General features: G+C 47.9%; 1 protein-coding gene across 1 annotated transcript; it reads left to right on the forward strand.

Moving 5' to 3' along the window:
* The first annotated feature begins 24445 nt into the window (after window positions 1-24445).
* On the forward strand, window positions 24446-60436 carry SLC35F4 (solute carrier family 35 member F4). The gene is given in 9 exon segments (XM_060270980.1): window positions 24446-24581; window positions 24583-24785; window positions 38991-39179; window positions 44354-44651; window positions 45392-45611; window positions 51241-51366; window positions 54255-54447; window positions 56960-57049; window positions 59968-60436. Coding segments are annotated over 9 exon segments (1626 nt in total). The 5' UTR covers window positions 24446-24516; the 3' UTR covers window positions 60210-60436.
* The last annotated feature ends 10680 nt before the right edge of the window (window positions 60437-71116 follow it).

Here is a 71116-nt window from a genome sequence, read left to right on the forward strand (position 1 = left end):
GACACCAGATGGCGCTGTGGAGTTCCGTCTTTTGCCAACATGATTTTCCACTTTGAGGTCTGCAGCGTGCTTTTTCTGAAACGCTTTTTTGATGTGTCTAGCCAGTAAGAGCTGTCTGCCAGTGGAACAATCTTCCTTGGGAGGTGGTGGGCTCTCCTTCCTTGGAGGCTTTTAAGCAGAGGTTGGGCAGCCATCTCTCATCTATGATCTAGTTGAGATTCTCGCATTGCAGGGGGTTGGGCTAGATGACCCTTGGGGCCCCTTCTGGCTCCACAGTTCTATGATTCTATGCTATATCTATGGGTGGGTATAGAGCCTCACGTGACAGCATTTTCATAAGATATTTGGTGCCCATGCTTCCGGGGTGGGGGTGGGGTGGGGGTGTAGATCAGAACATTGCTCTTTAAACTTTTCTTCCAAAGAGGTAAAAAGAACATAAATAATTACTTCAGCTCTGGAGAGTTCTCCAAGAACTGCAGCTTTCATTAAAAGGAAAGATTTCTCCCCCCACCAGCCCTGGCCTGTTAAATCCCAAATGTTATGTTAATTCAAAACCTAAAGCATAGATTTTAATTGCAGGCAAGTCAAGCAACGCTCTTCCCAGAACAGCTTTTAACTCTGTGCCTGGGTACAGCTCTCCCCCTCCCTCCCCACCCTGCTACCCATAATTACACATTGTAGCTGTGCTGATTTTAAAATGTTCCCATGTTTGCATGTTAAGACGCTTAAAGGGGGGGGGGGCATTTCGGTTTGAAGCAGGCCGGAGTTAAGTGATGCTCAGAGCTGGTGGAATTGGCACATCGTTCACAAATCTGCTGTCAGGAGCTCAGACGCAGGTCTGCAATAACTCAAAAGGTTCTGATTAGCAATCTGAGACTCTTTGCTCCTCCATATCTCTTCTGGTCCTGGGAGACCAGGGGGCAAGGGAGCTGGTTGCAGCAGGAGCCAGAGACTCCCTGGATTATTTACTAGCCTGACTCATCTTTGCCTCTTGGCTCTCCCCTCTACATCCTCCGCTTCTGCCTCTGAGTTTAGACTGCTCTCTGCCACAGACTCTTCCTGCTCACTAAACCCTGTTGCCTCTTCAGCTTCCGACACCTCCTCTGGATTTGGGTGCTGGCAAGCATTGTAGTCTTAAGGCGGGACTCCCAAACCTTTTGGGGCCACTGTCCCCTCGGTTCCATAAACTTGCCCCCTTACCCTACCCTATAAAAAGCATCATTGAGAACAGCAGTTTGCACGACCCACCAAGAAAGAAAGCAACCCAATGAGATTCAAAACAATTACCGTAATTGCATAGTTATTCAAGGTCCGGTTAGAGCTATTTGATGACCTTGATCCAGCAATGCCAGCTTTTCAAAGTTGGATGGTCATTTACACCTCCAGCCCCCCCCCCCTAGAACCGTCGCCTCCCAGGTCCAACACTGTAACTACTACACCATACTGCCCTGCTTGCAAGCTTCCCGTGGCACTGGGATGGGGAGCCTGTAGCCTTCCAGAGGTTGATGGACTCCAACTCCCATCATCCCTGACTATTGGGCATGTTGGCTGGGGATGATGGGAGTTGGAGTCCAATTGGAGGGCAACAGGTTTCCGCAGCCCCCAATTACCAGTCCTTTGAATTGTAGGAGAAGGGTTTTTCCAATGTGTATATATTTTCCCCCTGTGTGTCTGTATTTTTCTCTCTGCTTGTGTTTGTGTGCCACTTGCTACTTCCCTTCCCAAAACGTTTTGGGCTAACGTTGGCATCAAATTGCATTAAGTTGCTACTCTGAAATGTGTGTGTGTGTGTGTGTGTGTGTGTGTGTGTGTGTGTGTGTGTTTAAGAGGTTGAGTGTTAAAAGCATCACCCTGGGGAGAGTGTCATTGTCTTGATGTGATTCCTGCTGAGGCCACTGACAGCTCTCTGAAATTCAGGTGCTGAAATTAAGGAATTGTAAAATCCTTCCCCCCCCCCAAAGCGCTGCTACAACTCAGACAGACCCCTTTGCTGTTGGATGGGGAGAATCATTCCATGCCTGATGCCTCCCCCCCAAACCCTAAATATTTCCCCCGCCCATGTGACCTGGATAGGAATAATTTAGCAGTCTGCCTGTCCTGTCTGTCTCTCAGGTGATGCTTCCTAACTCTGAGCACTAAAGCCTTGTCAACTGTGCAGATTGTGTTCTTCCATCAGGGCCTTCTCTTTATGGAAATGTATTCCAGTATAAAATATGCACACACCAGAGAATTCTTCACGAACCTGGTTTTTTTCCTCCTCTTAGTTTGCTGCCATCTTATTACCACCGTGGGCGATGAAGGCAGCCCTGAGGCGTCAGATTTTTAACCTTGCCGGTAGATTTTATTTTATTTTTTAAAAACACGTTGCATTTGAACAGGAGAAAGTTTGTGGTGCTTTTTTCCTCTTCAAAACCCCCGATAAAGTAGTTCTGGTGTCTTGTGCTGCCTTCCTGGGGTGAGGGGTGGATTGTGTGCTTTGTATCCCAGGTTTAATGTAGAGTTTTAAATGTCTGAGTGATGGCGAATCTCTGGCGAATCTCTGGAATGCACCCAGGCATTGAGAGGAAAAATGGAAAAGTTGTAGAAGCTGTATTGTTTGTGGCAGTCTGGCTCCTCGGGCACCGACTGGCTCAGTTGAGCATCCCAGCAATAAAGCAGGTAGAGAATGTTGGCAGTTCAGCTTGTGTGAGGGAAGGGGAATTTGTCAGTTTGGCTGGGATGAAAATCTCACAGAGGCCGCAAGAGGACCTTCATGGGGGCAGCCTCGCCTAGGTCAGTGCCGAGTCATCTGATGGAGAGGTCTTATCCAGTTCCAGCCGTAGGAACTGAGGGGTGATGAGCTTGCATCCACAACAACACCACCACAGTGAGATTGGGACCCAGGAAAGCCAAGCCAGACCTTATCCATATAGCAGTTATGGGGAACCTTTTTTCACTCTGAGGGCCACACTCCCTTTCTGGGCAGGCTCTTGCGGGGCACATGACAGTGGTGGGCGTGGCCAGAGGCAAAAGTGGGCGGAGCATCTGCCGTGAATCTTACCTTTGCGCAGTTGGCTACTTTCTACACACACTCCCACACCAGGCAAGCGAGAGGCATATCTCAAGGACGCTGCCTATGGGACAGCTGCATATTCCTGCATTGCAGGGGGCTGGACTAGATGATCCTCAGGGTCCCTTCCAACTCTACATTTCTATGTTCCTGTGATTGTATGATTTGCTCCCTGGGCCTCAGGCTCTTCATGCCTTCCAAATGGGCTCGCTCTGAGCCGTTTCTCCGCCCAACTGGAATGCTGTGGAATTTCAAGCTTTAAAAAAACGCTTCACAAGCTTCTTCTTCTTCTTCAATCCCTCGTAGCTGAGTAAGATTGTCTTCCATAAACACGGTCTTAACAGTGAGTCCGTAAGTGACTGTGGAGGCCAATTCTGGATCCACATGTCCTTCCACAGTGGGGACATAGGTTTCCGGGTGGGAGTTGATCACAGTGAGGGTTTGCCAAAAGAGCCTTCCTCTTACCACATTTCTCCCTTTTGTCCTGAGTTCGAGCGTCTTCAAAGCCCATGACACCTTTGGTAAAGGCTATTCTCCAATTGGAGCACTCACATGCCAGTGATTCCCAGTTGTCAGTGTTTTTTTAGATTTGCCTTGAGAGAGTCTTTAAACCCCTTTTGTTGACCACCAGCATTACGCTTTCATTTTTAAGTTTAGAATAGAGTACAGTAGTTGCTTTGGAAGACAATAATCAGGCATCCGCACAACATGACCAGTCCAATGAAGTTGATGTTGAAGAATCATTGCTTCAACACTGGTGATCTTTGCTTCTTCCAGTACACCGGCATTAGTTTGCCTGTCTTCTCAGGTGATGGAATCTTTTGAGGAGTTGGAGATGGCCTTTGTAAGTGGCCCACGTTTCACAAGCATACAGTAAGGTTGATGGTACCATAGCTTTGCAAAAAAGTATTTTGGTTTCCCTGTAAATGTCCCGGTCCTCAAACACTCTGCAATTCAATTGGGAGAAAGCCGCACTCGCATAGCTCAGGCGATGCTGGATTTCGGCATCAATGTCGGCCCTTGTGGAAAGATAACTGCCCAAGGACTTGTTTTCATTTCCCTCCTCCAAAAGGCCATTTTTCAGGGACCCCCGCCCCCGAATTCTCCCCTTCCTCCCTCACAAAGTTCTTCATGTTGCTGGCACCGGTAAGATCATCTTCTCCTGAGTCGTGCTTACATGAGCAAGCCCTTCCTTGCTTTGTAAAATGTGCCTCCCTTTGATCTTGCAGCCTTATTCCTTGGCACTGCTCCAGAAGAAGTTAGAGGGTCTAAAATACATTTGCTTTCCCTGAAAATAGCTGCCTATTGATTGACCAGCATCCAGTGCTAAAATGCTTCCCCTTCTACAAATGGGAGGCTGGGAAGCTGTGTCCCAAAGCGGCTTGGCTTTCAAATGAGAAGGCATTTTAACAAATCTATGCAAGTAGCTTCCAAGTTTTGGGTTGGCTGTTTTGGGATGCAATCTCTGGGTTCCTCCTCTCCTCCTTGCCATTGTTGCTGGTGCCCGTTGGTTTATCACCATCACCATCATAGAATCATAAAATTATAGAACTGGAAGAGACCCCCAAGGCTCATCTAGTCCAACCCCCTGCAATGCAGGAATCTCATTCATTCATTTCATTTCTACACCACATTATATTTTAAAGAAAAAGTCTAATAGTGACTTGTAACACATTAAGACATCCAATAAAGCAGAAGAAAGCAAAAAAATAAATAACGTATATGTTGAGAGCGACATAATTAACAGGAAAGCAAAATATTGCCTTAAAGATTTCAAAATAAAACATTACAAAGAAGCCCAAGTACAGAGTTTGACACAGCAAAGCTAACGAAAAAAGAATTATCTTAAACATTTCGCAAGAAAACATTACTAAAGGGGGAGAACAAATAAAAAGTACACATTTAAAACAGCATAATTAACAAGGGATTAAGTTTTATCATGGACTGCAAGAAGATCAAACCTACCCATTCTGAAGGAAATCAGCCCTGAGTGCTCACTGGAAGGACAGATCGTGAAGATGAGGCTTCAATACTTTGGCCACCTCATGAGAAGAGAAGACTCCCTGGAAAAGACCCTGATGTTGGGAAAGATGGAGGGCACAAGGAGAAGGGGACGACAGAGGATGAGATGGTTGGACAGTGTTCTCGAAGCTACCACCATGAGTCTGACCAAACTATGGGAGGCAGTGGAAGACAGGAGTGCCTGGCATGCTCTGGTCCATGGGGTCACGAAGAGTTGGACACGACTAAATGACTAAACAACGAAGTTTTATCGTAAGTACAGAACATACCTGCTGCTGCGGCTGCCAATCCTGCCAATGGTGGTTCATGGCGAATAGTGGCTGTGGAAGCTCAGGCTCCATGACCCGAGTCTGTACCAAGAGGCAGCCAAGATGGTCTCTGGCCTCTTCAGCAGCCTCTGCTTTTGTAGCTGGAGTCAGTCCGGGCCCTGCCCTCCCAGGCCAGGTGGGGAAAGGCCTGCGAGGCAGGGAGGAGGTCTTCCAGGACTCACAGCCAAGGTGGTTTGTCCACCCTCTGAAGGCCTGATCCGAGAGAGAGAGAGAGCAGGTGAACAGGTAGCGACAGCAAGGAGGAAGCAGTGTCCGCCCCCACCCCCTGTAACAATTTGATCTCCCTGGCCTGGAGTGGAGAATTTGGGGGTGCATTTCCATGCAACACCCAATATGATCGCACTGTAGAGGGCTGAACTAGATGACCCCCGGGTCTCTTCCAACTCTGCAATTCTGTGATTTTATGGTCTGGCTTTCTGGGGAGGCTTCATTGAGCTTTGGCGTGGTGTAGCACAGGGATGGGGAACCTCAGCCTCAAGAGGGGCAAATGTGCCCCCCCAGGCCTCTCCACCTGCCCGCTCAGGCGCCTGCTTTTCACTCCCCTCCACTGCCATGCACACTTGGGACCCTCTATTTGTGTGGGGTCGGTTTGCATGCACCCTTTGTTTCCTGCAGAGAGGGTCAACAGCCCTCCAGCCATTGCAAGCTTTGCTTTTGTCTTGAGCCGCAAACTGCCATCGCATCAGCAGTCTGGTCACAAGCGCACCTGCCTGACTTCATTCCTCAGGCAGGCTCTGCCGCCCGTCTGCCTTCTTAGCTGGAGGCGGTGTGCGCTCAGGAAGGCAGGCGAGACGTGCCGAAGGAGAATCAAATGCTGCCAGCTAGTGGTGCCCGCTTTCCTTTCCTTTGAAATCCGACGCAAGGCTGGGTTATCAACCCTGGCAGCTGTCTTGCAAGAACATTGGCACTGGCAAGAGGGCTGGAGATTCTTTTCTGCTCTGCCGGTTGCAAAATGGTTTTTCTGTCCTCTGGGTGTGGGTTCTCAGCCCTGGAATTGCCTCTGAAGCCCCAGAGGGGCTTTCTCTTCACTCACAGAGGGAACCAGATCTTGCTCAAAATAGCTCTGTCAGTGAAGTCTGGCTGGGTGAGAAAATGGGACAGAGCGAGGGATAGAGCCAACTTTTCCGCAGCCTCTCCTTCAGCTTAGTGGCAGAGCATCTCCTTTGCATGCAAAAGTTCCCAGGTTTGATCCCTGGCATCTCATAGAATCATAGAGTTGTAAGGGATCCCCAGGGGTCTTCTAGTCCAACCCCCTGCAATGCAGGAATCTCAGCTCAAGCATCCACGACTGACAGCCATCCAACCTCTGCTTAAAGACCTCCAAGAAAGATTCACGAGGAATCTGCTCCACTTTTGAACCGCTCTTACTGTCAGAAAGTTCTTCCTGATGTTTAGTCGGAATCTCCTTTCTTGCAACTTGAAGCCATGGGTTCGAGTCCTACCCTCCAGAGCAGGGAAAAACCAAGCATGCTCCCTCCTCCATGTGGACAGCCCTTAAGATATTTGAAGATGGCTATCGTATCTCCTTCAAGAGCTCCTCATAAGGCTTCGCTTCCAGACCTTTGATCATCTTGGTTGCCCTCCTCTGCACTCCTTCCTGGTTGTCAACATCCTTCTTAAATTGTGGTGCCCAGAACTGGACACAGTATTCCAGATGTGTTCTGACCAAGGCAGACTAGAATGGGACTCTTACTTCCCTTGATCTAGACACTATACAGTACTGTACTTCTGTTGATGCAACCTAGAATAGCGTTAGCTTTTCTTGCTGCTGTATCACACGGTGGACTCATGTTCAGCTTGTGGTCCACCAAAACCCCTAGATCCTTTTCAGATTTACTACTAGCAGGTGTCCCCATCTCTAGGTAGGGCTGCGAGTTTTGCTGCCTATCTGTGTAGACAAATCCTCAGCTAAATGGACCACTGCTCTGACTTACTAGGATAAGGCAGCTTCGGATGTCCCTGTGATTCAGCAACTTTCTCCGGAAAATTTACAGTGTTACATTTTCTGTTCTGGAGCACTGCCGTTGCCAACTGACATCAGTTTTTTAAAAAAAACAAAAAATCTCAGCAATTTGCTTACTCTACATTTCCATTCCTCAAATGGTCGCATCACAAATTAAAATGCTTCTTTTAATCGCATAATTTATTTTCACTTTAATCTTATTTTTGTGTGACTTCTCCAAAACTGCTATAGTCTGTACATGTAAATTGAAATGTTTTGATCTCCTATTTTCTTTTCTTTCTTTTGCTTTTAAGTTATTTACTGAAATAACTTGGGGGCAAATGATTGTTCTGTTTGAAGTAATGATGCACAACTTCAGCCGCATCTTGGCTGATGTTTTGGGCTAGGGACACGGGTGGCGCTGTGGGTTAAACCACAGAGCCTAGGGCTTGCCGATCAGAAGGTTTGTGGTTCAAATCCCATTGACGGGGTGAGCTCCCGTTGCTCAGTCCCAGCTCCTGCCAACCTAGCAGTTCGAAAGCACGTCAAAGTGCAAGTAGATAAATAGGTATCGCTCCGGCGGGAAGGTAAACGGCGTTTCTGTGTGCTGCTCTGATTTGCCAGAAGCGGCTTAGTCATGCTTCTCGGTAGTGGCCTTCTCGGTAGTGGCGCCCGCCCTGTGGAACGCCCTCCCATCAGATGTCAAAGAGAAAAACAGCTACCAGATTTTTAGAAGACATCTGAAGGCAGCCCTGTTTAGGGAGGCTTTTAATGTTTGATAGATTATTTAATTCATTTTTCTGTTGGAAGCCACCCAGAGTGGCTGAGGAAACACAGCCAGATGGGCGGGGTATAAATAATATATTATTATTATTATTATTATTATTATTATTATTATTATTATTATGCTGGCCACATGACCTGGAAGCTGTACGTCGGCTCCCTCGGCCAATAATGCAAGATGAGTGCCGGAACCCCAGAGTCGGTCACGACTGGACCTAATGGTCAGGGGTCCCTTTAGCAGGGCTTTAGGACCCGGTGGGAAAAGCCGATGAACACACTGTTCTTTCCACCACCATAAAAAGGACCGAAATAGGTTCGCTCATGTTCTTTGGAAGAGGAAATATTGCTCTGCAATGTGTTAATCACTTGGAGCAGGTCGGACCCAGAATGTTCAGACAGGAAAATTTATTGCTCTGGGACACAGGGCTGTTAATACAGGCTGTTCCCTTAACGAGATGGGCTTCTCCGATTTAATTGAATAAATCCCTGTGGCTGAGCACCTCTGACTTGTAGCTGCCAAGCTGAAGTGCCATCTGATCGATATTGTGCCCTGTCCGAGAAAATGATCCTCATTTGAGAACCGACCGCCATGTCCTCAAGGTGAAAGACTCATCTTTCAATGAGTACAGAAGATGCCTCATCGACTCTCTCTGAACTTTTCAGAAATTGCGAGGGAGATGGAGAGGCAGCACTGAGGGTGGGATGCAGAGACCAGGTGTGGTGAAAGTATGTGTGTGGCCATTTTCATTTCAACCCTCCCCTTCTCCCGGGCGCCCGCAGCCCAGCTGGACCCAGCGGAGCGCCCACTGTTAAGCTGCGGCCGTGGATGGGCCTGCTGGGCCCCCTCACGCGCCACTGCCGCCGAACTAGGCCACAGTGCGGCCCACACCTGGGTGCCCGCGGCCCAGCTGGGCCCAGCCGAGCGCCCCCTGTGAAAACGGCGGCCATGGATGGGCCTGCCCCCCCCCACATGCCGCCGCCACTGAAATAGGCCGCAGTGCAGCCTTCTCTAGGAGCCCGCGGCTCAGCTGGGCCCAGCGGAGCATACCGCCCCCCCGACGCTCACCCAGCTGTCCGCCCCCCCCCCATGCCACCGCTACTAAACAGGCCGGTGCATGGACTAGACCAGGCTCTCCAGATGTTTTGGAACTACAACTCCCATGATCCCTGACCACTGGCCCTGTTAGCTAGGGATTATGGGAGTTGTAGTTCCAAAACACCTGGAGAGCCAAGCTTGCCTATGCCTGGCCTAGACGGTGTAAACCAGGCATCCCCAAACCTCGGCCCTCCAGATGTTTTGGACTACAATTCCCATCATCCCTGACCACTGATCCTCTTAGCTAGGGATCATGGGAGTTGTAGGCCAAAACATCTGGAGGGCCGCAGTTTGGGAATGCCTGGTGTAAACCATCATAAAAAAACCTCAAACCTGAGGCCTACCTGGGGGATGGGACCACATTAAGATTGAAATGTACTTACCTGGATCTGTCTTAAGACCCTCGAGGAGATCCCGCTTTCGAGGAGCTCCTGACTCTAGAAGGAAGAAAGAACAAAGAGGCTTCTCCACTGTGCTCAGCCTCCTTTCTTCGGCCTTACTCCGCCCCCTCTGGCCAGGTGTCCTTTGTCCTACCTGGCCAGGTGGCGGGTCATAGGCTAATTCACACAGGTGGGTGGCACCGGTCAGGTAAACCCCGCCCACCTGAGGGTAGGGGTGAGGGCGGATATTTTCATTTCAACCCCCCCCCCCAAAAGAGGAAATTAATCACACACACAAAAGGACACTAGTTTGCATAACATTTGCATATGATAATTGAGAGGGAAAGGCACCTTCAGCTTGCGGGCCAAATGAGGCCCAGCTAGAATTGAAGTCAGCAGTGCAAAAGATCTTCCTCTGTTAAGCTCAACCTGGGATAGACTAAAAAAAAGTTAAATTGCGAAAGGAAGGAAGGAAGGAAGGAAGGAAGGAAGGAAGGAAGGAAGGTAGGTAGGTAGGTAGGTGGGGGTGAATCCAGAGTTGCACCCAAAATTCATGGATTTTGAAACTGGGGGCAGCCTGTTTTGTTTTGTTTTTGTTTTTGTTTTTTGTTTTGTTTTGTTTTGCCAAATGCTCTCCAGGGGAGACTGAAATTCACCAACCGTTCAGAAAGGGCTGGAAAGAGAAAATTCAAAAAATTATCAGAAATCCCTTTCTGAGAAATTTCACCGCAGTCTTATAGTGTTTTATTTATTTATTTATTTATTTTAAATAAGCTTTATTAAAGTTAAAATGAATAAACAAGCACACAAAGAGATACAAAAAACAAAAATAAGAAAAATAAAAATACATAAATACAAAAAGAACTAATAATACCAAAAAGAAAAAAAATAGTAATAATAATAATAATAGTAATAGTGCAGGAGACAGTTCCACATTGGAGCAAATGAGGCCGGGTCATTCAGATCTCAGAAGCGCTGAGGAGAATTCTGGAAACATCCCTGGGGGAGAACGGGGTGGGGGTGGGGTGCCCACCGCTGCCCACCTCTATATAGGACTGCCCTTGTCCATATTTACTTTATTTATTTATGAACGCATTTCCACACCACCATAACATAAAACATCAGGGTTGTATATAACGTCAAAACATAGAACACCATTTAAAAAATTAAAATTACTGGCTGATTTGAACATTATAAATTAAACAGCTGTGAAGGCCTGTTGGCATAAAAAACTCCCAGAAGAGACACCTGAAATTCAAAAGTGAGGTTGCCCACCAAACCTCTGCTTCAAAAAGGCTTCTACAGCATGGGATCAGGGACACTGAATAATACATGATGACACAGTTTGGTTGGATGCAGAGGAATGGTGGGAGGAATCAGCTGGGGAACCCCCAGGGGAAGAAGGCTCAGAGCCAGGGGGTTGGTGGTGGGATGACAATGATTGGTCAGAGGGAGAAGACTGGGAAGAGGAGGTGTCTGAAGCTGAAGAGGCAACAGGGCTTTGTGAGCTGGGAGAGTCTGTGGCAGAGAGCAGTCCAGAATCAGAGGCAGGAGAGGAGGAGGCCTGGAGACAGAGATGACCTCTACCTCTCTTTCAAATCAGAACCAGTGAAGGCGATGATGGTCCTGTGTGAGTGCCTGGAGGCGGTTGGAGGATGGATGGCGGCTAACAGATTGAGGTTGAATCCTGACAAGACAGAAGTAGTGTTTGTGGGGGTCAGGAGGCGGGAAGGTGTGGAGGACTCCCTGGTCCTGAATGGGGTAACTGTGCCCCTGAAGGACCAGGTGCGCAGCCTGGGAGTCATTTTGGATTTGCAACTGTCCATGGAGGCGCAGGTCAATTCTGTGTGCAGGGCAGCTGTTTATCAGCTCTATCTGGTACGCAGGCTGAGACCCTATCTGCCCGTGGACTGTCTCGCCAGAGTGGTGCATGCTCTAGTTATCTCCCACTTGGACTACTGCAATGCGCTCTACGGGGGGCTACCTTTGAAGGTGACCCAGAAACTACAACTAATCCAGAATGCGGCAGCTAGACTTGTGACCACATAACACCGGTCCTGAAAATCTACATTGGCTCCCAGTACATTTCCGAGCACAATTCAAAGTGTTGGTGCTGACCTTTAAAGCCCTAAACGGCCTCGGCCCAGTATACCTGAAGGAGCGTCTCCACCCCCATCTTTCCACCAGGACACTGAGGTCCAGCGCCAAGGGCCTTCTCACGGTTCCCTTGCTGCGAGAAACCAAGTTACAGGGATCCAGTCAGAGGGCCTTCTTGGTAGTGGCACCCGCCCTGTGGAATGCCCTCCCACCATATGTTAAAGAGAAAAACAACTACCAGACTTTTAGAAGACACCTGAAGGCAGCCCTGTTTAGGGAAGCTTCTAATGTTTAACAGACCATTGTATTTTAATATTTTGTTGGAAGCCGCCCAGAGTGGCTGGGGAAACCCAGCCAGATGGGCAGGGTATAAATGATGATGGTGAGCCCAGCTGGTGAAGTCACTGGTATCTCTCCCCCCTGCTCCGCTCCCCCCTTGTCTCTTAGAACCAGAAGGGCAGAGGGGAGTTTGGGGACGCACAAACGCAGTCTCCAATTGCTTGGGAGAGGAGGAGACATAGACTGCTGTGGGAAAGTGGGGACCTTTAGTCTTGGCAACTGATTTCACAGAGTAAGACCTACAGGAAATGAGCCACTGTGCTCATTTGGCCTCACACTCAAGCCAAGTATGTGAAGATCCAACTTGTGTGAATTTACTAGGCGGCTCGCTCTGTGACACCCAACTCCTTGGTGAGGCCAGTCAGATCTCTGTGACACAGGGGACACCTCACAGCATTCCTCTGGGTGACTCCAGGGTTTGAGCAGGCATATAAGGCGGTTCTTAAGGTAAAGTCCATATATCCTACCCAGACCCTGAGATAAGCATCTCAGACTCTTCTTTTTATAGTTACAGGTAGGTAGCTGTGTTGGTCTGATGTAGTCGAAACAAATAAAAAAATTCTTTCCAGTAGCACCTTAGAGACCAACGAAGTTTGGCATTGGTATGAGCTATCTGAAGAAGGTGCTACTGGAAGGGTTTTTTTATTTTGTATATTCTCTTTATGTTCCCTAGTCCAAGGTAGATCCAGACAGCAACAAGAGACGGGGCCTTCTCTGTAGTAGCCCCAGTTCAGGCAATGCTTTCCCCAAGGCAACCTTCCTGCTGCCAACCTTGTCACTGTTTCAGCACAAGGCAAATATGTTCTTGTTTTGGGCAGCACCAACGATACATTTTTGGAGTGTCAAATGTGGTCCGTCTCCCCAATGTTTATGTGATTTTATTACTTTGTAAATCACCCTGGGGTTTCTTATCATTTAGTGGGAAATGATGCATAACGTGAATTGTTGGCATCTGTCTGCCTCGGGAGACAATGGAGGAGTGTGCCTTTGGGAGGTTACAGCGGTACAGGATACAGGAGAGACATGTTTTGTTGCAGTTGGGGCAGATAAAGGCGTCCTGTTGGGCTGCTGCAGATGCAGCGTGGCGTTTCTCTCTCTCTGCTCTCCTCCCGGCGGTCATTCCTCCTCTGGTCACTGCTGTAGATACATGACTTGACTCTCTGTCTCCAGACACTGCGGCGAGGTTGATTTTGCCAGCCTCCATGTCACTTTTGCCAACTTTCCCTAAAACCTCACCTTCCTTAAATAGCAACAGCCCGATTTGCAAACGTATTTCTTATTTCCTTCCTTGGTTGAAAGCCAAGCCCTCACCCGGAAGACTACTGATTCACTTGTAGACTCTCTCTTCAACAACACAAGACCCAGACCTAGCACTTCTTTGATCCCTTCGGGGCGCCCCTCAGAGAGTTGAGTGCTAATTCATTGTAAGTATGGCTAATCCAACTCTGGCCGCCCAGACTGATTACAGTGACTTTCCTCTCCTCTCTTTCTTTCTGATTTTATATCGTAGTTAGCACCTAATCCTTCTTCAGTCCTGCAGGCTTTCCTATGTTATCTGCTCTGCTACAATATGGTGAGAGAAAGCAAGATTTCCAGGGGAAAGTATTAAGGAGGATTATATGGAGATTAGACTAGAATTAGAATGAGAGAAAGACAAACAGACAGGGGGGGGAATGCCTTCACAATGCTACAAGTCATTTGCAAAAGGAATTTTAAAATTTCAGCTTTTGGAAGGCATTGTTTTTCGCTAGAAGGGCATTTGAGAGGGCTGGGTGGGCATCAATATCTTCCTCCCGTCCTAACATCTTGGGCTCCTCTTGACAGACCTTTGATTAAGTCTGCATCCTGATTTGCTTGCACAATGCTTCCTCTGTCTCATTCTGATTTGTTTGCCAGGCGGTTATCTGGCAATGAGCATTTGGCCTGATTTGCTTGCGGGGTGTTTGCATGCCTTCCCAATTAACCTTCCGTTCATCCCACGCTTCTCAAAATTATGGCACTCAGGCAGATTCTGACTCCAAGACGTATTATGTTTGTGTGTCTTGAGGAAGCCTTCGTTTCTCAAACGGATCGCCCCTATGCCACCCGATTAAAATTCACAGGGCATCCTGTATCGATTTCAAGCTTACCTTTCTCAAAGGGTGCTTCTGGGGCTGCTGGCATCCTTGCAAGGTTTCTGTGTGAGCTTCTTGGCTTTTGAAATGAGTGTGTATCAAGAAGTCTGAAGTTCAGGGCAGGGGCAAAGTCACATGTTACAGAGGCGCAAACTCAGCTCTCCCTCTCAAGGTGGACTCATTTGGTGAGAGCGTGGTGCTGATAACACTGAGTTTGCAGGTTTGATCCCCTTGTGGGACATCTGCACATTCCAGCATTGCAGGGGGTTGGACTAGATGATCCCTGGGGGTCCCTTCCAACTTTAAAAAAATACTGTGATTCTAAATTCTAATTCTAAGTGTCACCTGTTGACACTCATGCTTGCCAAAAAGTACCTGTTGCACTTGCATTTTACAACAGTACATTGGGACCCCTGACTGTTAGGTTCAGTCACAGACGACTCTGGGTTTGTGGCGCTCATCTCGCTTTATTGGCCGAGGGAGCCGGCGTACAGCTTCCGGGTCATGTGGCCAGCATGACTAAGCCGCTTCTGGTGAACCAGAGCAGCATACGGAAACACAGTTTACCTTCCCGCCAGAGTGGTACCTATTTATCTACTTGCATTTTGATGTGCTTTCGAACTGCTAGGTTGGCAGGAGCTGGGACCGAGCAACAGGAGCCCACCCCGTCATGAGGATTCGAACTGCCGACCTTCTGATCGGCAAGCCCTAGGCTCTGTGGTTTAACCCACAGCACCACCCGTGTCCCTATCAACAGTATATTATACTACAGTATAAAAAGATCAATACCCCTCCAAATGTTATATGCAAAGCAGGCTTCTGTCGTTTTCATAGCTGAGCCTTCTTCACCAGATCTTTGACTCCATCAGGATCCTGGGGCATGGTCTAAACAAGCTTTCCCCAATCTGGTGCCCTCCAAATGGTTTGAACTAAAACTTCCATCATCCTTGCCCATGGGTCACGTGATCTTCTGGAGAGTTTGATGAAGAATGCAGTGTGACTTGAAAGCTTGCGCACTGAATTGCTTGTAGGCGGCCCCCAAGGCGTAATACTTCCCCTTTTCTTCCCCTCTCTTTTGCTTTCTCAGCTTTTTGTCGGGTACGAAAAGGAAAGCACATATTTATGTAATTAAGTGTGGAGTGTAAAATGAGATATACGGCCGGGATACTCACCACGCCGGCACTCTGATTAGTGGCTTCTTCAAAGATGCCCTGCGATAAAGACAAAGCACATCGTAAGTCCAGAATTAGAAGCAGCTTTCCCCCTCTTCGCCCCAGATTTGTTCGTATATAATTATTTGACATCCAATTACAACCAAATTATTATTGCTCCAACTCATAAAATAAATAGAAATCTATTACTGCGCCCGACAATGTCGTGCAGCACGCTTGAAATTAATAACACAGATTTCTTTCTCTGTTGATGCCGCAGACAGTCTCTGCCCACCCGCCCGCCCGCCCCCAATGGTAGTTTATTCTCACCATGTTCCGTTGTCAGGGAACAGCTAAATTACTATGTTGAAAGATTAAGGAGCCCATCATCTCTCTTTAGGCAGGAGGATCCTTTGAGACAGCCCTCTGCTGAGAACAAAAGGCTTGCAAGATGCGTGCTCCGTGAAACTGTGTCTCAGATACATTGGGTGCTCTGATGTCCGATTTTGCATCCTTGGGGGTTGTTCTAGCCTAGCGAAGCTTGCTCGGGGGGGGGGGGGGCTAAAACCATCTAACTCCTTCCTGGGATGTTCAAAGTCATAGTTGGAAGTTGTGTTATACAGTGGTACCTTGGTTCTCAAATGCCTTGGTACTCAAACAACTTGGAACCCAAACACTGCAAACCTGGAAGTGTGTGTTCTGGTTTGCAAACTTTTTTCAGAAGCCAAATGTGTTCCGTTTTGAGTGTTGTGCTTCCATTTTGAGTGCCACACTTCCGTTTTGAGTGTTACGCTGAGGTCTGTCATTTTTTGCTATTTATTTCGCGTTTCTGTTTTTGCGGTTTCTTTGTTTTGTTTTTGTGACTGTGTGGAACCCAGTTCAGCTACTGATGGATTGATTGTGTGACTGTACAGTACACTGTTTTTTGCTTTCATTTTATGGATCCATGGTCTCGTTAGATAGTAAAATTCATGTAAAGTTGCTGTTTTAGGCGTTGTTTTTAAAAGTCTGGAACGGATTAATCCGCTTTGCATTACTTTCTATGGGAAAGCACGCCTTGGTATTGGAACAGACTTCTGGAATGGATTAAGGTTGAGAGCCAAGGTATCCATATACTGAGTCAGACTATTGGCCCATCTAGCTCAGTACTGCCCACACTGACTGGCAGCAGCTCTCTGGGATTTCAGCCAGGAGTCTCTCCCAGCCCGGCAATGTCAGGGGTTGGACCTGGGACCTTTGGCATGCAAGGCAGATGCTCTACCACTGAACTACAGGCCTTCTTCCGAGGGCTCAGAACATCAGAAGAGTCCTGCTTATCATAGAATCACAGTTGGACAGGAGGGAGTCCGTTCCACTGTCCAACAATTCTTACTGCCAGAAAGTTATTTCTGGTGCTGAGTTGGACCCTCCTTTCATGTAACCTGAAGCCAGGAACAGGAGATAACAAGCTTGGTCCCTCTTCCGTATGACAGCCCTTGAGCTTTTTTTGAAGATGCCTATCGTATCTCCACTCTGTCTCCTGTTTTCCAGGCTAAATGTGCCCAGCTCCTTCAACCACTCCTCATAAGGCTTGGTTTCCAGATCCTTGATCATCTTGGTTGCTCCCCCCCCCTCTGCACACTTTCCAGCATGTCAACACCCTTCTTAAATTATGACGCCCAGAACTGGATAAAGGACTCCAGGTGTGGTCTGACCAAGACAGAATAGAGTGGGACTATGACTTCCCTTGACCTGGACACTAGACTTCTGTTGATGCAGCCTAGAATAGGGTTAGCTTTTCTTTGCTGCAGCAGCACACTGTGGACTCATGTTCAGCTTGATCCCTGGGTCCTATTCACATGTACAACCTGGTTCCACGTCTTAAATTTGTGCATCCGGTTCTTCCTGCCTAAGTGTAGAACCTGCCGGTTGTCCCTATTGAAATTCATTTTGTTAGCTTGCGCCCAGTTCTACAACCCGTTGAGGTCACATTGAATTCTGATTCTGTTTTCTGCGGCATTAGCTACCCCTCCCAGTTTGGTGTCACCTGCACCTACAGGGGCGTAGCAAGGGGGGTGCAGTGGGTGCGGACCGCCCTGGCTGTCCCCACTGAGGGGGGGTGACCAAATGGTGGGTGGCACTCACCGTGGGGCCTGCAGCGGGCCTGAGCCACGCGTCTCTCCTGGGAGAGACGCTGTGACTTGAGCGCCCCCAGGCTCCGCGCTGCCCCAAACAGTCCGCCTGTTGCCTCCCCCTCAGCTGTAGGGCGGCTGAGTGGGAGGAGGCAGGCAGACTCCTTGGAGGCCCCGCGGTGCCCCCATGGTGCCCGATCAGCTTGCTCCACCACTGCCCCATAATTCCTTCAACCAAGTTGTTTATAGAGACGTTGAACAACAACGGGCTCAAGACACAACCCTGTGTTACCCCTGCTGGGTGAATGACTCATCTAGTCCAGCATCCTGTTCTCACAGTGGCCAACCAGATGCTGCAATGGGAAAACCAGAAGCAGGACTTGAGTGTCAGGCTTCAGGGAATCGGCTTCTTCCTCTGTGGCAGTAGATAAGTAGAACAAAGGAAAATGAGTCTTCTTACCAGTTAGAAACTTTAATCATCACAGCGAGAGAACAAGGAACACCTCTCCTAGAATGGCGGTGCTCCCAATTAAGGATTACACCCCTGTAGGTCCCTATTAATCTACACCACTCCTACGGGTTGTAATCTGAGCTTGTACCCTCTGTGCTTTCTGTTCTGACACTTTCTGAGCTCTTCTTGACCTTGGGGAGGAATGCTTTCCAGAGACAGTGAATCTGTTAACCCTCTCTCCCCCGGTGTTTCTTCTCCTAGCTGTTTCCCAACCGGTATTCCCCAGCTTCTGCCTTCTGAACTATGCCCCACTGCAAACCACTGTTCCAAATCCACACTGTCCTCCTACTCCTGGGAAGATTCAAGAGCAGGGGGAGGGGGTGGCTCCCACCATTCCTCCTCAGAGCAGCCTTCCTCAGCACGGTCCCTGACACTGAGCACAGTTGTGATTGTCAACCACTGGAAAACAAATAAATTTGTCTCCGTCTGGCAGTAAGGCAGGGATGGGAGATTGTGAGCTTCCAGGTGTTGCTGGACTACAAGTCTCAACTTGCCTGACCATTGGCCCCTCTTGCCGGGATTGATGGGAGTTGTAGTCCAAGAACATCTAGCGGGCAAGGTTCAAGGTGAAAATATTAGTATATAAAGCCCTTAACAAACTTGGGACCAGTTTACCTATGAGATTGCCTTGCCCCCACTTGACCGGCCCAGTTGGCGGAATTGGCACTCTTATAGGTCTCACGTAATGCCCGTTCTGCTTCGGAAGAGATCAACCTTTTAGTATGGAAGCAGCTACACTTTGGAATTCCCTGACGATTGACATCAGGCAGGCTCCTTTGCTGTACTATTTTTGGTGCCTGCTAAAAGCATTTCTGTTTAGACAAGCCTATGCAACCATAGCTGCCAAGTCTCCCGTATTCCCCGGGAAACCCCCGTTTTTCCAGCTGTCCCCAGCCAAAAAAAACGGATTTTTTTTGTTTCCCCCCGGTTTATTCTGGCGCGGTGGCCATTTTGGAACTGGGCGGAGCATGCTCAGAAGCGACTTTTGATGCTGCTTTGCCCAGTTCCAAAATGGCCGCAGCGCGACTTCTGGTGCGGTGGCCATTTTGGAACAGGTCAGAGCAGCATCAAAAGTAGCTTCTGAGCATGCTCCGCCCAGTTCCAAAATGGCGACAGCGCTACTTCCGGTCTGCTACTTCCGGTCCAGTCCCTTATTTCTCAGGCTAGAACTTGGCAGCTATGGCAAGTGCTTATGAAGCAGAGGTCAATCTGTTTCAGTATTTTTAAGTTTTAAAGTAGGGCTGTGATTCTGCCCGCCCCCCATAGCTGCCAAGTTTTCCCTTTTCTCGCGAGGAAGCCTATTCAGCATAAGGGAAAATCCCTTAAAAAAAGGGATAACTTGGCAGCTATGCCGCCCCCCCTCGAATTTACTCTTTTGCCTTTTGCAGACTGCTTTGAGGTTTTCTTGTGTGTTTTACAGTCAACAGGTGTGTAAATTGTATGAAACAAAACAAAACAAAACAAACAAACAAACAAACGAAGGAAGCAAGTAAAGAATAGATTTATTTGTGGGGAGTAAAAGTTGGGTTAAGGGGCAGCATTCTCCAACCAGGGAGATTTCTGGGGCAGGGAGGTGAAATTTGGGTAAAGCTCAACGCTGCCACCCAGAGTTCTCCAGAAGACTTCTTTTCTTTCTAGGTGATCAGGGAGGATGGAAGCTATAGATCCCCAGCTGGGGTCTGCTGGTTCCCCCACTGCCTTGCCCTCTCTCCCCATAAGCAGCAGAGCCCAAGAAGCTAGTGGGGCAGCTCCACCCCATTGTGAGAGCCACTTCCCCACCCCCATTATTTTTTTGGTTGGCCTCAGTCTGTCTCGAGAAACAATGGCGTGCGCCTGGGGTGGGGTGGGGTGGAGTCATAACTGCTTGTACCTCGCTTAAGCAGTCGTCATCCAGGGCAATTGCCCTGCTTAAACAGCAGGCTTACCCATCGGTTGACAGTTTATGACGGCAGGATTATTTTCAGGAGAGGGGAGAAGATTTCTCCAAAATAGTGGGCTAGAAAATGTATCAAACGTTTCTCAGATCTGGGGCGGGGGGGAAGTGTCAGAATATGAGTTTGGCATTTGGAGCTTGGTTATTTTCACATTTTTATATTTAAAGTTTGCATTCTTGGAGGGATACTTACAAAGAAAATGACTTTTTAAGATTTATTGGTTGAGGTTTACTCCTGAGCCTTTTCTTCTCCTGAGTAGCTAACCCTACACAAATCGAGAGTGGAGTCCCTAAGGCGGTTGGAATTATTATTATTATTATTACAATCACAATTATTTATTTATTTATTTAAATTTCTATACTGCCCGGCAGCTGAGGATCACAGGATGCCGTTTCCAATATAAAAACACAAAAATACATACCATAGTAACAAACAATACCCCCCCACCCACAGTTTAAAAGGCCATAAGCTGTTTAATTGAGGGACCCAGGTGGCGCTGTGGGTTAAACCACAGAGCCTAGGGCTTGCCGATCAGAAGGTCGGCGGATCGAATCCCTGCAACGGGGGGAGCTCCCGTTGCTCGGTCCCAGCTCCTGCCCACCCAGCAGTTCGAAAGCACGTCAAAATGCAAGTAGATGAATAGGGACCGCCCCGGCGGGAAAGTAAACGCCGTTTCCGTGTGCTGCTCTGGTTCGCCAGAAGCAGCTTAGTCATGCTGGCCACATGACCTGGAAGCTGTCTGCAGACAAACACCAGCTCCCTTGGCCTATAGAGCAAGATGAGCGCCGCAACCCCAGAGTCGGACACGACTGGACCTGATGGTCAGGGGCCCCTTTACCTTTAAGCTGTTTAATTAGATAAATGCCTGGTAGAAGAGCAATGTTTGCTCTAAAAAGGGGGGGGACCTACAATGAACCAACCTGTTTGAAATCAAACCTGACAGTGCTGTTGGTTTTATGTGTGATCAGTCTCCCATCGCCACACTCTTAGCTTTGCGAAGATTGCTGTTGTTATTGCTTTAAAGTGTTTACCTGGATTGGGAAGGAAATTTAAAATCACGCACCGCCTTCCCTCCTTGAGTGGCACTTAAAGTGCGGAGCCCGGAGTTCCCTTCGTTTCTCTTCCCCGCCCTTCTTCCCGCCCAACTTTGCATTGTTTCCTTGTTTGCTTCCATAAATCAACATTAATATTCCAGCCCTGTGAAATGAGCTGATAATGGCCCTGTCACTTGTCATCTGGTGGCTTAAAAGCACGGAAGATATGACAGCGGATGGTGAGAGTTTCTCATCCTGCCGGCTGTCTGGCCGGCCTCCCGGCGAGCCTTTCCAAAGGTTATTTGGGGAAAAGCCAACTTGAACCAGGAAGGCTAAGGGTGCTGCGGTCTAGGAATGCCGCAGATCTCCAGTACTAGAGGCAGGTGGCTTGGGCGCCTTGGTTTGAGAGATGGCGGGGTGTATTGGTCAGAGTGTGGGGCTAGGACTTGGGAGAGACCTGGGTTTGAATCCCCACTTGGCCATGGAGCTCACTGGCTGCCCTTGCCTCTCAGGCTAACCTACCTTGCAGGGTTGTTGAGGCTTGAGAGCAGTACATGTGAAAAGGATCTAGGAGTCCTGGTAGACCACAAACTTGACATGAGTCAACAGTGTGATGCAACAGCTAAAAAAGCCAATGCAATTCTGGGATGCATCAATAGGAGTATAGCATCTAGATCAAGTAATAGTACCACTGTATTCTGCTCTGGTCAGACCTCACCTGGAGTGCTGTGTCCAGTTCTGGGCACCACAGTTCAAGAAGGATACTGACAAGCTGGAACGTGTCCAGAGGAGGGCAACCAAAATGGTCAAAGGCCTGGAAACGATGCCTTATGAGGAACGGCTTAGGGAGCTGGGTATGTTTAGCCTGGAGAAGAGAAAGTTAAGGGGTGATATGATAGCCATGTTCAAATATATAAAAGGATGTCATATAGAGGAGGGAGAAAGGTTGTTTTCTGCTGCTCCAGAGAAGCGGACACGGAGCAATGGATTCAAACTACAAGAATGAAGATTCCACCTAAATGTTAGGAAGAACTTCCTGATAGTAAGAGCTGTTCGGCAGTGGAATTTGCTACCAAGGAGTGTGGTGGAGTCTCCTTCTTTGGAGGTCTTTAAGCAGAGGATTAACAGGCATATGTCAAGAATGCTTTGATGGTGTTTCCTGCTTGGCAGGGGGGTTGGACTGGATGGCCCTTGTGGTCTCTTCCAACTCTATGATTCTGTGATTCTAAGTGTTACTAGAGAACTGTCTCCAGCATATTATGTCAAGAGAGCTGAAATCACAAACCCCAAGTCACAACAGGTCTCAAACCTTCTGTGAATTAGGGACTTGACCAGGCACTCCCAAACCTGGCCCTCCAGATGCTTTGGGACTGCAATTCCCACCATCCCTGACCACTGGTCCTATTGGCTAGGAATGATGGGAGTTGTAGTCTCAAAACATCTGGAGGGCCGAGTTTGGGGATGCCTGGACTTGACTATCCCCTGTATGCAAAGACAGGCTCCAGCGAATTGCTGTATGTAACCAGTTGTGAGGGGCAGATGAGGTTTGTCAACCTGGGAAAGTGGCCCACCTAGGAGAAGGAAAATTCTGGTGCTTAAACCTCCGGTCTCTTGCGGCTATACTCATTCGTGAGAAAGGCTTTGGGAGTAAACCCTGAGGGATAATCGACACTCGTTGCCACGCAGGACATCTTCAGGAGAAGAAAAGGCTACGGAGCAAACCCTACACAAATCTGGACGGAAATGCCGTTTACCTTTCCGCCGGAGCAGTACCTATTTATCTACTTGCACTGGCGTGCTTTCGAGCTGCTAGGTTGGCAGGAGCTGGGACAGAGCAACGGGAGCTCACCCCATCACGGGGATTCAAACTGCTGACCTTGCAATCGGCAAGGCCAAGAGGCTCAGTGGTTTAGACCAGAGTGCCACCCAGTTCCCGTGCTCTAGTTTCTTCTTGGGCTTGCCGCTGTGGCGGGAAGGTAAACGGTGTTTCCATGTACTCTAGCTTCCATCACGGTGTTCCTTTGCGCAAGAAACGGTTTAGTCCTGCTGGCCACAAGACCTGGAAAGCTATCTGTGGACAAACGCTGGCTCTCTCGGCCTGAAAGTGAGATGAGTGCCGCAGCCCCATAGTCACATTTGACTGGATTTAACCGTCCAAGGGTCCTTTACTTTTACCTTACTCCAGGCATTCCCAAACTCAGCCTTCCAGATGTTTTGGGACTACAACTCCCATCATCCCTAGCTAACAGGACCAGTGGTCAGGGATGATGGGAACTGTAGTCCCAAAACATCTGGAGGGCTGAGTTTGGGGGTCCCTGCCTTATTCAAATCCAGAGTGGAGTCCCTAAGACAGTTGGGTGGTGCTTTGTACGCCTCCTTCTGGCGACTCCTGCATCCCAGCTGGTGCCAAACGTCTTGCTCTGCTTTCCTTTGGTGAGGCTGAGAGCTGGGTCTTGTCCTTTGGGCAGCCCAGGACCTCCAGCCACCCTGCCTAGTCCTGTGCCCCAGGGATGTCGCTTCGGTGCTGCTAAAGCAGCAGAAACAACCTGGGGGGGGGGCAACAATTACAAGTTATAAGCTCAACCTGATGGTGTAAGTTATGAGGGCTACAGGTTGCCTTCATCGGTGGGGGAGATCTACGGCCTACCGTACGCTATGCTTCATGAATAGCTGCCCCAGCTGCAACAAAACATGTCTCTCCCCTATCGGCCTCTACAGCCACAGCAGGCGCTGTAATTCTCCAATGGTTTGACTTCACCCCCAAAGGCGCACTCCTCTGTTGTCTCCCGAGACAGACAAATTCTAAGCACTGGGGGAACAGGAACCTGGTCAGATATCAACTCCCTCTATCTCCCGGGTGACCTTGGGCCAGGCGCTCTCAGCCTAACCTACCTCAGAGGGTTGTTGTGAGAATAAATTTGGCCGCTAATGGTGGCTACAAGCCCTGTGAGCATCTTGAAGGAAGCACATTATTATTATTATTATTATTTAAATGCAATCATTGGAAACATTTGCCAACTTTAATTTCCTTTCTCCCCCCACAACCTAAAATGGGAGCCTGTAATGTTTATTGATCTTGCCGTTTAAGTGTATTGGTTTTTAGATTTCTCCTGCTAAAGATGCTATGGGCTCCAGTGATTCTGGGATGAGCTCTGCAGCCGTGTGTTTTTCTAGTGTCTCCTCCAAAACACTGCTTTTGTCTGCCGCGTTGATTTCCAGGACTTCCCCCTCGCTCTGTGATATTTAACTAAGCAGCTAAGAGCACCGGTTCGCTGTCTAATATTAGACTTCACCGGCAGAGAAGTGCTTTCTATTCTGGTGAGATTCAGCCGACCTAACCTCATGCATTTTCATGGCACGAAGGGCTCGCAAAATAGCAGCGCATCTTTCCTTTCGCTGTGCCGTCGCCGAAAGATAATATGCCGCCTCTGTGGGCTTTCAGGGGGGGGGTCGTTTCATTGCAAACGGGGTGCCTTGATTCGGAACGGGCTTGCTGTGTCGTAGAAGTGGAAAGAGGGATTTTGGGGTGGGGATAAAATACTAAGAAGGGTACTAAATCCTGAGATCGCTGGCCATGCCCAACAATTGGGCAAACTGCTGGCTCTGAGGTCAAGCCTTGTCTGAATGTGTTGCAAATGGTTTCTCCGGGAAACTGCAGATCTGACGGCAGCGTCTTCCGAACAGCATCTACAGACACGGCAGAGAGGTACCTTGTGGCACAGGGCAGGGAGGGGGGCAGCCCTCTCCCCCCAAAAAATGTGCGGGCAAAAGGCGGAGAGGAGGACATAACGTCTCAGTGGAGGGCGATTTCCACAGAATGAAGAAACATACTGCGAGAGTGGCACCTTTGCAGCCGTTCAGTATTTCCACATTAAATTCAGCTAGATCAGACGGTAAATGCCATTTTATTTCCTCCTACGTACCTTCCAACCTATTCTGTCCCCCACCCCCAAAGAAACCAGTAATTTTTCATTTAGATGTGTGTGTGTGTTTGTGTGTGTGTGTGTGTGACGGAAAGGCCATTTGTAAGAAGGGGTTGGAATGTTGATAGAATACTTTTATTTCCTAGTTTTGGTTCTGCGGTCCCCAAAATGCCTAGCTTTTTACACTGTATTGAGATCCGTTTCTGGCAATGAGGGTGGGGAGGAGGAGGAGGAGGAGGAGGAGGAGGAGGAGGAGGAGGAAGAGGGGAGACCAAACAAGGGGGGGGAAGAGAGAGATAAAAGTTGTTAATCTTTCATTTTTAGTTTGTGAGGTCCTCACAAACCAGCTCTCTCAGATTGCCTCTGTCTCCCAATACTATTTCAGTGGGGGGAATCTTTCATTTCTCTCTCTGTGTGTGTTAGAAGTATTTTATTATGTTGCAGCAGGCTGTGAAGATCGTCTACTTATCCTGAGTTTCAAATAGTAGAACGTGGGTGGGGGCGGGGGGGGGGGAGAGAGAGAAAAGGACAAGAATCAGTTTTCTCAAATGGCATCTCCACAAATAGCTTTAATCCAGGAGTGTGAAGAGAAAGCACTTTGGACACCTGTGAACAGGTGTGCCCTGTTGATGGAAGAGATGGAGGTGGAATCCACAGAACTTCCAAAGTGGGCTAACCTGATCTGGGTGGAACAGGACTCTCAGTGGCTACTAGCCAGGATGGCTGTGCTCTGCACATACAGCAGGGGGCAGCAACGCTTCTGAATACCACTTGCTGGAAACCACAGGGGGGGGGGGAGAGGGCTCCTCTCTTAATGTCCTTCCTACAGGCATCAGGCTTGACCACTGTGAGAACATGATGCTGGGCTTGATGGGACATTGGGTTCTTATGACCCAGACCGAGATCATGAATCAGTTTAGTTCACTGTGGAATCCTCAGCCCTGAGGTGGTCCAAGGACTCCAGCCATACCTCCATCCAGTGTGTGTGTGTGTGTGTGTGTGTGTGTGTGTGTGTGTGTAACCTAGTTTTCCCTTTGCAAAGCTCCAGAAGAGGTCATCCAACTGCCCATGGTCTGAAGGACCTAATGTGTGGGTCTTCTGACCGTGCACTATGTATTGTTGTTTAGTCGTGTCCGGCTCTTTGTGACCCCATGGACCAGAGCACGCCAGGCACTCCTGTCTTCCACTGCCTCCCGCAGTTTGGTCAAACTCATGTTCGTAGCTTCGAGAACATTGTCCAACCATCTCGTCCTCTGTTGTCCCCTTCTCCTAGTGCCCTCCATCTTTCCCAACATCAGGGTCTTTTCCAGGGAGTCTTCTCTTCTCAGGAGGTGGCCAAAGTATTGGAGCCTCAGCTTCACTATCTGTCCTTCCAGTGAGCACTCAGGGCTGATTTCCTTCAGAATGGATAGATTTGATCTTCTTGCAGTCCATGGGACTCTCAAGAGTCTCCTCCAGCACTATGTATAGAATACAGCAAGTCCCCCATGGGAACTCAGATACGTAAGCGAATTGTCATATGGCACCTTGAAGGGACGCGGGTGGCACTGTGGTCTAAACCACTGAGCCTCTTGGGCTTGCCGACCAGAAGGTCAGCGGTTCAAATCCCCGTGACGGAGTGAGCTCCCGTTGTTCTGTCCCAGCTCCTGCCAACCTAGCAGTTCAAAACCATGCCAGTGTAAGTGGATAAATAGGTACCGCTCCGGCAGGAAGGGAAATGGCATTTCCATGCGCTCTGGTTTCTGTCGCGGTGTCCTGTTGCGCCAGAAGTGATTGAGTCATGCTGGCCACATGACTCGGAAAGCTGTCTGTGGACAAATGCTGGCTCCCTCGGCCTGAAAGCAAGATGAGCGCCGCAACCCCATAGTCGCCTTTGACTGGACTTAACCGTCCAGGTGTCCTTTACCTTTACCTTTATCATATTGCACCTTAAACCCATGTTGCGGTCCCTGCAGTGTGATGTCTAGGCACTTTTTATTTTTAACAAGATTACAAAGCTGAAAATGAATTGTGCCTCTCGTCAGCACAACAGAGATGTCAGTCGCCATCCTGGCATCCGGAGGTCTCTACATGGTTGCAGCTGGACCCTCACCAGGTGCAAAATGCACCTGGCGCCTGGGGAATTTCTAGCACTGGTTCCGTCGTCCTTCCACAAAACTACAGGAAAGCAGCTTGGCTTCCTCCCCTGGAAAAAAAAACCTGTTTTGATAAATGGATGAGGGTCTATTGGAGGAATGTCTTATCTGTGCCAGCTGGGGGGTGTATTACAGCAAGGAGAAGCTTGATTTGTGACTAGGATCCAATTGGAGAGGTGGTGGCGGCAGTGGTGGGCTGTTCAAAGTGGATCTGGTTCCATGGATGGGTCAAGTAGGATCCGGGGCTGGTGCAGCCAGCTGGTTCCAGAATCAATTTTGCTGGGAAGTCCCAAGTGTGCAGCTGCATGGTGGATTCCCACAAGCATCACACAAATCAGGGAATCCATACCAAAATCAATTCATAAGCTGGAGTGGCTTGCCAGCGCAGGTGCCATCTAGGCCAGGAGGTTCTAATTTCAAGCCAGGATAAAAACCAGGTTTGCCATCCTGGTTTTGGGGAGGTGAGGTGGCTTAAAGTGCAAACCGTTGTTTCCTAGTTTAGGTGGAATGGCAAACAGTGGTTTGCAAAAACACAGTGAAGCAACTGAGCACTCTGACCGTACAAGGGGAGGCGAGCGTGGAAGTCCAAAGTTCCTTCTGAGATCGTTCTTACGGTTCCATATATTGGTTTGGAATTATGCCCAAAATGAGCAATTGATTAATATATGCGCATACGTGATATAGACAGAGCCTCTCGGTTAAAAATAAATAAATCTGTGTTTTTTTATTTGGGTTGGTGGAGAGCTATGTCTGTTGTAGTCATATAGTGTTAATTTGATAGTTGTATTTCTTGTATTTCTTGGGAGAAAAGCAATGACAAACCTAGACAGCATCTTAAAAAGCAGAGACATCACCTTGCCGACAAAGGTCCGTATAGTTAAAGCTATGGTTTTCCCAGTAGTGATGTATGGAAGTGAGAGCTGGTCGCCAAAGAATTGATGCTTTTGAATTATGGTGCTGGAGGAGACTCTTGAGAGTCCCATGGACTGCTAGAAGATCAAACCTATCCATTCTGAAGGAAATCATCCCTGAGTGCTCACTGGAAGGACAGATCGTGAAGCTGAGGCTCCAATACTTTGGCCACCTCATGAGAAGAGAAGACTCCCTGGAAAAGACCCTGATGTTGAGAAAGATTGAGGGCACTAGGAGAAGGGAACGGCAGAGGACGAGATGGTTGGACAGTGTTCTCGAAGCTACAAACATGAGTTTGACCAAACTGCGGGAGGCAGTGCAAGACAGGAGTGCCTGGCGTGCTATGGTCCATGGGGTCACGAAGAGTCGGACACGACTAAACGACTAAACAACAACAACAATTTCTTATTTGGTATTCACATCCCTTGAAATTTGCAACTCGCCTGGACCAGGAAGTGGAGTGAGAAGATTCTGGCTGATCCAAGGGAGCAGTGGCTGATGGGCCACAGATCATACCTACTTTAAGAAGAACTCAGGCTATTGCCCATTTCTTACACTACAGAAAACCAGTTTGTCTTGCTTCTCTCCCTCTCTCCTCACCCTTTATAAGGGGCGATTCATTCTTGACTTGTGCTGACAACAGATGCATTGTAAATCCCACCCCGTCAAAAAATGGCATTTTCAGATGGGCTTCCATGAACTACGTGTGCTGGGTTTTTTCCTCGCTGTCCACACAACATCCTCCATAATCCATAGAATCATAGAATCGTAGAGTTGGAAGAGACCACAAGGGCCATCCAGTCCAACCCCCTGCCAAGCAGGAAACACCATCAAAGCATTCTTGACATATGCCTGTCAAGCCTCTGCTTAAAGACCTCCAAAGAAGGAGACTCCACCACACTCCTTGGTAGCAAATTCCACTGCCGAACAGCTCTTACTGTCAGGAAGTTCTTCCTAATGTTGAGGTGGAATCTTCTTTCTTGTAGTTTGAATCCATTGCTCCGTGTCCACTTCTCTGGAGCAGCAGAAAACAACCTTTCACCCTCCTCTATATGACATCCTTTTATATATTTGAACATGGCTATCATATCACCCCTTAACCTTCTCTTCTCCAGGCTAAACATACCCAGCTCCCTAAGCCGTTCCTCATAAGGCATCGTTTCCAGGCCTTTGACCATTTTGGTTGCCCTCTTCTGGACACGTTCCAGCTTGTCAGTATCCTTCTTGAACTGTGGTGCCCAGAACTGGACACAGTACTCCAGGTGAGGTCTGACCAGAGCGGAATACAGTGGTACTATTACTTCCCTTGATCTAGATGCTATACTCCTATTGATGCAGCCCAGAATTGCATCCAAACAGATCCCAACGTTTTGGGTAAATTAACGCCCTCATTTTCCGTCCCTGTGTAAATCCACATTGTCTCCTGGTGTGGAAGACCAGAAATTCTCCTTTTAAAGGAATATTGAATCAAAATCTGGTGCTCTAAGCCGATGACAGGATAGGAGAGCAAAGCCGCATTTTTATATCTAAAGGAAGCTGCTGGCGGCCTAAAATCCCAGCACAACAACTTCTTGGTTTACAAATCAAGCTTCTTCTTATTTATTTATTTTAAAAAACAATATGGTGTTGGGTTGATTCACAAAGCAGGTTTGCTTCATTGGTGCGCGACGGCTGTAAAGAGAGAAAACGAATCACATTTTTGTTTCAAAGCTTGAAGCTTAGAAAAATCACAGGAGAGGGAGAAGGAGCTCCTGGTGATGGAAATTATCCCTGCTGATGATCATAAGGATGGTTAATAATAACACTCGTGATTGCAAACACCATAATGATTGCAAGCGTATTAAATTGCATGGGGCAAGTGGATGACGATGAAGCACATTCGTCAGGGATTACTGGATAAGTTAAGCCACGGGTCCCGAGTTCAGTTCCCAGAACATCCAGGTAGGACTGGAAAAAGACTCCCTGACTGAAACCCTGGAGAGCTGCTGCCAGTCAGTGTTGGCCATACTGAGCTGGATGGACTGGGGGTCTGGCTCAGTAGAAGGCAGCTTCCTATGCACCCATGTTTGCATGGCAGAGAGAAAAAGTGTGTGTAGTCAGCCCACCCCTGTCCCACGTGGGGAGAAAGATGTCGGAGGGAGGAATGATCAAATACTGATGGCACCTTGCCCCCAAACTGGGGGAAATTAGCAGCCAAACCTGACATATGCATATTCTTGTTAGTTAGCCTGAGAAGGGCCTAATACCATAGTGCTAAATTGCTGATAGGCAGATACTCAGACCATAGACGTTCAATTGGTAGAGAGGGCTCTGTGTGATGTCATTTCCCCTCCTCTCCTGGAGAGGAAGGAGCATAGAGTACTTCCTGTTCCCTTCTCTCTTCCTTTGACCAGCATTGGATACAGACATGCCTCTGTTTGCCCCAGCTTTAGGCACATGCCTGAGGCTGGTTATTCTGTAAATACAAGTGTTTTGCTTGAATAGTTTTTATTGCTGCCATTGCTAATCAATGTGAGATTATAAGTGAGTAAATTATAATTTTGTTGTGGTAAGAAAGAGGAGCCAGCTTACTTTATAGCTGGACTTGCTCAAATATCTCAAGGGCTGTCGCGTGGAAGATGGAACAAACTTGTTTTTTTTCCTGTTCCTGAGACTAGGACCCAAACCAATGGATTCAAGTTTAAAGAAAGTAAATTCTGACTAAACCTCAGGTAGAACCTTCTGAGGGTTTGACAGTGGAGCAAACTTTCTTGGAAGGTTGTGGTTGGCTTGTCATCTGCCATGGATGCTTCAGCTGAGATTCCTGCATTGCATGGGGTGGGGCTAGGTGACTCTCGGGGTCCCTTCCAACTCTACAGTTCTAAGATTCTGTGATCCTATGTTGTTGGCAATGGAGGTGTGCGCCTTTGGGGATGAAGTCAAACTCAAACTGTTGGAGAGTTACAGCGCCTGCTGTGGCTGTAGAGACCAATACAGGCGAGACATGTTTTGTTGCAGCTGGGGCAGATGAAGGCGTCCAGTTGTGCTGCTGCAGATGCACCATGGCATTTCTTCCCTCTGTGCTCCTCCCAGCAGTCATTCCTCCTCTCGTCACTGCTTATTCTAACCTCACAACGCAGTGTTGATAGAAACTCTGCAAACCTGTAAGGTGAACGGCCTGGGTGGGGACGGTCCAGCACTCAGTTGGAGAGCACACATGTTGCTTGCAGAAGGTCCAACCTGTGGCATCTCCCAACCAGCAACAGTGTTCAAGGAAAGATCTCTGTTAGAGTAGAAAATACTGGGGTAGGCAGACAGTGCTAGGATTATTGCTATCCAGTGCTGCTTCAGCAAGGACTGGTGTGATTAATTTGTATCACATGAGAGTCATGAGTCTGAGAGAGTGTGGGATGGAAGTCAATAATAATAATAATAATAATAATAATAATAATAATAATAATATATTTATTATTTATACCCCGCCCATCTGGCTGAGTTTCCCCAGCCACTCTGGGCGGCTTCCAGCAGAAATATTAAAATACAGTGGTACCTCGACTTATGAACGACTCGACAACCAAATTTTTCGACTTACGAATGGGGCTAATGGCCGCACGCTTACGAATATCGACATCTGAAAGGAAACTGCGGCTGTTTTAGATAGGGATTTTTCGACTTACGAATTTTTAGATAGGGTTGCTTCGTCTTACGAATTTTTCCGTTTCCAATGCATTCCTATGGGAAATTGCGTTTCCAATGGCGTTTTTCAACTTACGAATTTTTCTACCTACGAAGGTGCCTTCGGAACGGATTAAATTAGTGAGGCACCACTGTACAATAATTTATTAAACATTAAAAGCTTCCCTAAACAGGGCTGCCTTCAGATGTCCTCTAAAAGTCTGGTAGTTGTTTTTCTCTTTGATATCTGGTGGGAGGGCGTTCCACAGGGCGGGTGCCACCACCGAGAAGGCCCTCTGCCTGGTTCCCTGTAACTTGGTTTCTCACAGTGAGGGAACTACCAGAAGGCCCTTGGAACTGGACCTCAGTGTCCGGACAGAATGATGGGAGTGGAGACGCTCCTTCAGGTATACTGGACCGAGGCTGTTTAGGGCTTTAAAGGTCAGCACCAACACTTTGAATTGTGCTCGGAAACGTACTGAGAGCCAATGTAAGTCTTTCAAGACCAGTGTTATGTGGTCTCGGCAGCTGCTCTCAGTCACCAGTCTAGCTGCCGCATTCTGGATTAATTTTAGTTTCCGGGTCACCTTCAAAGGTAGCCCCACGTAGAGCGCATTGCAGTAGTCCAAGCGAGAGATTACTAGAGCATGCACTACTCTGGCGAGACAGTCTGCGAGCAGGTAGGATCTCAGCCTGCGTACCAGATGGAGCTGATAAACAGCTGCCCTGGATACAGAATTGACCTGCGCCTCCATGGACAGCTGTGAGTCCAAAATGACTCCCAGGCTGCGCACCTGGTCCTTCAGGGGCACAGTTACCCCATTCAGGACCAGGGAGTCCTCCACACCTGCCCGCCTCCTGTCCCCCCAAAAACAGTACTTCTGTCTTGTCAGGATTCAACCTCAATCTGTCTTATCTGTTTCCCACCGAGAGTGTTATTGTACTATTTGGTTTCTGTTCTGCTGAGAAGCGGTTTAGTGTGTTTCTGTTCTATGGTAGCAGAGAGAGAGATGTGATTATGAAGCCTCTGTATATATAGTTTGCCAATAAAGTAGTTTTAGAACTACACATGAGTCTTTCTTCTTGCCGGAGGATGCAAGAAGACCAGCGTGCTCTTCTCAGGACCCAGGGGGACCCAGGTGGCGCTGTGGGTTAATCCACAGAGTCTAGGGCTTGCTGATCAGAAGGTCGGCGGTTCAAATCCCTGCAACGGGGTGAGCTCCCGTTGCTCGGTCCCAGCTCCTGCCAACCTAGCAGTTCGAAAGCACATCAAAGTGCAAGTAGATAAATAGGGACCGCTCCGGCGGGAAGGTAAATGGCGTTTCCATGTGCTGCTCTGGTTCGCCAGAAGCAGCTTTGTCATGCTGGCCACATGACCCGGAAGCTGTCTGCGGACAAACGCTGGCTCCCTCGGCCTATAGAGCGAGATGAGCGCCGCAACCCCAGAGTCGGACACGACTGGACCTGATGGTCAGGGGCCCCTTTACCTTTACTTTACCTAATAAAGTAGTGACCAGCGTGCTCTTCTCAGGAGAGAAGGGTTGCGTATTACTGGCTCTCTGGACTGAGGGGAAATGCCAGCCAGAGGTGAGCCAACAGGGCTACGCTCAGAGGCGCTGGGATTCTGCCGTCTTACGCATCCCGTCAGACAAAACAGCTTCCAATTTCCCTGCTACCAGACCGAGACGTTCTCATAAGAACATAAAATGAGCCTGCTGGATCAGGCGATGGCCCATCTAAGTCCAGCATCCTCTTCTCGCAGCGGCCAAGCAGATGCCCACGGCAAGCCCGCAAGCAGGACATAAAGGCAGCAGCTTTCTGCCCACCTGTGATGCCCAGAAACTGGGTTTCAGAGGCATTTGCCGCATCTCCGCTCTCCTCTCCCTTGGCTGTCCCCTCGTTTGTCTATACAAACTGCCGAGCGGCTTCGGGAAGCTCTGGACCAGGCTGCACTTCTGTTCGGGGAGAAATAAATAAATGAAGCCCTCGGAACATTTACCAGAATGCATCAGTTCACCTTGAGGGTCAAAGCACATCCTTGCAGCACACTTAGCCGTGGCAGTCTGAAAGGAGACAGTTCGGAGCTTCGCAGCTGCTGTAGGATGAAATATTGATAAGCTGTCGCTCCTCAAACATCTGGGAAGAATAGTTTCCCCCATCAAGCAGGGTCACTGAATTTAAGAGTGTAAAGAGCTGTTCGGAGCTCCCCATTCCTTGAAATGCATGGGGGTTAAGAAATGCAGGGGGGTTAAGAAAACAGGTTGCCAAAAACTTCGATGTTGGATTTTTTAAATATTGAAGACACCTTTTGTCGTGAAAGGAGCAAAATAAATAAATCAGCTGCGACTCATGCAGCCAGGTAGCCTAACCTTTCTGCCAAGTCCTTTGTGGGCTGAATTCTGAGGCTGCCCGTTTCACCGCCTGCGCAATTCTCAAGGTAAATACAGGCTGTCTCTTTCAATTATGCAAAGAACCTTCGCAGACCAAGTCTAGGTTTGGCCGTTTATAAAGGGAGGGAAGAAAAGAAAGCCTAGATTTGATTTGGAGCATTCCTGCCCAATCAGGGTGGAGCTGGATGTTATAGGGATGCGTGAATACCAAGTGGCGGCAACAGAACTGATGATTAATAGTGCTGATAAATAATACCTGATAATGTAGGAAAAAGCTTTGGAAAGCCACCTCCTTGCAGAGATACGAGAAGTTTATGGATTGGACAGAGGAGGCTGCCTGTTGGCACCCTGTATGGTTAACTGTTCCTGTCTTTCACCCTCCCAGGAGAGCATGTGTAGAGTATGTTGATGGCCGGAAAAAAACTGGTGGCACAAAAAAGGTGTCACCTCTATCCACAAGATGGTGGGTGGGGCCAGTGGGAAAGTAAGCGGAGCAGTGAGTGCAAACAGATTATTGGTTTGTCTTTGTTCTGATTTTTATTATGTATTTTGTGGTTTTGGTGTTGTGATTTTAGGTTGTGAACCACCCTGAGATCTACGGGTATAGGGCAGTACAGTATACAAATTATTATTATTATTATTATTATTATTATTATTATTAATATTAATATTTTGTACAGAAGTAAGGCCTGCTGTGTTTAGTGGGACATTTTCTCTGATGGGTAGAGAGGTTCTAGGAAATCTGAGGTGGGCCCTGTGTTTCAGTTCTCTTTCTGTTTTGGAATGTGCGAATTATTAGGCAGGATCGTCTGTCATTGAGAACTGAATCTACTGAGCAGGTTGAAACATTAACAGGATTTTAACCACGCCTGTGAATTATCGGAAAGTATGGATAATTTGGAAGGATAAAACTTGGATAGTATTGATATGCAGTTGTAAATATTATCACTAGGACCCATGGAAGGGATGGGGGAAGTCAGGAGATTCAGAGTAATCTCGATACAGTCATACCTCGGGTTGTGTCCGCTGCGGGTTGCGTTCTTTCAGGATACGAACGCAGCAGACCCGGAAGTGTTTACTTCCGGGTTCTGCCACGCGCGCATGCGCAGAAGCGTTTGGCGTGCTTCGCGCATGCACAGAAGCACTCTATCATGCTTCTGCGCAAGTGCTCTATCGCCGCTTGGGTTTGTGGACTTTTCGGGGTGCAAATGGCACCCCGGAACAGATTGGGTTCGCAACCTGTATTTGGCACCACTGTATTTGGATTTTGAATTTTTTGTCGTTGTATGTTTATACAGTGGTACCTCGACTTACGAAGGCGATCCATTCCGCGGCGCTCTTCGGAAGTCGAATCCTTCGTAAGTCGAAGCGTCCATTTTGCGCATGAGCAAAGCGCGGTTTTGTGCTTTGCGCATGCGCAGACTGCGCGCGCCGCTTATGCACAGGCGCAGAACACACGCGCACGGCGAAAATACTTCTGGGTTTGCCGACTTCGGAAGTCGAAACCTTCGGAAGTCGAGGCATTCGTAAGTCGAGGTACCACTGTATTGGATAAAATCACAGACACACAGACACAACTGAATCTACTGAATCTTCTGCCACCCCTAGTCACAACACTCTTTGGCTTTTGCTGCAAGATCCTGACTCATCTATAACTTTGGAAAACTTATATTGCTCTCTGCTATATACAGTACCAACCTTTTCTTCTTCTTCTGCAACTCGTATGCTTTTGTAGCATTACATGCTGCAAATCATAGAATCATAGAGTTGGAAGAGACCACAAGGGCCATCCAGTCCAACCCCCTGCCAAGCAGGTAACACCATCAAAGCATTCTTGACATATGCCTCCACCACACTCCTTGGTAGCAAATTCCACTGCCGAACAGCTCTTACTGTCAGGAAGTTCTTCCTAATGTTCAGGTGGAATCTTCTTTCTTGTAGTTTGAATCCATTGCTCTGTGTCTGCTTCTCTGGAGCAGCAGAAAACAACCTTTCACTCTCCTCTATATGACATCCTATTATATATTTGAACATGGCTATCATATCACCCCTTAACCTTCTCTTCTCCAAGCTAAACATACCCAGCTCCCTAAGCCGTTCCTCATAAGGCATCGTTTCCAGGCCTTTGACCATTTTGGTTGCCCTCCTCTGGACACGTCCCAGCTTGTCAGTATCCTTCTTGAACTGTGGTGCCCAGAACTGGACACAGTACTCCAGGCGAGGTCTGACCAGAGCAGAATACAGTGGTACTATTACTTCCCTTGATCTAGATGCTATACTCCTATTGATGCAGCCCAGAATTGCATTGGCTTTTTTAGCTGCTGCATCACACTGTTGACTCATGTCAAGTTTGTGGTCTACCAAGACTCCTAGATCCTTTTCACATGTACTGCTCTCAAGCCAGGTGTCACCCATCCTGTATTTGTGCCTTTCATTTTTTTTGCCCAAGTGTAGTACTTTACATTTCTCCTTGTTAAAATTCATCTTGTTTGCTTTGGCCCAGTTGTCTAATGTTCAATCTGAGTAAGAAAGGGGACTGGAGTAGTTGGGTTGGATTCTGAGCTACCATCCTCCCTCTCTGCTGCAACCTCAAAATGCATCTGGCAAAATGAGAAGAGGCAACTTCTGTGGATGATGCCATCATTCCAGGCTGAGGTCCTCACCTAACCTGTCAGATGCATCTAGCAAGGACTCCCTGGACATCAACTTCAGCAAAGACTCCTGTGAGATTCTTCCCAGCATGGGGAAACGGGAAATTCCACCTGGGTCAAAGTTGCCATCACCAGAAGACTGTGAGAAGGTGCTTTCTAGCTAAAGCACCATGGGATGGTGGCGTGCTGGTCCAAGGGTAAACCAAGAGGTGAGGTCCAGGGCCAGTCCGAAGTCTAGAGAGTTCACGAGAGGTCAGTCCAATGAAGCTGAGGCAGTGAGCAGGACAGGAAACTGGGCAAGGTCATGAGCAGGAACACTGGTAGGAATCCAGGGCAGGTCTGAAGCAGGAACACAGGCAGGTCAGGAACTGGAGCACAGGCCTGGGGCGGGGTCTGACCGCCTTTTATCTCTGCCGAGGTAATGGCCGGTCCCTATCCCCCGATGACTCACCACCCTGCCTTGCCTGAATGCGAGCACTCCTCCTGCGCGTACTTAGGTCTCTCCTCCTCTCAGCCCTGAGCCTCTGTAGCTTGGGAGATGCCGGAGGGTTACTGGACCCAGGAGCCGCCTCAGCTCTAGCCGGCAGTGGGCCAGCTGCTGGTGACAAGGTCTCTCTTGCACCTGGAACCAAGGCAGGCTCAGGCCCCACATTCGGCTCAGCTGACTGAGGCTCCTCAGGATCGGGTCCCATCCTCAGTTCAGCCGATGTCCCAGGTAAGGATCCGGTGCAGGTTGCGGTTCCTCCGGCTCCGAGTCTGAACCCGAGTCCCAGGCCATCACAGGTGGCTCCCAGCTCTTGCTTCTCAGGGGCTCATGGTGGAATATGTTTCATGCAAAGAATAATTCTGGAGCTGAGACCACATCTTTGGATATTGAAGTCCTCAAGCAAGTCTGGCCAAGGTTGTCCACCATGAGGAAAAGGACTCCTGGAAGTGCAGAGAAGACCTCTCTACTTTATGATTGCATTGCCTGCCCCTTTACAAACATGGCCGTTGGGGCACCTCCCAAACCTGTAATCTGGGGAACTGGGTTCGCGTCTCCGCTCCTCCACATGCAGCTGCTGGGTGACCTTGGGCTAGTCACACTTCTCTGAAGTCTCTCAGCCCCACTCACCTCACAGGGTGTCTGTTCTGGGGGAGGAAGGGAAAGGAGAATGTTAGCCGCTTTGAGACTCCTTCGGGTAGTGATAAAGCGGGATATCAAATCCAAACTCCTCCTCTTCTTCTTCTTCTTCTTCTTCTGTTATCTGTGATGCCAAAGGTTCAACCAGCACCCCTAGATATGCTCTGCCACTCAGCCTAAAGCACATGGGTCTTGCAGGTAGACAGGAGGCAACACAGTTGGCACTTCAATTGTTGGCTGTTTGTTTTCAGTGGACAGTTTTCTTACACCAGTGTGGTGTAGTGTTTAAGAGCGGTAGACTTGTAATCTGGGGAACCGGGTTCGCGTTTCTGCTCCTCCACATGCAGCTGCTGGGTGACCTTGGGCTAGTCACACTTCTTTGAAGTCTTTCAGCCCCACTCACCTCACAGGGTGTCTGTTGTGGGGGAGGAAGGGAAAGGAGATTGTTAGCCACTTTGAGACTCCTTCGGGTAGTGATAAAGCGGGATATCAAATCCAAACTCTTCTTCTTCTTCTTCTTCTTCTTCTTCTTCTTCTTCTTCTTCTTCTTCTTCTTCTTCTTCTTCTTCTTCTTCTTCTTCTTCTTCTTCGCCAAGTAGCTGCTACCAATTGGACTGGTAGAGTGGAAGGCAGAGATACCAAATGTAGGTGGAGCCAGAGCCAGTGGCAGGGTTGGGGCCATAGCCAATAACAGGCTAGAGCCAACGAATTCCGGTTTTGCTCCCGCCTTCCTCCCTGCTGAGTTCTACAAGGGCAACACAAAGGACACATGTGCAGCATACATTTAAAGCATGATGGCGTCCCCCAAAGAATTCTTGGAGCTGTAGCTTGTTGAGGGCCCCATCCCAGAGCGACAGTTCCCAGGCTGGTTTGTCAACCAGCCCCTCTTCCCGTTGTCGCTCTGCGGGGGCAATAGAGGCTACATTCCCACAACTCTCAGCACCTGCCACAATCTACGTTTCCCATAATTCTTTGAGGGGAAGCCACGGCTGTTTAAGGTGGTATCACAGTGCTTTAAATATAATGTGTGCATGTGCCCTGAGATGGAGGAGGAGGAGGAGGAGGAGGAGGAGGAGGAGGAGGAGGAGGAGGAGGAGGAGGAGGAGGAGGAGGAGGCTGACTGGCTAGCTCCCTGGGCTGGTTGTAAGTAAGAAGGCAGGTAGGTTGGAGGGGCTGGCTGAGGGTTGGTGGAGTGGGTCCCTATTTGCCCAAACAGGCCAGCTTGCACCGGCCAAGTCCTTTGGCCTCCCGCACATCCCCAATTTTGGGGAGCTTATCCGCCAAACTGATGCACGCCTCTTTCTCCCCAGGTGCCTGCCGATCCTCTGTCGTCCGATGCAAGCCGGGAGCCAACTGCCCCAACCCGCAGAGTGGCCTCCGCAGGCAACATTCCCCCTTGTCTGCCGCTGAAGATTCTGCTGCTCCCATTCTAGAGCTGCAGAGTCGGAGTCCCTCCGGATTTTGCCGGCACGGCAGAGGAGAGAGGCAGAACAGATCAGGTAGGCACCCCGTAGCCTGAGCCTCACGGCTTCCTGTTGTGCCTTGGGTACCCAAAACAAAATCTTTTAAAAGCCTTCCCCGCCCCACCAAGGCATGAATGGTTTATTATTGATGATGATAATAATAATAATAATAATAATAATAATAATAATAATAATAATACAGTGGTGCCTCGCTAGACGAATTTAATTCGTTCCACGGGTCTTTTCTTATAACGAAAAATTCGCCTAGCGAATCCCATAGGAATGCATTGAATTTTTTTTTAATTTTTTTGCCCATAGGAACGCATTAATTGAATTTCAATGCATTCCTATGGGAAACAGCGATTCGCTAGACGAATTTTTCATAAAACGAATTCGTCTAGCGAGGCAACCTCCGCTCGAAAAATCCTTTCGTTAAGCGGAAATTTTGTTAAGCAGGGCATTCGTTAAGCGAAGCACCACTGTAATAATAATAATAATAATAATTGCATTTATATCCCACCTTTTTCTCGAAGGAGCTCAAGGCGGCCTCATTTAATCCCCCTATCAGGTAGGTTAGGCTGAGAGAAGGTAGTGACAATCTCAAGGTCACCCAGTGAGCTTCATGGCCGAGTGGGGATTTGAACCCTGGCCCCCAGGTCCTAGCCCGAAACTCTAATCGCTAGCTCTCACTGACACCTACACTGGACCTACGTATTTTGGGAGTGGCACAGCAAGGGAAGGAAGGTTGTGTGAAGAAAGACACTCCGCTCTCTGTCCTCCGTCCAGGCCCAGTTCAAAGGCAAATTCCAGCCAGGCAAAGACCCTTGTGGAGGGTGCAGAGATCATCGAGGGGTGTGGCTTGGGGAGAGGTCCCAAGGGCAAGAGGCCTGGAGGGCTGCATTTGAATCCTAGATCTGAGGTCTACTACCCTTGAGTTAAGAAACTAACCCCAAATATGGTGGGGTCGTAGCCCAGAGGTAGAGTTCATGCTTCGTGTGCAGTGTCCCAGGTTTGTCCTCTTGCGGACGGGAGTTTGTTTTTGGCGGGTACGAAGGATGGCTGGTCAAAATGAGATGTGTGTCTTGTCACGTTGCGAGTTTGCAGCGAGCAAGTTGCATTGCAGAAGACTTCTCAAGTAGGACATATGAGCCCCAGGGACAAAGGTGGAATTAAATCAGATCCTGGGGGCCTCTGAAAGGCAGTTCAGTTCTGCCACCGAAGCAGCGATGCTTTTTCTATCATTCATAGGCGAAGAGAAGAGAAAGAAGAGAGAAAACCAGAGGAAAGACCCATTTTTGAGATTGTTAAAAATTGAGAGTTGGACTTGGGGGGGTCTTTTCATTTGCTTTTTTGGAGGATATTTGGAGTGCTTGCCTGTGTGTTTTTTTGGGGGGGTAGCGGGCTTTGATTTCTATGTTTTGTTTGTTTGTTGGGGGTGCCAATGTTTCATCTATTGTTTAGGGCGAGGAGGTTCAGAGTACAGTGGTACCTTGGTTTTTGAACGTAATCCGTTCCGGAAGACTGTTCAACTTCCAATGTTTGAAAACTGAGGCACAAAGGGAGAACTGAAAAAAACAACAACCAAGTATACGCAGTGGAAGCCGTTTGACTTTCAAGGCGCGTTTGAAAACAGAAGCATTTACTTCCGGGTTTTTGGCGTTCAAAAACCGAAATGTTTAGCTTCCGAGACGCTTGAAAACCGAGGTACCACTGTATCGCCAGCTTTCATGCTGTGAAATGGGTGCTTTGTGGTGCCCATGACAGTTTCTTAGATTTCCAGTTTCTTAGATTTCCAAATGTGCCCTTGGCACATTTTCAACGCCACAAAAGGCTGGGTCTTTCTCATCTCTTCCTGCTGGAGACCCTTTCAAGTGGAGGTGATGCCAGGGATTGAACCCAGGAGCACCATGCAAAGCATGAAAGACACCCATGTCCTGAACAGAAATGAGTCTCAGTGGGTATTCTTTTTTCTTTTTTTGCTTTTGATCTGCAGACCATACGTAGTTGGCTGTCTCTCCACTCATGTGCACTGCGTTACCTTTGCGTTGAAATGAATACGGTGGAATAGCGAAGCGACAACATAATTTACATAACAAATTACGCAAATTGCGTTAATTTGCGTGATTTTACCGCAGCAAGATAAATGACATCCTTTTTTGGCAAACTGTTTAATATGACCTTGGGCCCCTCCAGGCTGGTGGTTTTGTCTGGCAATGTGTCCCTGAAGCGATGATAATAATATGTTAGTGGTGGGTTTATACTGGGCTGTCCACGCACAATATTCTGCTTTATTAGTTGTTTGACACAAGATAATATCACCAAGGCAACTACAGTCATACCTTGGTTGACGAACGCCTTGCGACTCGAATGTTTTGGCTCCTGAATGCCGCAAACCCAGAAGTGAGTGTTTGCAGACATTCTTTGGAACCCGGACGTCTGTTCTGGCTGTCGGCATTCTTTCCGGGGCCCATCAGCCAATCGGAAGCCGCGCCTTGGTTTGCGAATGTTTTAGAAGTCGAACGGACTTCTGGAACGGATTCCGTTTGTCAACCAAGGTACATTTGTTTCTGTAAACAAACAATAAATGTCCATAAAAATGGCAAAAGTAGTTTCTTTCCTAAATAGGTTTTATCTTAAACAATAGCAAACACAGTAAAGAGTTTACTTGTAATATACCAGTGCTTCAGTGCTCATTTCTTCTTTTTCCAAAATAGATTTTATCTCGAACAATTGCAAACGCAGTAATAAAGTGTCCACTTATGATATATCAGTGGTTCAGTGCTCAGACGTTGTTCCGGTAATCAGATGTTTCGTTGTGAAAAAGCTTAATCGTCGACTTTGTAGTAAATAATATACAAGAGCAGACGCCCCTGTCTGGCCTGCCCCTCGCCTCCGCTCGAGCAGGAAGAAGCAAAGCGTGCGCCGGCCGAGCAAGTGCGCTGGCCGAGCAGCCAGCTGCCAAGTGAGGCTTTTTACTGGACAGCGGGGCTTGGCTTGGGAGTCGCAGGGGGGGCGCCGAGTGTCAACCCCCCTACAGGGTGGCACCCGGGGCTGACCGCCCCAACGCACCCCCTTGCTACGCCCCTGAGGACACATCACCATTAGAGTTCACCAACATATGCCAGCCAGAGGGAAAACACTCAAGGAGAGCACAAAGCAGGGTGGGTAAGGGGTGTGGCCTATGGAAAGATCTGGGGGCCAGTCAGACAGACCTGGGGGGGGGCGCATTCCATTTCAAATTGCTCTTTGTCAACCCCTTGGAGGCTTCTGGGGGAAGGGGCTGTTAGCATAAATCCTCTACATGGCACAGATGCTAACATGTGACTATTGTTTACTTTATGTGATTGTATTCTTTCCCACGCAGGAGCCTGGATGCAACCCGACTCCTGTACTGTGATGTTCTTTGTTCCTCACTTTGCTTTCGCTTTTGACCGAGGACAGATGGCAGCTTGCATCTGTCTCATAATAAATTAGTTTTGCAACTAATAAAATGTGTGCTGCTTTCTATCACGGAGGGCAGTCGCATTGCAAGAATACTGGGCTTTCCACTCCAGTATTCTAACAGGGGCCTGGGGGAAGACTGTCTTCTCTCCTTGCCTTGAGGTCTCCTTTGGGGCATAGCTGCCAAGTACCCCGTTTTCCCCGGGAAACCCCCGTTTTCACTTACCTTTTCCCGGTGGTCCCCCGTATCACTTCATCTCCTGTTTTTCTCCGTTATTTTCTCCTGCCGGCGGCCATTTTTTTCTTTCTGATTTGCCCTTCTATGGGCACCAAAAATGGCCACCGCCGGCTTCAAAAGTCGCATCTCCGCATGTCCGGAAGTGCATAGACGCGACTTCTGGTGTCAGCGGCGGCCATTTTTGGTGCCCATAGACGGGCAGAGCGACACTGGAAGTTGCGTCGACGCACTTCCTGACATGCGTAGAAGCGACTTTCGAAGCTGGTGGTGGCCAATTTTGGTGCCCATAGAAGGGCAAAGCGACACCGGAAGTTACGTCGACGCAACTTCCAGTGTCACACGGCTACCGGTCCCGGATTCTGCAGTCCGGGACTTGGAAGGTAAGCTTTGGGGTGGTGCTGTGAATTGGGCTCAGAGGGAGAAGGCAAGAAAACGGCGACCGGGACAAGGGAGATGGGTTTGCTCAGAGAGGGGGGGGACCATTGAGGCAATTTTGACTGGACCCGGCACCTCACCCCACAAAAAACCCCAACAACCCTGGAACATAGCTGCCAAGTCTCCTGTTTTTCGCGGGAAACCCCCGTATTTTAAACCGTTTCCCGCTGGCAGCCTGGATTGGAAAAAATCCCATAAATCCCCCGGATTTCTTACCTGCCAGGGAGGCTCCATTTTGGGTCCTGGCACCACCCGATTTCCAGTGCCCATACATGGGTAGCACGGCACCAGAAGTCGCTTCTATGCATGTCCGGACATGCGTAGAAGTGACTTCCGGTGCCGCGCTACCCATTTATGGGCACCAGAAATCGGGCAGCATGCATCCAGACATGCGTAGAAGCCACTTTCGGTGCCGCGCCGCTGCTGATCCTGCATTTTTCAGCGGGAGACTTGGCAGCCATGGCCTGGAACCAGCACTACAAGCAGAGCAGCAGAGGGGAAAACAGCTGCCGCAGGCAGAGACGTATGAAAAACATACAGTGAGAGTGTTTGCCCCACCCAGGAACCATTCTGGGCCCAGCCATAGCACAAAAAGCCTTCTCTAGAGGCTTCAGATATTGGGGGCAGTCACACATAATGCTAAACCATGGTTTGTTCAATAAACCTCAAGTTATCTCACAAAGAAGCCGACAGCTTGGATTGCTTTTCCCTCCATAGCAAGGCTGTCAGACTCAGATATAACAGCAAACCATCGCTAAAGTGATCCACAGTCTGCAGGCCATCAGCAAACCATCGCTCCAGGTCATGGTTTGTTGCCAGAAAACACACAATCGTTCATCTACTGGGCTGGGTTCAGATGTCCAAACAAACAGTGCTTGGGCTAAACAACCATAGTTTTGCTTCGTGCATGAACCAGGTTACCAGTGTGAACCAAGGTCCCAGAATTCTCTGGCCTGGTGCTGCTCGCTTTCAATCTACAAATGCATCTGATTCCATGACCTATTTCCAATACCAGCTGTGTGGCCTGGGGTTCCTCCTTTCAGATATCGGAGGTGGTCTTGATCCCTTTAACAGTCACCGCTGCCTCTTTCCGCAGGGGAAGACGGGACCCAAGGCCACGGGGAGAACGGCAGCCAGGAGAGCCACGTCCAGACCCGGTGTGAGTCCTGTACGTCCACATTCCTCAAGATCGTCTGGGGATTTCTGATCATCCTCTCCGTCTCCTCCTCCTGGGTCGGAACAACGCAGATTGTGAAAATCACATACAAGAACTTTGATTACCCGTTTTTCATGACTTGGTTTTCCACAAACTGGAACATTATGTTTTTCCCAGTGTATTACTCCGGGCATCTTGCAACGGCGCAGGAAAAGCAATCTCCAATCAAAAAATTCAGGTAGGCCTGTCATTTATTTCAGTCCCATCCCACCGTTTTCTCCAGGATGCTCAAAGTGACTGACATGGTTCTCCCCCTCCTCATTTAATCCCCACAACGACCCTGTGAGGTAGGTTAGGCTCAGTATACCTGAAGGAGCATCTCCACCCCCACCGGACGCTGAGGTCCAACTCCAAGGCCCTTCTGGCAGTTCCCTCCCTGCGAGAAGTGAGGTTACAGGGAACTAGGCAGAGGGCCTTCTCAGTGGTGGCGCCTGCCCTGTGGAACATCCTCCCACCAGATGTCAAGGAAATTAACAACTATCTGACTTTTAGAAGACATCTGAAGGCAGCCCTGTTTAGGGAAGTTTTTAATGTTTGATGTTTTATCGTGTAATATTCTGTTGGGAGCAGCCCAGAGTGGCTGGGGAAGCCCAGCCAGATGGGTGGGGTATAAATAATAAGATATGATGATGATGAAGAGGCTGGCTCAAGGTGACATCTAGTGAGAGCTTCATGGCTGAGTGGGGATTCGAACCCTGGCCTCTCAAGTCTTTATCCAACACTCTAAACCACTATGCCATGCTGGTTCCATTGCAATGGCAAGGAGTCTTTCTGGGTAGAATTGATCAAAGGCCCGTCTATCAAGCAAATGCAAAGCGAGGAAAATGCTGTGCTCAGGTCACACTTTGACATTTATTTTTTGTGTTTGTCCACACCCTGGATTTTAAGACGCCTGCTTTCTCTTCCTTGTGTGTGCAGGGAATGCAGTCGGATCTTTGGCGAGGATGGTCTGACGCTGAAACTCTTTCTTAAAAGGACAGCTCCCTTTTCTATTCTCTGGACTTTGACCAATTACCTTTACTTGCTGGCTTTGAAGAAGCTGACAGCCACGGACGTCTCGGCCCTATTCTGTTGCAACAAAGCCTTTGTCTTCCTGCTCTCGTGGATTGTACTGAAGGACAGGTTCATGGGTGTAAGGGTAATAACCTCTGCCATTCCCTCTCAATCTCGTTCTCGCTCCCCATTGTCGGCAGGCCATGCGCCATGTTGGCTTCGCAGTGAATATAACCAGAAGGGGCATCAACTTTGGTAGAAACGGTTTCGGTGAGCTGAGTGATTTAACAGCCCCCAGGTGATTCTGAAAACCTCGGGTTGCGTCCATGGGAGCCATTTTTATGGCAAAATCTCACCATCAGGTCGCTTTTCCTTTTGATTCTTCCACAGTTCTCCTGTGTCATAAATGTTGCCCTCTGGTGAGGAAACAGATACAACAATGGGAAAACCAAGGAGTGTGGTGGAGTCTCCTTCTTTGGAGGTCTTTAAGCAGAGGCCTGACGGGCATATGTCAAGAATGCTTTGATGGTGTTTCCTGCTTGGAAGGGGGTTGGACTGGATGGCCCTTGGGGTCTCTTCCAACTCTATGATTCTATTATTCTAATCCACTAAATATATATACACAGTGGTACCTTGGTTCTCGAACAGCTTAGTTGTCAAACAAATTGGCTCCCGAATGCCAAAAACCCAGAAGTAAGTGTTCTGGTTTGGGAACATTTTTCGGAAGCCGAACGTCCGAGTGCAGGAAGCTCCTGCAGCCAATTGGAAGCCGTGCCTTGGTTTTCAGGAGTTCAACGGACATCCAGAACAGATTACGTTCGAGAACCAAGGTTCCACTGTAATGCAAACTTATTTGCATACAACCGGGGTTGTATCTTTCTTTAACTCCTCAGGAACACATTTTTAAGGAAAACTAACTGGAAGAATGACTGGTAAATGTCAGATTGTAGACATTGCTAGTACAATTTCACCCTTATTGTGGGGGGGGGGCGGGCCAGAGGCACTCACCTGATCTCCCAAGAACTGGGTCCCTGTTGCTTCTCTGTATAGAACGGGGTGGGTGGGTGTTGGTATTCTTGAGAGTGTATGGATCAGGGCCATTGTGCAAAATGAAGAGATACAGCTAATAAGCCACCTGCCTTTTATCTAGTATCACCGAACCCAATAAGATAAAAAAAATTCCTTCCAGTAGCACCTTAGAGACCAACTAAGTTTGTCATTGGTATGAGCTTTCGTGTGCATGCACACTTCTTCAGATACCAATAAGGACATGGTGGGAAATATTTCCCTGAAAATTAATGATAGTGGAACAAATATGCACTAATAATAATAATAATAATAATAATAATAATAATAACAATAATAAATTTATATCTGGCCGGGTTTCCCCAGCCACTCTGAGCGGCTCCCAACAGAATTAATGGTAATAATAATTTAAAAAACGATTAAACATCAGACATTAAAAGCTTCCCTAAACAGGGCTGCCTTCAGATGTCTTCTAAAAGTCAGATAGTTGTTTATTTCCTTGACATCTGATGGGAGGGCATTCCACAGGGCAGGCGCCACTACCGAGAAGGCACCCTTTGGAAAGATTGAAAGAAGTGTGCCGTAAGGGATTGTTTAAGAAGCAAATGCTACCCCTCAGTATTAAAAGGAAAGGCTTTCTTTAACGCCACCTTTTACGATTTCTATTTCCGTAGTGCAACAAAGCCCCAAATGCTCTCCCAAAATAACCCGTGCCTCTTTTGAACTCTCGGCACCATCAATTAATGTTTGCCCTCGCCGATTAAAATCGTCTCCCGACGGCGAATTAACTGAACAAAAGCTTTTGTGGGTTAATCCGTTGATTAAACCGATTTGAGCTTCCGGCTCCAGTGTTTATTTCATGGTTCTCCCTGTCCAATTTACTCTGCCCCTTAATGAACACACGTATAAACTAGACGAGGCAGACAAGCAAACTGATGGGATGAGCCAACGGAGGGGGATAACGTCTTGTGCTGTGATGCAGAACGAAGGACCTCGGAGGGCCTTGAAGATCTTTGCTGGGAATTGCAAGGAGAGGGGCTGTTGCACCCAAGGTCAGCTTGTGGGCTTCCCAAGGGCATCTAGTTGGCCACTGTAAGAACAGGATGCTGGGGTGGAGAGAGAAATTGGGTTCCGTTTATATTTTAAAACCTGCACTTCTCTGAATTTTGAGGTGCAGTTCGGCAGCCAATGAATGTATACATAACCCAGGGGTTATGTTCCTGGGAACCATGCATAAATGTGAAATAATATATGGTGGGGAACAGCACCTAAAAAGCTTGTAAACAGCCTCTAAACCTCTGGAAACCCTTGAAAAAAACTCTTTTAAAAATCCGCCGAACTCCACCACAATCATTCCCTCCAAACCTCCTTTCTCAAACTCCAACTCTTCCCAGGTCTCAAAGATCGGCGCACCAGACTCCTGGAATTGCAGTTGCAAAGGCCCCTGCGATGGCGAGCTGTTTTCCCACACTTTTCGCACAATTCTTGCAGTTTCCCTGCTCTTTCTGGGGCCATTCTAGCCCTTTACGCAGCTTTCTGCAGTTCAAATCAATTTATTTGATTATTTTGGGTTCCACGCATTATGCACGAGTGGGGAGACGCCTGCACAAAAGTGCATTCTACTAAGGGAAACCACTTAGCAAAAATGTGTGTATTTAGAAAACGAATTTGTGCTCAAATGCTTTCGAAGGAGATTAGAAAAATTCACGGAGGCTAAAGCTATCGTGGCTGCCTCTGCTCTGCTTGGAGGCAGGGACCCAGGTGGCACTGTGGGTTAAACCACAGAGTCTAGGGCTTGCTGATCAGAAGGTTGGGGGTTCGAATCCCTGCAACGGGGTGAGCTCCCGTTGCTCGGTCCCAGCTCCTGCCCACCTAGCAGTTTGAAAGCACACCAAAGTGCAAGTAGATAAATAGGGACCACTCTGGTGGGAAGGTAAACGGCATTTCCGTGCGCTGCTCTGGTTCGCCAGAAGCAGCTTTGTCATGCTGGCCACATGACCCGGAAGCTGTCTGCGGACAAACGCTGGCTCCCTCGGCCTATAGAGCGAGATGAGCGCCGCAACCCCAGAGTCGGACACGACTGGACCTGATGGTCAGGGGCCCCTTTACCTTTAAAGCTATCGTGGCTGCCTCTGCTCTGCTTGGAGGCAGTAATGCAGCTGAACAGCAGTCGGTGCAAACCACAGGATGGGAGAGGGCTCTCGCACTCGGGTCCTCCCTGCAGGCTACCTGTGGGGAACTGGTTGGCCACTGTGAGAAAAGGATGCTGGATTATCATGACTCCAAGGCTCTTCCCCAAGAAGCAGTCTCCTTCTCACAGAGTCTAGCCCAAGTTCTTTTTCTTCTTCTTTGGCGATCCCTCCTAGCCAAGTAAGATGGTCTTCCATGAACACGGTCTTAGCAGTGAGTCCGTAAGTGACTGTGGAGGCCAATTCTGGATCCACACGTCCTTCCACAGTGGGGACATTGGTTTCCGGGTAGGAGATGATCACGGTGTGGATTTGCCAAGCGGTCCTTCCTCTTAGCACGTTTCTCCCTTTCGCCCTGAGTTTGAGTGCCTTCAAAGTCCATGACACCTTTGGGAAAAGCTGTTCTCCAACTGGAGCGCTTGCAGGCCAGTGTTTCCCAGTTGTCGGTGTTTATACTACTTTTTTTTAGATTTGCCTTGAGAGAGTCTTTAAAGCTCTTTTGTTGACCACCAACATTATGCTTTCCATTCTTATGTTCAGAATAGAGTAGTTGCTTTGGAAGACGATCATCAGGCATCCACATGCCCAGTCCAACGAAGTTGATGTTGAAGAATCGTTGCTTCGACCCTGATGATCTTTGCTTCTTTCAGTACACTGGCATTAGTTCGTCTCTCTTCCGATTTCTCACCCAAATGACAGTGTGCTATCATAAATAGGCAAGTGACAAAGATGTAGTAAGATCTTGGAGGCTGCCTGCACAGCCGAGAAACACACACCAGCAACGTAAGGGGAGCCACGGGTTCCCCATTCCCACTGCGTACCTTACAAAGTCTTTGATGAGTATTCCACTCGCCCTATTAGCCCCCAAAACCGCCATTCATTCCTCCACTGCAAAAGACCGATAACAGAAACAACTCTGGTTTTGGAGCAGCCTTGCCCAAATTGCTTTAAAATCTAAAATATCTTTAAAAAATCATAGAATCAAAGAATCATAGGGTTGGAAAGTTACACTAAAGAGGCATCAAGTCCATCCCCCTGCAATGCAGGAATTTCAGCTAAAGCATCCCTGAGAGATGGCCATTCAACCTCTCCTTAAAAACCTCCAAGGAAGGAGAGTTCCACCACCTCCCAAGGGAGACCGTTCAACTGTCGAACAGCTCTTACTGTCAGAAAGTTCTTCCTGAAAAAGTCCCTTCACCGAATATTATGAAAAGAGGGGATGGGCTGTTACCAAGACAACCTCCTTGTTGTCCCCATAGTCTACACCGAATGGGGTGTGTGTGTGTCCCAAAGTAAGCAGTAGGGTTACCGGGGTGGGGAGCACTAAGGGATATAAATGACTTTGCAAAGCTAGTATCGCAGGACGAAGTTCGTCCATTTCACTGAATGAATTAAGCTGAATAGTTTCAATTGGATTTTGAATAAACGTGCAATTAATTGCTACTGTTCTGAATTTTATTGTGCCATTACCTTCCTTAGGGAGTCCTGCAAACCACTATTCTGAATAAGAATTCTTTTAAAAGGGGAGGGTAAGAGGCACTGGGGAGGGGTTTATGGAACAGGGGCAGAAGCAGTGTCCCAAAAAAGTTTGGGAATCACTGGCCTGTGCTTCCATTATAGTGGTCTGTCCCCACTCAGAGCCCCCTATTCAGAGGGAAAATATGAGAGAGAGAGAGAGAGAGAGAGAGAGAGAGAGAGAGAGAGAGAGAGAGAGAGAGAGAGAGAGAGAGAGATTAGTTTCTGGGCCCAATTCAATGTGCTGGTTTTGATCTATAAAGCCTTAAACAGCTCAGGACCTCAATACCTCAAGGACTGCCTCTCACCATAGGAACCTACCCAGACCCTTAAACCATCTTCTGAGGCCCTTCTTCATGAGCCTCCTCTCTAAGAGGTCCAGGGGGTGGCAACACAAGAACCAGGCCTTTTCCGTGGTGGCTCCCCATTTTGAGAATGCTCTCCCCAGGGTGGCTTGCCTGGCGCCTTCATTATACAGTGTTGCCTCGCTTAACAAATGCCCTGCTTAACGAAATTTACGCTTAACGAAAGGTTTTTTCTAGTGGATGTTGCCTCGCTAGACGAATGTGTTTTACGAAAAATTCGTCTAGCGAATCATGGTTTCCCATAGGAATGCATTGAAATTCAATTAATGCGTTCCTATGGGCAAAAAAAAATAAAAAAAAATTCAGTGCATTCCTATGGGATTCGCTAGACGAATTTTTCGTTATAAGAAAAGACCCGTGGAACGAATTAAATTCGTCTAGCGAGGCACCACTGTATATTTTTAGGCGCCAGGTGAAAACGTTCCTCTTCGACCAAGCGTTTGACTGATTAACATTATATGTCCTTTTAAATGTGGGGGTTTTTCGGGGGGGGGGTGTTATTGCTGTGTTCGTTTTCTTATTTTTATTAAGTATTTTGTGTTTTTTACGTTGTGAACTGCCCTAAGATCTACGGATGAAGGCCGGTATGCAAATTTAATAAACAAACAAACAAACCTCATGGCATCTCTTTCTAAGTGATAAAAATTGCTCTAAATTTCTTTCTTTGTGGATTACGCAGATAGTTGCTGCAATCATGGCCATCACTGGAATTGTCATGATGGCGTACGCAGATGGTTTTCAGGGCGATTCGATTATCGGGGTCGCGTATGCCGTTGGGTCTGCATCGATGTCGGCGCTGTATAAGGTACGTCCTTGCTCACTTTCTTGCTATCTTAATTTTTTGAAGGAGGAGAGGAGAAAAGGTCGACCTGCGCGCGAGAAAAGCAAGCTCTCCGTGCTTTGAAGGCCCCTTCCTTCCTTCCTTCCCTTCCCTCACCTCACCTGATTTACATTCTGCGCCAGGTGCGTCAGGGGAAAGTTACGACGGAGATAATTACTTTTGTGGCCCACCAAGGAATCGGCTTGGCTTCCCTTTATCGAGTCTTAATGAAAACTCTATTATTCTGCCACGGTGAGATTAGCATCTCTGAGTCCCTCATTTTCCGTGCCGGCGTTTTTATCGACTCTCACTGTGCACGACTGGGAGAGCATGTTGAAATGTCGAATGAGGACCCCTCCAGCGAGAGGAGGAAGGTCTTGCCCACAACGCCCCTCTTTTTTGGAAGTCCAGCCTTACAAGGACGTGAGGGATTCTTGCCATGGCGCTGACAGACAAGAAACATCCGGAGTCAGGAATCAAAAGTACCCCTACAAAGCTAGGAAAAGGCTTGTCCGCCACTGCTACATCTCTCACGGGTGGCCCTGTGGTCTAAACCACTGAGCCTCTTGGGCTTGCCGATTGGAAGGTCGGCGGTTTGAATCCCAGCGACAGAGTGAGTTGTATACCTGAAGGAGCGTCTCCACCCCCATCGTTCTGCCCGGACACTGAGGTCCAGCACCGAGGGCCTTTTGGCGGTTCCCTCGTTGCGAGAAGCCAAGTTGCGGGGAACCAGGCAGAGGGCCTTCTCAGTGGTGGTGCCGGCCCTGTGGAATGCCCTCCCATCAGATGTCAAAGAGAAAAACAGCTACCAGTTTTTTAGAAGACATCTGAAGGCAGCCCTGTTTAGGGAGGCTTTTAATGTTTAATAGATTATTTTATTTCATTTTTCTGTTGGAAGCCGCCCAGAGTGGCTGGGGAAACCCAGCCAGATGGACGGGGTATAAATAATAAATTATTATTATTATTATTATTATTATTATTATTATTATTATTGCTCTGCCCCAGCTCCTGCCAACCTAGCAGTTCGAAAGCACGCCAGTGCAAGTAGATAAATAGGTACCACTGTGGCGGGAAGGGAAACTGTGTTTCCATGCACTCTGTTTTCCATCATTGTGTCCAGATGCGGTTTAGTCATGCTGGCCACATGACCCAGAAAGCTGTCAGTAGACAAACGCCAGCTCCCTCAGCCTGAAAGTGAGATGAGCGCCACAACCCCATAGTTGCCTTTGACTGGACTTAACCGTCCAGGGGTCCTTTACGTTTTACCTACGTCTCACAGCTTCTCCTAGGAGTGCGCCCAACGAGGCAGTTGCTGCCATAGAGCTGCATGCATCCTGCTTCTGCTCCTCTCTCTTCAATCCTCTTCTGGTCCTGGGAGACAAATAATGGGGGCAGGAGAAGGAGATGTGGAAGCCCTTGACATGTGAAAAGGATCTAGGAGTCTTGGTAGACCACAAACTTGACATGAGCCAGCAGTGTGATGCAGCAGCTAAAAAAGCCAATGCAATTCTGGGCTGCATCAATAGGAGTATAGCATCTAGATCAAGGGAAGTAATAGTACCGCTGTATTCCGCTCTGGTCAGACCTCACCAGACCTCACTTGCAGTATTGTGTCCAGTTCTGGGCACCACAGTTCAAGAAGGATACTGACAAGCTGGAACGTGTCCAGAGGAGGGCAAGCAAAATGGTCAAAGGCCTGGAAACGATGCCTTATGAGGAACGGCTTAGGGAGCTGGGTATGTTTAGCCTGGAGAAGAGAAGGTTAAGGGGTGATATGATAGCCATGTTCAAATATATAAAAGGATGTCATATAGAGGAGGGTGAAAGGTTGTTTTCTGCTGCTCCAGAGAAGCGGACACGTAGCAATGGATTCAAACTACAAGAAAGAAGATTCCACCTAAACATTAGGAAGAACTTCCTGACAGTAAGAGCTGTTTGACAGTGGAATTTGCTGCCAAGGAGTGTGGTGGAGTCTCCTTCTTTGGAGGTCTTTAAGCAGAGGCCTGACAGGCATATGTCAAGAATGCTTTGATGGTGTTTCCTGCTCGGCAGGGGGTTGGACTGGATGGCCCTTGTGGTCTCTTCCAACTCTATGATTCTACCCCAGCCTGACCTCTCCCTCCCTCCCTCCTCCTGCACCCATTCTTCACTCTCCAATCCTGCAGCTCCTCCTGCCTCTGCCTCTCATCTCTCAGCTGTTCTCCCAGTTCACTGATCCCTCCTTCCAAGTCAGTCTCCAACCCCTCTTCTCCCGGTGCCCACTTCTCGGTGCCTAGCCGGTCCCTGACAGATTCCTATCCATGCCTCCGCACATCAAGAGCTCTCTGCTATCTTCTGCAAGGGACACGACAAACCTCCAGCCTATGAACTCAAAGCAGCACCCAGGAGCTGGCTGGTTGTCTCCCTGGACACTCCCAGGTCATGCCCACACAGGCCACGCCCCTCGACCCAGGCCACGCCCCTCCACACTGGCCACACCCCCTCCACACAGACCACGCCCCTCGCCAGCCCTGCCCTTGTTGAGCAGAGTGAGGTGGCCACTTCAGGTCAGAGCTTTTGCACATCCCAAAAGGACAAGAAGTTGTAATTTAAACGGATAGAGTCGTAAAATTGTTGGGTTGGAAGGGGGTGCCAAGGGTCATCTAGTCCAACCCCCTTAAATTTAATATTGTCGTCTTCCTGCTCCCAGGATCCCATGCCTCAGGTGTCAAAATAACTTGACCAACTTTGTGGAAGTTGCACTATGACTTTGGGAGGGACGCCAACCCTTTGCTGCAGTGCCTCGGGCACCAAAATATCTTGAGTTACTCTGTTCCCCAGCGACTGGGGAGGTTGCACTCAGCCTGAATTGTTTCCCCTTTCCCCCCATTTAGGTTCTGTTCAAGATGTTCCTTGGGAGCGCAAACTTTGGGGAAGCGGCCCATTTCATTTCTACCCTTGGCTTTTTCAACTTGGTCTTCCTTTCCTTTACACCGATCATCCTGTATTTCACCAAGGTGGAGTATTGGTCTCCCTTCTCGGCCGTTCCCTGGGGCTACCTGTGCGGAATAGCCGGCCTCTGGCTAGGTATTTATCCCTATTTTATATCTTTACCTGAATGTTTACGATTTGCACAACCGTTATCAAGGTGGTTGCGTGGAAGGTGGAGCTTGCTTGCTTTCCCTGCTCCGGAGGGCAGGACCCGAACTAACGGATTCAAATGACAAGAAAGGAGACTCTGCCTAAACATCAGGAAAGAACTTTCTGACGGCAAGAGCTGTTCAACAGGGGAACAGACTTAGCCCCAAAGAGCCATGCCAATTGTCAGGGGTGATGAAAGGTCCAACAATATCTGGTTGGTCACAGGGTCCCCATCCCTGACCTATATTATTATTATTGTTGTTGTTGTTGTTGTTATTACTACTACTACTACTATTACTACAGTATTATTATTAGCTAAATGTATCGCTTGCTTTTTTTCTTGCCAAAGGCAACTAAAAGCAACTAACAAACAACAAACAACCCACGCACAGATCCATTAAAACGAAGGGGGAGAAACACAAAAAAATATATATATTTATTTCCTTGATGGATTACCAGTACAGTGGAACCTCGGTTTACGAACAGGATCCGTTCCACGGAGGCGTTCGTAAACGGAGGCATTCACTCCCCGAAGGCACACTTCTGCACATGCGCGAAGCACCCATAGAGCGCTTCGCGCACTGCACAGATCGCATATGCGCACGCTGCGCAGATCGCATCAGGGCATCCGATGCCGCAGAACCCAGATGCAAACACTTCCGGGTCCGTGGCATTCGTAAACGGAGGCATTCGTAAACGGGACTGTTTGTAAACCGAGGTACCACTGTACATGTTGCATATTTCTTACCGGAGGGCTTTCAAGAGGGAGGGTCGGTAAGGTGAAGGGGAAACATTTTTTAAAATGTTTATTAGCTATGAGCTGGGAAAGGGTTGTACAGTGGTACCTCGGTTTGTGACCACAATCCATTCCGCGGAGGCGGTCGCTCGCTGAAGCAGTCGCTCCCCGAAGGCACGCTTCTGCGCATGCGCAAAGCGCCAATAGAGCGCTTCTGCGCACGCTGTGCAGATCGCATCTGTGCATGTGCGAGCTGCGCAGATTGCGTTTGCACATCCGACACCACAGAACCCAGATGTAAACACTTCCGGGTCCGCGACAGTCGCAAACAGAGGTAGACGTAAACTGAGGTTTGACTGTAGCTCAATAGTGGAGCAACTGCTTTGAGTGCAGAAGATCCTATTAAGGCAGAGTGAGACATGTGCCTAACTTTCAAGTCCCACTCCTTTTGACGAAGGGCTGCAATCCTATTTCATTTTGCTGGGGGATACGCCCTGTAAAAACCCAGTGGGACTTTAGGTAAGGGCCACAGCTCGGCATGAGAACAGCTGCTTTGTATTCAGAAGGCCCCAACCTGTCAGAGACGTTCCCCTTCTGACAGACAGAGAGGAATTCAGAGGGAAGGGGGAACGCCAAAGACTCCAGTGGTACCTCTAGTTGCGGACGGGATCCATTCTGGAGCTCCGGTCGGATCCCGAGGTTCTCGCAACCGGAGGTGCCTGTTCTGCTCATGCGCGCGGAAGAACGCTTCTGCGCATGCACGCATGGCGAAACGCAGAAAAATACTTTTGGGTTTGCTGTGTGCGTATCTTGAAGGATATGTATCCAGAGGTGCTCCTAAATAGAGGTACCACGGTAGTCCTTCAACTTATCTCACTCGGGAATGCAGCCTGGAAGTTCTGAAAGTACCACAGAGCGGAGAGAAGAGGATGCAACAGAGGAAGGGGAAGGGATAGTAGGACCAGAGTCTCCGAAAAGTCAGAGATTGAGTCGTTTGGCAGAAAAGCGCATGACAGGAAAAAGGTGTGGGGGGGAGGTGGAGAGTATCTTGCTTCAACCTGAAAAAGATGCTAGCTCCGTCAACTGACTCCGAAGGTGACGAATGAGATAATGGAGCTCAGATTGCTGAGCCCTGTAATCGCTGAATAAATCTGAAGTAATAAAGCTGTCAGAGGCTGCGTCTTGTGTGGGAGAGACTACCAAACCTGACACAACCCCTCCAGCTTTTTAGACTTTCAGATGGGTGACATTCCCGACCCTATCTAGAGGTAATCCGTTTGTATCCTCCGTGAATTTGTTTCATCCTCTCTTCACGCCATCCAAGGAGGCGGCCCTCACTGTCTCCAGTGGGAGGGAGTTCCACAGTCTTTCTTGACTTTCCCCAAAATTAAAAGTCCCAAACTCTATAAACTTTCCTCATAGGCGAGTCGCTCCATCCGATTCATCATTTTGGTTGTCCTTTCCTGAACAGGTGGGATTTGTCATCTAGAACCTTGGGAGGACAAGGCTCTCTGGAAGAATGATTTATTTATTTGCCGGTTCTGATCCTGGTGGTGCAGAAGATCTTTTCTTCTTCTTCTTCTTCTTCTTCTTCTTCTTCTTCTTCTTCTTCTTCTTCTTCTTCTTCTTCTTCTTCTTCTTCTTCTTCTTCTTCTTCTTCTTCTTCTTCTTCTTCTTCTTCTTCTTCTTTACAACCTCACACTTTGTTCTTTTCCTCCACAGCTTTCAACATCCTGGTGAACGTCGGAGTTGTGCTTACGTACCCAATCTTAATATCTATCGGGACGTTGCTCAGTGTTCCCGGCAATGCAGGTATAAATAATGCCTTTTGATCAATGCAGTGGCTCTGTGTGTGCCCCAGATTACTTGCTTGTTTATTTACATAAAATTCCTAAGCCACACCCCCTAAGGAATTGGGGAAAAAATGTTTAAAAGCACCTTTCCAAAAAAACAAACAAACCCAGGGTCCTTTTTGTTGGGGATAATTCAGATGGAAATTCCCAGGTGACAAAAAAGGTTATTTATGTACCCCACTACTGCGGCCCGTGTATTGTTAGCCCCAAAATGGAAAACGAGCGAGGTCCCAACCAAAGAAGAATGGCAACTTAAACTGATGGGATATGAGCAGTTTGTGGATCTAATGTATAGAATAAGAGAACAAATCCGTTTAAAGAAGATTGGGAAATGTTTATTGACTGTATGGGGGGGAATTGTGTACACTTGAAAATGCTGGCAGCAGTCAAATAAATTCAACAGTGTAAATAAGTTTTGATGGGTGTAATAATGATATATAATGAAACTAAGGTGGATGACCAAAAAAGGGTCAGACCCCTTCCAAAATGATCTTCACACAAGAACACAATTCAGCGGCCTGTCGACTACGTAACCTTCAGATAAAGGCAGAGATTAATCTACAGTGGTACCTCTACTTACGAATAACTCTACTTACAAATGTTTCTACTTACAAACAGAGCTCCGTCCGCCATCTTGGATGCGGTTTAGATAGGATTTTTTCTACTTACAAATTTTTAGATAGGGTTGCTTCTACTTATGAATTTTTTCTCCCAATGCATTCCTATGGGATTCGACATACAATTTTTTTCAACTTACGAATGTGCGTTCGGAACGCATTAAATTCGTAAGTAGAGGTACCACTGTACCTTCAATCAAGAAAGCACAACTTGGAATATACTGAATGGTTTAGTTCAGGCATCCCCAAACTGCGGCCCTCCAGATGTTTTGGCCTACAACTCCCATGATCCCTAGTTAACAGGACCAGTAGTCAGGGATGATGGGAATTGTAGTCCAAAACATCTGGAGGGGCGAAGTTTGGGGGTGCCTGGTTAAGTTTATAAAATATGCAGGGATTTATGCTATGCAAAATGAACCATGGAAAGAGAAGAAGGGAAGTCATTGATATCTTAAGGATGTATAAATGAATATTCTGCATTGTAAAACAGAAAATTAATTTAAAATTATACATAAATAATAATAATAATACTGCATTGGGTAGGAGGAGGAAAGGTGGAATACAGTGGTACCTTGGTTCTCAAACATATTCCATTCCGGAAGTTCGTTCCAAAACCAAAGTGTTCCAAAATCAAGGTGTGCTTTCCCACAGAAAGTATGGTGCAAAATAGATTAATCTGATCCAGACTTTTAAAAACCACCCCTGAAACAGCAATTTAACATGGATTTTATTATCTAACGAGACCATTGATCCACAAAATGAAAGCTAATAATAATAATAATAATAATAATAATTTATTATTTATACCCCGCCCATCTGGCTGGGTTCCCCCCCCCCCCGCCACTCTGGGCGGCTTCCAACACACATTAAAATATCACAGATTAAAAACTTCCTTAAACAGGGCTGCCTTTAGGTATTTTCTAAATGTCAGGTAGCTGTTTATCTCTCTGACCTCTGATGGGAGGGCGTTCCACAGGGCGGGTGCCACTACCGAGAAGGCCCTCTGCCTGGTACAATGTACTGCAGTCACACAATCAATCCATCAGTAGCTGAAATGGGTTCCACACAGTCACAAAAACAAAACAAAAAAGAGCTGCAAAAACAAAAACGCAAAATAAGTAGCAAAACCAGGCGGACCTCAGCGTAACACTCAAATCATCAGCATAACACTCAAAACGGAAGTGTGGCACTCAAATAAAAAAAAAAAGCGTAACACTCAAAACGGAGCATGTTCAGCTTCCGAAAATAGTTCGCAAACCAGAACACTGACTTCTGGGCTTGCAGTGTTTGGGTTCCAAGTTCTTTGAGTACCAAGGCATTTGAGAACCAGGGTACCACTGTATATATGTACCGTATTTTTCCGTGCATCAGACTATATTTTTTCCCTGAATTTTTGAAGCTTAAAATAAGGGGTCGTCTTATACGCGGATAGTGTATAATGCATTTTCTTCATTTTGAGTCCCCCAAAATAGGGGGTGTCTTATACACGGAAAGAAATGGTAAATAATAATAATATAAGAATGTCTGTCTTTCACTATACAGAAGTCGCAAGAGTTTCTCCACTCACTTTCCCCTCTGCCCACCCATGGCATGTGGCCCTCAGGATGAGACCACTCCCCCTGTTGCAAGCCAAAAATGGCTTATCAAAAATGAGTTAGACCAATAAAACTCAGAGACAAGAGGAGTTAGGAGTCCATTATGTTTATTGCAAAGCAATAGGCTACAGTCGAATCTTTTTGGAATACTGCAACCCCACCCAAAGGTCGGGCAGGAATTTATAACATTTCAGACAAAGGATTTTGATTTAACCAATCACATAAAGCATTACATCATTTAATATTTTAATATTCATCATTATCTCATTTCATATTCAATATGTATGTCATTACCCAATATAATACGCATGCGCAATAAGCATTGCTAACTAAACTTTGATTCTTATCGTGATCTGTTACATATTGTCAGTTTGCATGTATGGGGAACCTGTGTTACATGTGGATGGAACAATTTATGTTCTAGTTTATGAATTGCTTCTTTGTGATTGACGTATTAGCTGACCTTCTATCCCAGTAGGGACGGCTTCTTGCTGAATCATCAGTTTCTTTTAAAGCAACAGGTTACCATAATTCACTAATATAAGCATATTCCAGGCTTTATAGGGAAATACATTATCACCTTAATTGGGGCCCTTTGGGCCCCTGCTACACCCCGACCCCATCTCTCGCTAATCTCCTTGCTCCCCTTTTCTCCCCGAACCCAGCTGTCGACCTTCTCAAACGCGAGGTGATCTTCAGCGTGGTCCGTTTGGGGGCCACCACCATCATCTGCCTCGGGTTCTTGCTGATGCTCCTTCCCGAGGAATGGGACGAGATCACGCTGCGATTCATCAACAGCCTGAAGGAGAAGAAGGCCGAAGACCACCCCGAGGACGTCACGGACTCGAGCGTCCACTTCCGGAGCAGAAGCCGAGTCAACGGGACTGTGTCTATACCGCTGGCTTAGAGCCGGCCGGGCTTCAAGTTGCGTGCACGCCAATGTATATTCTGTGAATATGATTTAATAATTCCCTTTCCGCCCCCCCCCTCGCCCACTTGTATGCTTTAAAAAGAGACAGCTTTATTTTAAACAGGAATGGATCGTAAATTCAACGCTAAACACATCGGAAACTAAGCTGTTTACATTTGTACACTTTATCCAGGAGTAGGTGCAAATGAACGACAATAAATTCCTTTTTTATACAAAAGCGCATATAAAAGAAAGCTATATATATGCATGTGTTTGATTCTGGAGGTCGGCGGGTCTTTAGCGTTGGGGGTCGGCATTTGGAATTTGCAAAAAGCGCCGCGGGCGCCAGCTACAAAATGGCTGCCGTGGGGGACAGACGTGGTGTGACACAAAATGGCTGCCACATCTAAAAGAGCGGAAGAAGAGGCCGGTCCACAAAAAGCAGCTCATCAAGGGGGAAAGGCACTTGCAGCACCCACCACTGCGATTGTGGTCAGAGGATGCCCTTGGATTTCTGAGGAGATACTGAGATATTTTGTGGGAGCTACTGGAGGTTGCATTGTGATATAACACTAGTAGTAGTAATAGTAATAATAGTAACAACAACAACAACAACTTATTATTATTATTATTATTATTATTATTATTATTATTATTATTATTATTATTTATACCCCGCCCATCTGGTTGGGTCTCCCCAGCCACTCTGGGTGGCTTCCAACAAAATATTAAAAATACAATAAAACATCAGTCATTAAAAACTTCCCTAAACAGGGCTGCCTTCAGATGTCTTCTAAACGTCAGATAGTTGTTTATTTGTTTGACATCTGACGGGAGGGCGTTCCACAGGGCGGGCACCACCACTAAGAAGGCCCTTGGCCTGGTTCCCTGTAACCTCACTTCTCGTAGGGAGGGAACTGCCAGAAGACCCTTGGAGTCCAAGATGACTCCCAGGCTGCACACCTGGTCCTTCAGGGGCACAATTACCCCATTCAGGACCAGGGAGTCCTCCACACCTGCCCGCCTCCTGTCCCCCACAAACAGTACTTCTGTCTTGTCAGGATTCAATCTGTTAGCCGCCATCCATCCTCCAACCGCCTCCAGGACCTTCACTGCCCTCACTGGTTCTGATTTGAAAGAGAGGTAGAGCTGGGTATCATCCGCATACTGATGGACACCCAGCCCAAACCCCCTGATGATCTCTCCCAGCGGCTGCATGTAGATGTTAAAAAGCATGGGGGAGAGGACAGAACCCCGAGGCACCCCACAAGTGAGAGCCCAGGGATCTGAGCACTCATCCCCCCCACCACCACTTTCTGAACATGGCCCAGGAGGAAGGAGCGGAATCACTGTATAACAGTGCCCATAACCACCACAAGGTTGATAAAAGCTTTGGAGAGTTATCCTGATCAGGGAAACAGCACCAGCAGAGTGCTCATTGCTACAGCCCAAATCCAGTTCACAGACACACTTTTATAGGTGCTTTAAGGCTGGAAGATCCAATCTCATATATTGGTTGGGGTGTTGAGTTTCACCCCAGCGTGCATTTTCCAGAATGGTAATGGTAAAGGTAAAGGACCCCTGACTGTTAAGTCCAGTTGCAGACGACTCTGGGGATGCAACGCTCATTTCGCCTTTCAGGTCAAGGGAGCCGGCGTTTGTCTGCAGACAATTTTTCTGGGCCATGTGGCCAGCATGACTAAGCCGCTTCTGGCGCAACGGAGTACTGAAAAAAGAGCAGGGCACAGAAACACCGTTTACCTTCCCACCGCAGTGGTACCTATGTATCTACTTGCACTCATGTGCTTTCGAACTGCTAGGCTGGCAGGAGCTGGGACCAAGCAACGGGAACTCACCCTGTCCCGGGGATTCGAACTGCCGACCTTCTGATCAGCAAGCCCAAGAGGCTCAGTGGTTTTAAACAAGACTCCACTGGGGATTTAGGGATGAGACTTCATTTTTAAGTGAACTGAGCTGGTTCACACCCCTAGGACTAATACACAGACTGGAACATCATCATCGTTGTTGTTGTTGTGATTTCAGACTTTTCTCCATTTGAATTCAGTCTCTGGCTCCACAAAAGTACCAAAATGTGTCAGAACAATAATAGGCATTTTCGGGATGAGATATGGTAAGATCCCATGTACATTGGGATAAGATATATATTTAAATACATGTTTTGTGGTTTAAAAAATGTATTTAAATATAAATTTAAATTAAATATGGATTTTCATATGGATTTTTTTAAAATGCAGAACAGGACAGGACAGACCTTTGAATAAACCCACGTGGAACTGATAAGGATTTGAAACTGACTGATCCATTCATTTCTAGAATAACCCAGACAAAGGATGGGGAGAACTTTGATTCAGATTTTATATAAAGGTGAAACATATTCCAAAACACTACATGAACAGAAACACAGCCATCTTTTGAAATTTGCACACTAGTGAAAATAATATAAATTAATTGTGTTGGGCAAAATTGCACACATTTATGTGTATATCAAAAAACCACACTGAAATACTGGTGCAGAACTGATGCAGAATTGTAGAGAACCGAAGACTGGAAAAATGAGAAAGTGAACCTGACAGATTTCCTTGTTTTTAACCCAGACAGAGTCTTACTCTTAACACCTATGAGAACAAGGGCGTAGAGATCCTATTTTTGCAGACGAGCTTCAATGATCCGGAAGCAAAGCAATCCGCTAACTTAATTTTTTTTGCTGGGCGAAAACTGCCTTGGCGCTCCGAGCAAAGAAAAATACAATTTGACAAACGAGGCAGCTGTGAGATTGCATTCTTCGGCTCGTAAGGGCAATCAAGCCTCTCTCTGTCTGTCTCTGACGGAGAAAACAAAACGTGTGGCGAATAATGCCGGCTTGAGAACCTTCCCAGAAAAAACAATCCAAAAAGCTCCAGAAGGAAGCGGCGACAGTGGCGATGGCCTCTCATCGCAGCTCATATGCAACAGTTTATTGCTGTTCAAATTCATCTCTGCTGCAAACATGCGGCCGATGGTACTTGAGTTCACAGGCAAGACCTAATGAAATCTAGGACCCCGAGCGATGCACTGTAATTTCTGGACTATCACATTATGCCACAATATTCCTCAGTGTTATTTGATCAGTTCCATGGTGTCACACGGCTTGACTGCTGTGCTTTGCTGCCACAGGGTCTCAGAACTGAAATCAGGGCTGGATTGAGGTTTGATGAGGCCCTCAGCTACTGAAGGTAATGGGACCCTTTATATGTCAAGCTTTCCTTTGTCAACAACAAATTGTCACTGTTTTTTTTGTGTGTGTTGAATATATGCTATATGGTGGTTTATGGACCTAATAGGTATCTAAAGCCATTTGCACTTGTTGCCATGCAACCAGTCCATGCAGAATGTAAGCACCCTATATACAGTGGTACCTCACAAGACGAAATTAATTCGTTCTACGAGTCATTTCGTATTGCGAAAATTTCGCCTTGCGAAGCACGGTTTCCCATAGGAATGCATTGGAATTTAATTAATGGGCCAAAAAAAAAAAAGCGCAAAAAAGGCGTCGATTCACCCGCCACGGCCAGAAGTTTTTAAGGCTCTGGGGTGGGGGAAGCAGGAGGAGGGCCAGGAGTCTCCTCCCACCGCAGCCTCCGCTCCTCCGGATCACTGAGGGAGAGAAGCGGCCTGTGCTTGCCCACCAGCCCGCCGGGGAGAAGCCACAGAGGCCACCATGACTGCCAAGGAGGGCAAGGCCGGAGCCACGGAGGCCGCCATGACCACGGCTTATCTTATATTTTGGAAATGTACATCCAGTTTTGTTTTCCTTTAATTTTTGGGGGGGCCCTCCAAGAGAGTGGGGCCCAAACTATAGCTTTCTTAGCTTATACGTAAATCAGGCATTGATTGAAATGAGGCCATGTTCCAAAGTCAAATGGCTCTCCTTTGGATGTTTCAATAAATAATCAAATCAAAAGTATACAGGGAAGGACCGAAGCTCAGTGTTAGAGCATCTGCAGAATGCCCCGGGCTCAATCCCCGGCATCTCCAGGCAGGGCTGGGAGAGATCTTTGTCTGAAACCCTAGTGAACTGCTGCCATTTGGCCTGTCGGTGTCACTTGGTATAAGGCAGGATAAAACTCTCTCTGGGTGTCAGGAGCTTGATCACACAGTAAGCGTAGTTAATAAAAAGGATGATTTATTGTCAAAACAACAGATCGCTCTGGAGGGCTCATAACACAGCCAACCGGCATCATCAATCATGATGACCCTTCTGAAGACACCTTCCGGTTACAGAAGGTATTGCACTTTCTCACTTTGGACCTCTTGCTTAGTTTCCGGTCCAAAAGCCCTCCCCTTAGCCTACTCTTAGGAGGGATTGGCTCTGCTCCAATCCCTTCCCATTGTGACAAACTGCTTCCTTCTCTGTTTGTGCCAGTTTGCACTCCTTGAGAGCGCTGGCTGGGTTCTGGCCCACTCTCACCCATTCCCTTATCAACTGGCATTCCAAGGGGCGGGGGAGTTGGCACTAGCCAATGCTCATTCCTGGCTGCCTGGCAGTTAACCCTCTCTGTTCCTGGCTGCTTTCTTCAGCTGGTTGCAAACCTTCACTGGGAGCTGCCTCATTCATGACACGGAGTCACTTTTGTCTCTCCTTCCTCAGTCCAAGCAAGCATCAGGCATCAGAGGCACCAACTTGAATAAAATGGTTTTTTTGGGGGGGGACACAGATAAGTGCCCCCGATCCTAGCAATTGTGATACCTACTGCTGGTGAAATGGATTATTCCCACTGCACCCTGTTTTTTATCCCCAGAACAGTCCTTTGAGGTTGACTGATCTCAGAAACAGCAACTGGTTCAGGTCTACTCTGAATTCTTAAAGCTAAAAAGAGACTTGAACCCAACTCTTCCCCGAGCTCAAGTTTTTAGATACAGCGGTACCTTGGTTCTCAAACTTAATCCGTTCCAGAAGTCTGTTCCAAAACCAAGGCGCACTTTCCCATAGAAAGTAATGCAAGATGGATTAATCCTTTCCAGAATTTTAAAAACAATCCTTGAAACAGCCATTTAACTTGAATTTTACTATCTAACGCAGGGGTAGGCAACCTAAGGCCTGTGGGCCGGATGCGGCCCAATTGCCTTCTCAATCCGGCCCGCGGACGGTTCGGGAATCAGCGTGTTTTTATATGAGTAGAATATGTCCTTTTATTGAAAATGCATCTAGTTGGAAACGAAGCCACTAGTTGGAAAGAAAGACCATGATCTCAGAAATGTCTGCAGGAATATTAGTTGTTGTTGTTTAGTCGTTTAGTCGAGTCTGACTCTTCGTGACCCCATGGACCATAGCACGCCAGGCACTCCTGTCTTCCACTGCCTCCCGCAGTTTGGTCAAACTCATGTTCGTAGCTTCGAGAACACTGTCCAACCATCTCGTCCTCTGTCGTCCCCTTCTCCTAGTGCCCTCAATCTTTCCCAACATCAGGGTCTTTTCCAAGGATTCTTCTCTTCTCATGAGGTGGCCAAAGTATTGGGGCCTCAGCTTCACGATCTGTCCTTCCAGTGAGCATTCAGGGCTGATTTCCTTAAGAATGGATAGGTTTGATCTTCTAGCAGTCCATGGGACTTCTCAAGAGTCTCCTCCAGCACCATAATTCAAAAGCATCAATTATTCGGCAATCAGCCTTCTTGATGGTCCAGCTCTCACTTCCATACATCACTACTGGGGAAACCATAGCTTTAACCATAGCTTTAACCTTTGTAGGCAAGGTGATGTCTCTGCTTTTTAAGACGCTGTCTAGGTTTGTCTGTAGGTTTGTCTAGGTTTGCAGGAATATTTATTGGCAACCCAATTGGCTGGGTGCCTTTCTGATACAGATGAGCTGCATCCTACCTGTTTACTGGTTCTTTGTTTCTGTTTCCTGTTTTCTTTTCCCAAGGAGGGATAATGTGTAAGCGTGGTGTCAACTCCTTGCTAAAAAAAGGTCAACAACTCTGGGGAACCTTTCCTTAAAAAGGTCAACAACTTTGGGGTCGACAACTCTGGGAAACGGGGCGGGGCAGAGGGATCTTTGCACCACAGTGCCGGATATGCTTATGACGGCCCTGTTACCAAGGCGTTTGAGAACCAAGGTACCACTGTATCTGGTTGCCTCCCCACTGCCCCCCCAAAATAAGCAAGGGCTGGCCGCAAAATTGCTTGGGCATATTTTTAGGACGCACCTTATTTTTGTGACAGTAAGTTGGTTTACGCTGCTTTTAAATAAAGGTTTGGGGACCATCTGACAGGGATTGTTCAGCTTTGATTGTTGCATTTCAGGGGGTTGGACTAGTTGACCCTTAGGGGACCCTTCCAAGTCTGCAGTTCTGCACTCCTAACTCCTCACATTGATGCAGTAGCCAAGGCTGCGTGTTCATCACTCTTTAAAAAGCTGCAATCTGGACAGTCTGCTGTCCGGGAAAGGGAGAAGCAGGTTGGAATAAAAATATCTCTTCCCCCCCCCTTTTCTCTTCCTTGCCCAAAAGCTGAATTGCAGAATTCCAGAATTTAAAAGATGGGTTTTATGCATGCAGACCCTAACGGCTGCACACACTGGCTGTTGGCCCCAGATTTCTGAGTGTGCGTTCTCATGCACACACGGAAGTATACCCCACCAAACTCAGCAGGACTTAATTCTAATTAAGGATGCACCAAACTGGATTGTCAGTGTCAATATTCAGCAATTCCCCAACTCGGGGGGGGGGGGGTACCTCCTTTGCAGCATCACTGCAAGTGTGTGTTGGGGGGTGTATTTCCTTGCAAGATGCATAACAAGCGCGCAAGGATGTCTAGTAGCTAGAGCACAATGGTTAAAACAAATGGTAATTTGTTCCTGGTAATTTACCTGCAAACTGACTTTTAGGTTCAGGGGTCTCGGTTGCAATGCTATTCTATTGCAAAACCATTGCCTTTGCTATTCCATTTGGTTGCTCATCAGTGGCTCCTCCTCATCCTGGAGAGAAGTGACTAGTGGGGTGCCACAGGGTTCTGTCTTGGGCCCAGTCTTATTCAACATCTTTATAAACGACTTGGATGATGGGCTTGAGGGCATCCTGATGAGGGGTGGCTAATACCCCAGAGGACAGGATCACACTTCAGAATGACCTTAACAGATTAGACAACTGGGCCAAAGCAAACAAGATGAATTTCAACAGGGAGAAATGTAAAGTACTACACTTGCGCAAAAAAAAATGAAAGGCACAAATACAGGACGGGAGACACCTGGCTTGAGAGCAGTACATGTGAAAAGGATCTAGGAGTCTTGGTAGACCACAAACTTGACATGAGTCAACAGTGTGATGCAGCAGCTAAAAAAGCCAATGAAATTCTGGGCTGCATCAATAGGAGTATAGCATCTAGATCAAGGGAAGTAATAGTACCACTGTATTCCGCTCTGGTCAGACCTCACCTGGAGTACTGTGGATACTGACAAGCTGTTTTCTGCTGCTCCAGAGAAGCGGACACGGAGCAATGGATTCAAGCTACAGGAAAGAAGATTCCACCTAAACATAAGGAAGAACTTCCTGACAGTAAGAGCTGTTCGGCAGTAGGATCTGCTGCCAAGGAGTGTGGCGGAGTCTTCTTCTTTGGAGGTCTTTAAGCAGAGGCTTGACAGCCACATGTCAAGAATGCTTTGATGCTGTTTCCTGCTTGGCAGGGGGTTGGACTGGATGGCCCTTGTGGTCTCTTCCAACTCCATGATTCTATGATTCTATCCCAGCCTGACCTCTCCCTCCCTCCCTCCCTCCCTCCTCCTGCACCCATTCTATGATTCTATGATTCTAAAACAGTATCTGAACATGACTTTCCTTCCCCATTGCCAGCTCTTCATTCTCTCCTTCCCTTGTTGCCCCCCCCCCGGCCAAAATGCATTTCCCACCCAGCTGGTAAGGAAAACCAGCCGCGACTGCAGAGCAAACGCTTTGCGGTCTAGACATTAAGCTGGTGGAGCATGAAGAGAGTTTTCGTGTGGGTGAGTAACCTGCGCTGGGGAATGTCGCTTGGAGTCATGAATTTCATTACTGTACTGCATTATGCAGCAGCTCCACTAAAATGATCGTTCCCCGGCTTGCGGGGCGCCCTAGTCTAACAATCGCTTATGTCGGAAATGGGGTGGGGGTGGATGCACTGCAGAGCAAGCAGAACAGGCTATCTATCCAGCCCAATATTCCCTGCACTGACTGGCAGCAGCTTGCCAGCTCTTTCCCATCATGTGCACAAGCTATCCCTTTAACTCCTCCCATCAGCTGTCAAAGAAATAAACAACTACCTGACATTTAGAAGACATCTGAAGGGAAGTTTTTAATGACCGATATTTTAATGGATTTTTAACCTTCAGTTGGAAGCCACCCAGAGTGGCTGGGGAGACCCAGCCGGATGGGTGGGGCAGAAATATATTACTATTATTATTATTATTATTATTATTATTATTATTATTATTATTAACAACTGGAGAGGCCGGCACTGAACGACTTCTGCTCTGCCACTGAACTATGGTAGTTTTCTTGGGGGGGGGGCAGGGATGCTGTGATCCACTGGCCAACTTCTGGAAGATCCTGGCAATCTTGCACAGGCTGTTGGGCAAGGTTTGCAAAGTACCACTTCCCAAATAATAACCCATTCAGGAAAATAGACAGGTGTGTGTGTATTGGTTATAGTGCCACCAAGCCACATTGGGGGAATAAAAGGTAAAGTTAAAGGGGCTCCTGACCATTAGGTCCAGTCGCGGATGACTCTGGGGTTGCGGCGCTCATCTCGCTTTAATGGCCGAGGGAGGCGGCGTACAGCTTCCAGGTCATGTGGCCAGCATGACAAAGCTGCTTCTGGCGAACCAGAGCAGCGCACGGAAACGGCGTTTACCTTCCCGCTGGAGCAGTACCTATTTATCTACTTGCACTGTGATGTGCTTTCCAACTGCTAGGTGGGCAGGAGCTGGGACCGAGCAACGGGAGCTCACCCCGTCGCGGGGAATGCGAACCATAGAATCATAGAATCGTAGAGTTGGAAGAGACCACAAGGGCCATCCAGTCCAACCCCCTGCCAAGCAGGAAACACCATCAAAGCATTCTTGACATATGGCTGTCAAGCCTCTGCTTAAAGACCTCCAAAGAAGGAGACTCCACCACATTCCTTGGCAGCAAATTCCACTGCCGAACAGCTCTTACTGTCAGGAAGTTCTTCCTAAGGTTTAGGTGGAATATTCTTTCTTGTAGTTTGAATCCATTGCTCCGTGTCCGCTTCTCTGGAGCAGCAGAAAACAACCTTTCTCCCTCCTCTATATGACATCCTTTTATATATCATATCACCCCTTAACCTTCTCTTCTCCAGGCTAAACCACTGACCTTCTGATCAGCAAACCCTAGGCTCAGTGGTTTAACCCACAGCGCAAACCCGTGTCCATACATGGAGGAATATCCAGGTTCAAATCTTAGCCGTTAAGCTCACTAGGTGACCTGAGGCCAGTTACTGCTCCTTATTCTGCTGCCTCCATCAGCTGCATGATCTGGGGCAGTTTCTGGAGCTACCGTAGGACGAGATGTTGCTGAAAAGTAACGGGAGATAGAGACTCCGTCGAAAATGCAACCGCAAGATACCACCAATTGCTTTGCAGGCTTCTCCTCCATAAGGTGTCTCGCCGGGGTTTTGCTGTTGGATGGTTTTAAAAGGCGATTAGACATATTCATGTTGGCTATCTGTGGCTACTAGCCATGGCGGCAATGTTCCACCTCCATTGTTGTCATTGGTTGCTGGTACCTGTCTGTCTCAAGCGACAATGGAGTGTGCCTCCAAGGGTAAAGGCAAACCACTGCATGAGCAGCAAGGAAGTGACCTCCTTGGGGCACAAGCCTGGGCAGTGTGTCTGGAGGTCCTGGGCTGCCCAGATGACAAAACGACATTGATGAGGTCCAAAGGAAAGCAGAGCAATAGGTTTGGCCCCAACTTGGCTGCAGGAGTTATTCAACATCTTTATCAATGACTTGGATGATGGGCTTGAGGGCATCCTGAGCAAGTTTGCAGATGACACCAAATTGGGAGGGGTGGCTAATACCCCAGAGGACAGGATCACACTTCAAAATGACCTTAACAGATTAGACAAGTGGGCCAAAGCAAACAAGATGAATTTTAACAAGGAGAAATGTAAGGTACTACACTTGGGCAAAAAAATGAAAGGCACAAATACAGGATGGGGGACAATTGGCTTGAGAGCAGTACATGTGAAAAGGATCTAGGAGTCCTGGTAGACCACAAACTTGACATGAGTCCACAGTGTGATGCAGCAGCTAAAAAAGCCAATGCAATTCTGGGCTGCATCAATAGGAGTATAGCGTCTAGATCAAGGGAAGTAATAGTACCACTGTATTCCGCTCTGGTCAGACCTCACCTAGAATACTGTGTCCAGTTCTGGGCACCACAGTTCAAGAAGGATACTGACAAACTGGGACGCGTCCAGAGGAGGGCAACCAAAATGGTCAAAGGCCTGGAAACGATGCCTTATGAAGAACGGCTTAGGGAGCTGGGTATGTTTAGCCTGGAGAAGAGAAGGTTAAGGGGTGAGATGATAGCCATGTTCAAATATATTAAAAGATGTCATATAGAGGAGGGAGAAAGGTCGTTTTCTGCTGCTCCAGAGAAGCGGACACGGAGCAATGGATTCAAACTACAAGAAAGAAGATTCCACCTAAACATTAGGAAGAACTTCCTGACAGTAAGAGCTGTTCAGCAGTGGAACTTGCTGCCAAGGAGTGTGGTGGAGTCTCCTTCTTTGGAGGTCTTTAAGCAGAGGCTTGACAGGCATATGTCAAGAATGCTTTGATGGTGTTTCCTGCTTGGCAGGGGGTTGGACTGGATGGCCCTTGTGGTCTCTTCCAACTCTATGATTCTA

The sequence above is a fragment of the Zootoca vivipara genome, chromosome 1, assembly GCF_963506605.1.
Source record: "Zootoca vivipara chromosome 1, rZooViv1.1, whole genome shotgun sequence".
In the NCBI taxonomy this organism is placed as follows: Eukaryota; Metazoa; Chordata; class Lepidosauria; order Squamata; family Lacertidae; genus Zootoca; species Zootoca vivipara.